General features: G+C 33.1%; 5 protein-coding genes across 7 annotated transcripts in view; 3 read left to right on the forward strand and 2 right to left on the reverse strand.

Moving 5' to 3' along the window:
* Window positions 1–18, reverse strand: part of LOC123895883 (CEN-like protein 4) — a 504-nt gene extending 486 nt beyond the window's left edge. Inside the window, exon 1 of the mRNA XM_045946354.1 lies at window positions 11–18. Coding sequence (XP_045802310.1) covers window positions 11–18 — 8 coding nt within the window. The remainder of the gene's footprint in view (window positions 1–10) is intronic.
* Window positions 19–4,539: 4,521 nt separating this feature from the next.
* Window positions 4,540–11,305, reverse strand: LOC123903225 (CEN-like protein 4). Its single transcript, XM_045953160.1, has 4 exons — window positions 11,012–11,305; window positions 10,692–10,753; window positions 6,486–6,526; window positions 4,540–5,110 (listed from the first exon to the last, which is right to left on the reverse strand). The coding sequence occupies exons 1-4, from the start codon at window positions 11,213–11,215 to the stop codon at window positions 4,887–4,889; spliced, it is 531 nt and encodes a 176-aa protein (XP_045809116.1). The 5' UTR covers window positions 11,216–11,305; the 3' UTR covers window positions 4,540–4,886.
* Window positions 11,306–18,727: 7,422 nt separating this feature from the next.
* Window positions 18,728–24,705, forward strand: LOC123903227. Its single transcript, XM_045953164.1, has 5 exons — window positions 18,728–19,005; window positions 19,721–19,983; window positions 20,078–20,289; window positions 22,254–22,521; window positions 24,153–24,705. Exons 1-5 carry the CDS (start codon window positions 18,912–18,914, stop codon window positions 24,444–24,446), a joined length of 1,131 nt encoding a protein of 376 aa, XP_045809120.1. The 5' UTR covers window positions 18,728–18,911; the 3' UTR covers window positions 24,447–24,705.
* Window positions 24,706–25,524: 819 nt separating this feature from the next.
* On the forward strand, window positions 25,525–32,778 carry LOC123903228. The gene is made up of 5 exons (XM_045953165.1): window positions 25,525–25,704; window positions 27,176–27,438; window positions 27,533–27,744; window positions 31,136–31,403; window positions 32,359–32,778. Exons 1-5 carry the CDS (start codon window positions 25,611–25,613, stop codon window positions 32,650–32,652), a joined length of 1,131 nt encoding a protein of 376 aa, XP_045809121.1. The 5' UTR covers window positions 25,525–25,610; the 3' UTR covers window positions 32,653–32,778.
* A 1,641-nt stretch (window positions 32,779–34,419) lies between these two features.
* LOC123903226 lies at window positions 34,420–40,618 on the forward strand. 3 transcript variants are annotated; one of them, XM_045953161.1, is made up of 5 exons: window positions 34,420–35,167; window positions 37,360–37,763; window positions 37,856–38,067; window positions 38,433–38,700; window positions 39,860–40,618. In XM_045953161.1, exons 1-5 carry the CDS (start codon window positions 35,128–35,130, stop codon window positions 40,151–40,153), a joined length of 1,218 nt encoding a protein of 405 aa, XP_045809117.1. In that variant the 5' UTR covers window positions 34,420–35,127; the 3' UTR covers window positions 40,154–40,618. The 3 variants fall into 3 exon arrangements, with proteins under 3 accessions (XP_045809117.1, XP_045809119.1, XP_045809118.1); XM_045953163.1 differs by having other exon boundaries at window positions 34,443–35,167; window positions 37,450–37,763; XM_045953162.1 differs by having other exon boundaries at window positions 34,443–34,822.
* The last annotated feature ends 17,132 nt before the right edge of the window (window positions 40,619–57,750 follow it).

Here is a 57,750-nt window from a genome sequence, read left to right on the forward strand (position 1 = left end):
TCGAATGTACCAATACATTATGTCGATAAATTTATAAGTAAATGAATATATTTTGAAAAAAACTTTTTATTCGTCATTTAAAAAATTATAATAACTGAATATTATTAATTAAAACTGTCAAAAAATAAATTTTGATATTTTTTTAATTTGTATTGGTCATTATAGTGAATATTAAAAAAAATTATTAAAAAATCTAAGAATTAGTGTAATGTTTATAAACAACAAAATTATGTTTTTTCTTGTGAAATTATTATCTCTAAAATACAATAGTCGACAAATATAGTATTTTTAGTATTTTTTTAATCTACTAGAATTATTAGAATTGTATTGTTAAAGGCATATGTTAATATTTTTCAAACCAGAAAAATCACTACATTTAATGTAGTAATGAGGGGTTTGGATAGTACATTATATGTTCTGGGTTCGATCCCCAGCTCATTATAAACAAAAAAAACCAAAAATATATATGGAGATGAATGAAGAAATGATATCTAATTTTGGATGGTACTCACTCACAACAAGTTGCTTTAATGAGCGTGCTGTATATTCCTGCTCTGAATAGTTTTTTTTTTTATTACTCTTTTGGTTCATATAATATTTTTTTACAAAAATAATAATAATATTCATTCATTCAAACTAGTAAAATATATACAAGGTCTTAGACTCGATTCTCATTAATAATATTGTAAACCAAAAAACTAGTAGAGGATGTGATTGGATAATCTCCCGTGTAATTTGCACAGGAGTGATTAATGTTTACATTTTAGCCTTTTATCCCTTTTTTTATACTATGTATATTGTACACAAAAAAAACTAGTGGTTGAGATTTCACTGAAACCAACAATGGAGAGGATCCTCTCTTAGTAAAATATATCAATCGAAATTATTACATATTCAAGTTCGATAAAAACTACAAATAATGAATCTCCAAGTAGACTCACAACACCCGATCGTGAGTGAATTGAATAAAATGATCTAATGTCTACAAATATATAAATAACCTACCATTGATATGACAAAAATCATATTATTTAGCATGACCCTTATTTAATATAGTACTTGTTAAGCGAAGCTCATATTATAAATATGAATGAACGTTTAAATTCTTGATCATACCAACTAATTATTTATTCTTAAAGCAATTACGATTGGCAAGTAGCTAATTTAGTTTCAGTTATAAAACCTAGGATTAGTAGTGACTTATTCCTTAAAATCAATTCAATATTGGCTAGATAAAGAAAAACATTAAACATAAAATTAACAGAATACCTATCAGTTTTTATTAAATAAATTAAATAAAAATACTTGTAGTAACATGATCCAGATAGTTTCAAACACATTCATACAATTTATAATATGATGAAATTAGCTACTCTTAATAATAACAACTGACATAACAAAAAAGATTTGAAAGCTATACATTAATAAAAGATGAATAACACGCTTGAATGATAATTCCAGTGGCGAAATTTTTCGAATTCTGCTCTATGGGGTGGTTGGGACATATTTTTCTCTTTATAAAAGGATAATGCTGCATATAGCGAAAACAATCATCACGAATTTCTCACGAACAAATTTAATTGGTATTAATTGCTCTACTACACGGTTGTTTTTGCCTATTCCTTTTTCTTTTTTGCCTTTTATTTTTTTCTTTTCATATTCTGTATGTTGCTCTATAGCTAAATTACTAATGCTCCTTTCACTATTATAAACAAAAAAAATTACTTTTTAGGTTTATTGAAAAACTAATATATCTAACCTATATTATAGGTTAAATACTTCAGTTTTCACTGACCAAAATAAAAATAGCTTTAGCAAATAAAAATAAAAAGAACTTATACAAATAAACAAACATTTGTGTTAATTCATACGTTTTCACCGACAAAAAATTGTATCTTTATACATTGTTTTATCAAATTACGAAACCAATATTCATTCAAGATTTAAATTTATTTTAAAACAAATTAATATAAAAATACAACATATATTGAATTTTAACTATAAATATCAGTACCTGACCAAACTCTAAAGTACCAAAGTATTCATATTTTATTAATTACCTAATATGTTACTAATAGGGTCCAATAGTCTGTCCAAAAAATATAGAGTCCAAAGTTCTGAACAAAATAATGCTTGCTTGTGCCAATTCGTGACAATTCGCTATAAACAAATTCGCTGCATATAGCAGCTAAAATGATGAACGCATGAAACACGCTTTTTCCTGACAGTTTCTTGTGTTGGCACAGTGCATATCGCGACACGATTTGACAATAAATTTGGCCTATTTTCTACTTTGTCTTCAAACTCTATGTGATGTCATTTTCTTTGTAGAATATTGTCTTTGACCATATAAGGGATAGTGCAGTCAGGAATTCACCGACTGCAGTGCAGTCGGTCACATCTAGACTGTCTGATCAAGATCAGACGGTCCAAATTTTAAGATCAGATTTTATATTTGAAATTTGATCTTAAAGTATGAACCGTCTGATCTTGATCAGACGGTCCAGATTTACTGACTGCATGCAATCGACTTCACTGAATCCAAATCCCCATATAAGACACCTAAAAACTAACTAAAATACTATAAAAAAAAGTACTACTATTAAAAACATAGCATGACGAAATGTCATGACAAGCCCAAACTTAAACAGTTACTTATTCTTAAGTAACATGCTTGTCAAACAAAATCTTCATCCGATAATGGAATCACCGGCCTTCACTTCACTGATCATGCCCAATCAACACTCCAACCCCTAGGACTTCAATCAGATTTAGTCTAACGGATATTCACAAAACGGATATTCACAAGATGTCTCAACTCAACTTTTTCTCTCACTCACAAATTTTCACTCGATTATTTGAAAAGGGTATTCTCTCAATCAACATGTAATTGCCTTTATCATGGGTTTGAAAGCATTCTATACAGCTGATCAAAGTTCAAACAAAAACACGTGTTTTAGAGATTTTTAAGGGTTATAATTTGGCTTAGGTAAAAGTCACATATTTTTGAAAAAGTAGCCTTGTATATGGAGTTAGGTATCCACTACTCTTCCTTCTTAATGATATTAATTATTCGGGGACAATTTACAAATTTTAGAAGATTGTAAAAGAACATAACAAACCTAACTAAATAAAAATAAAAAATCTACCTAAAATATAATAAAAATAAATCTAACTATAAAATAATAAAGGCTTAAATGTAGTTTTGATCCCCCTATTTTAAATTTTTTGAAGTTTTGGTCCCCCTATTTCAAAAACCAACTTTTCAATCTCCCTATTTTAAATTGTTTGTACTTTTGGTCTCCCACTTCATTTTGAGTCAATTTTCATGATGTGTCAGATGTCACTTGGACACTACAATTACATGTGACATTATTGTTTATTTTATTTTAATATATCATAATAAAATATTAAATAAATTAATTAAAAGAGATTAATCCCAAAAATCCCTAATTTTTCCAGAATTCTTCACCATCATAGTTGTGTTCATCCTCTCATCTCCAAATCCAAATTTATTCAACTACATCACCAACCCAACCAAAATCATTCTCTATTTCTTCCACTTAACTCCTCGTAACCAAAAATCTCACTAATGTGAACAAGAAATTTTTCCATGTTTTTCAATTAGGAAATTGTTCCTTGTTTCCCTATAACTTTCCTCAGAGCATAACTCTAGACCTAAAGGGAAACCAACTCAACAAAGCATTCCCTAATTCATTAAGCCAGCTTAAGCATGTTGAAGTTGTAGATCTCAACAACACCTTTACTAGTTTGTCTCATCTGCTAAAATAAAAGTTCCTAAAAGAATCACAACTAACATATATATAAATCATAGTCAAAGGAATGACATCAATTATTTCAGCACCATACCAATTAATTCAGCAACAACTTCATTATAAGGGGGTAGAGAAAGCGGTACAAAGAGTGATTTTGGCGGCGGCGGTGGTGGTGATGATAAATAATGTTGAAGAAGTCTGAATTTTGAAGATGGAATGAGAAAGAAATATAGATTTGAGATGAGATGATGATCGCAGATGAAAAAATATGGGAAAATTATGGATTTTTGGGATTAATCTCTTTTAATTTATTTATTTAATATTTTATTAATTAAAATAAATTTTAATAATATGATTTATTGAAATAAAATAAATAATAATGCCACATGTAATTGTAGTGTCCATGTGTCATCTGCCACATCATGAAAATTGACTCAAAATGAAGTGGGGGATCAAAAGTACAAAAAAAACTAAAATAGGGAGACTGAAAAATTGATTTTTGAAATAAGGGGACCAAAACTTCAAAAGATTAAAAATAAGGAGATCAAAAATTACTAAAAAAATTCTCCTAGGTCAAGAATAAATGACAAATTCTAGAAAATGAACAATTACATGAATCCTCTCCTAAGATATAGAAAGAAAAGTTATACCATAAAAATATTTAAGCTCAAATTCCTTACTAGTACACCTCACAAAAAGTGTATATTCAATTCATGAAGAGATTACTCAAAAGTCAAAACAAGTTGCTTGAGTGTACCAAAAACCAGCGTTATTATCACCATTGAAACGGGATAAAGAAACATTAAACACCAAACCAAAGATATACCAAATGAAACACAAGTGATAAAAACTAAGACCTAGAAAGAAAAAAATGGTGTAATAACAACACCAAAAGCTACAATTATTTGAAACCAAACTAACATCAACAGCAGAATTTACATGTCCATGCATCTAAATTTCATTAACTTCAATGTTTGGTTCCCTTAATTCCACAAACACTAAACTAAATCTAAATTAACCTCAACTAGCCAAAGCTATTATTTCAAACATAGCCACAAAATGATGATAAACATGTGATTGTAGCTAGCTAGGTAGGAGGGATCTTAATTCCTAACGTCTCCTTTGAGCAGTTGCCCTTCTAGCATTGAAAAAAGCAGCAGCAACAGGGACACCAAGGTAATTTTGAGCAGAGAAAGTTCGTGTGTTGAAGTGATCTCTTGAAAAAGGAGGAGTAATTGAGTGCTTCTTCCCCTTTTCTTGCTTGAAAAGGACAAATACATACCTGTGGATTCCTATATTAGGCTTTGGTTTTTCATAACTTGTCAGCTCTTTGCCTGTGTGTACACAAAATTAGAGAGCAAAAACAATGTAGGGTCAATTTCTTCCTCAATTTTTTCAACAACTCTATGATTAAAATACCTGTGGAGTACAGTATTTTTTTGGGTAAATGATCATTTACCCCCTGCAAAATAAGCAAATTTTTATTTACCCCTTTAAGCAGATTTTTTTTCTGTTTACCCCCAGCAAAACATAGATTCACTCATTTTGCCCCCCGTGTGTACAACAGGACATGTGAATGTGCAAATCTGTTGACATGGCTTGTACACGTGGAAAAAATAATTAATATTTATTTTTTATATTCCATGTCAGATAATATTTTTTTTTTTTAAAAATTCCTACAAAATAAAAAAAACGTATTTTCTTTTTTTTTTCCCCAAAAAAACCCTACAAATAATTTTTTTTTCCTACAAATTTTTTTAAAAAAATTCCTGCAAAAAAAATAATTTTTTTTTCCTACAAAGAATTTTAAAAAATTTCCAACAAAAAAAAAATGAATTTTCTTATTTTGCTCCCAAAATAAATATTTACTCCAAAATAAAGTTTATTTTCAAAATAAAAATTTTAAAGATTTATTTTCAAATCTTTTTGAATTAAAAAAAACATGATCTTTATTTTTTAAAAACACAACATTATTTTTTTGTTAATCTCTTTGAATTAAAAAAAATAGAAAAAGAAGTTTTATTCGTGTTTTCCTCTTATACCAAAATCATTTTCCCTAGAACTAGAAAAATAGAAGGAAGCACAAGACAATAACGAAGTAGAAGACGATTTCGGTGATTGAAAAAGACGACGAAGAATATGATCACGACGGTGGAAGCAAACCGGTGAAGATTCTGTTTTTTTTTAAATCAAAAAGATTTGAAAATAAATTTTTAAAATCTTTATTTTGAAAATAAACTTTATTTAGGAGAAAAATATGAAAATTCGTTTTTTTATTTTAGGAAAAAAATAATAATTTTGTACGAAAAAAAACTATTTGTAGGAATTTTTTAAAATTTTGTAGGGAATTTTTTTTTATTTGTAGGATTTTCTTTTAATTTTGGAAAAAAAATTCGTTTTATTAATTTTGTAGGAAAAAAAATTTAACTTTTTTTTTGAAAAAAATATTATCTGACGTGGAATTTAAAAATAAATATAAATGTTTTTTTTCCACGTGTACAAGCCACATCAGCAAATTTGCACAATCACATGTCCTGTTGTACACACAGGGGGCAAAATGAGTGAATCTATTTTTTTGTAGGGGGATAAACAGAAAAAAAAATCTGCATAGGGGGGTAAACGAAAATTTGCTTATTTTACGAGAGGGTAAATGATCATTTACCCTATTTTTTTTTTAGTATATCAACAAATCTATGTAATGTAACCTACCAAATGTGGAATCTGTGGTCCCTGGAATGTCGGTCACCATCCTGCAAAAGGACATTTAACTAAATATGAATATTCTTAATTAATTGGAAAATCTTATGTTAGTATATTCTAATGATTCGAATGTACACCAATACATTATGTCGATAAATTTATAAGTAAATGAATATATTTTGAAAAAAACTTTTTATTCGTCATTTAAAAAATTATAATAACTGAATATTATTAATTAAAACTGTCAAAAAATAAATTTTGATATTTTTTTAATTTGTATTGGTCATTATAGTGAATATTAAAAAAAATTATTAAAAAATCTAAGAATTAGTGTAATGCTTATAAACAACAAAATTATGTTTTTTCTTGTGAAATTATTATCTCTAAAATACAATAGTCGACAAATAATTTTTTGACTCATAAAATAATTTGTTAATTTATTAATTTAATGATTTTTCTTTTTTGGCAATATTAATTTAATGATTTTTTTTTCTTTTTTGACAATATTAATTTAATGATTTTATATACCAGTATATTTAAATTTTCAAATGTACAATAGAAGCTCGCTTAATATTTTCTTGTAAGTTTTCTTATTTTTATATTTTTTTCGTTTTTATGAATGGTTATTACTTATTACTAGTTTTTATTTTATTTTTTATATAGATGCTGGTTATTACTAGTTAGAATATGCAGAGAGGTTGTCGATAGATATTTGACCAAATAGAATTATCCACTTCTTATGCAACATATCAATAAAATACCCCTAAAGGAGATTATGTTAAGCAGGGTAAAAAGGGTTTCCCATTCGAGATGAGGAATTCAAACTAATAGTTCCACAATTTTTTTTTGTACATGTGATTGCCTGATAATGAACGAAGAATATTAATATATTATATTTCTTTTTGAAGCAATGTTATATATTTTTTTGATATAATATATATTAATTAGGTTTTTAAAAAAATATTACACCTTTCAATTTTTATTTAGGGACTAATATATCAAATACTAATAGTTATTTTTTAGGAGAATGTTAATTTGTGACCTTAAGACACATGTTAAGGAAGCAAAAATAGAAATTATTAAATGCTAATTTGTGCATTTTGACTTTTGTAGCATTAAATTTTTTTATATCATTAAATGTTAAATTTCTATTTTAGTATATCTTAACGGGCACATGTTAACAAGACCCAATAATCAAATAGGAGGACCGGACTGTTTAGTCGAAACGTCTTAAAAAGTTGTAAAAGAAATATTTTACGACATGTGTAGAAATATTTCAAGACATGTGTAGAATATTTAGAACAGAATAAAGATATGGAGGTCCCGTCCAAAAAAAAAAATATGGGGATAACAATGGTAACAAAAAAAAAAAGTCATCATCACATTCATGACCAACCCTGTTATCCAAGATTCTAAAATAGTTATTAACAATTATCATACCTAGCTCTTATATTCAAGCACTATCCAATATACTGCTTTGAACTTTATTGGAGATATGACCCTAAGTTTCCAGATTAATATACCCATCAACGTTTTTTCTAATCTTTTATATTATAAGCTTGTATATACAAACAAACTCTAAACCCTAATTTGTTTCCCCTGTTTTCCCTCCATTTTATCTTGCAATTTTTATTAAAAAATAATACAATTTTGTCTTAACTAGAATTCGAACCCGCAACCCTTCAATGAAAGGCAATATTTCCAACCATTATGGCAAGTATACCAATTGTGATTAAAATTATGTGCAATAATTGATAAACACCATCAATTTTAAAAGTATATCATATCAAAATTATTGTTGACTATATTATTCATCACGAAATATTTTTATGTCTTTCCTGATCAATGATTTTTTTTTTCTACCGGATCATAAATTTAGAGAATAATTATCATGTGAGATTTGGAAAGTTTTTTTTTTTTGACGCAAAGATTTGGAAAGTTATTATTACGTGTAATTTGGAAAGTTATTATCAAACTCAATTCTACTAAATCAATTTTTTTTTGCAACACAATCATAGTCATGTCACTAATCACATTCATTATTTTGTTTTTAATATTGCAGATTTAATATTAACCGATGATCAATTGATATAATATGCACTAGCAGATCAATTGTGATTTAAATTATGTCCACAAAGTGTTAAGCTCCATCAACTTTCATAGGAAAGATTTCATACGACAATTAAGCACCATCAATTTTCATTGCACAATTTAAACAATTAAAAACTGATAATCTCTTATATTATAAGCTTGCTAACATAAGCTAACCCTAAACCAAATTTTTTTCCCCTCATTTTCTCTTTCTTTTTATTGCAGCTTTATATTAAAAATATACAGATTTATCATCGAACCTGCATCTCTTACTTACAATAAAACCTTTCAACCGCTAAAACATGTGCTTCAATTATGAAAAAAATTTAGGAATCCTAATATGTTAACCCTGTTTTCAATAAATTTGAACGGCGGAATTAATCACAATTTTTATTTATTTATGGATGTCTACTTAAGTTTATGTTCTTGATTACGTCTTTAATTTTTTTTTAACCTTTAATTATCAACAATTTTTTAACCTTTAGTTATCAACAATTTTTTTTAATAAGTAAACAAAACGATGGGGTTCAAAAATTATTTAAAAAATATATAAAATATAAAATAAGCACATAAACAAATATAGAATAATTAGTCCATGAAATTCCCTATACTACTCTTATTGAAAATGCTCTTAGAATTTTTGTATTTTATTTTTTATTGTTACATATTATACCTAATTAGACCCATGCACCGCATGGGTCAAAGTTCTAGTTTACCGATAATTTAGAAGTATTTATCCATCAATTAATGAGAATAAATTATATACATGTGAAATAAAAATTAGTTATAAGTTAGTTATGAGTATCATATATAAATATACTTACGTGGCTTATTCTTATTAATCGTTGGACAAATACCATCAAATTATCAAAGGGTAAAACATGTGTCACCATAGATCAAAGGCAAAATTACACTACAAGGCCTTTATCTTATTTTTTTGTAACACTTTGGTCCTTTATCTTTTTTTGTAACACTTTGGTCCTTTATCTTTTATTTGTAACACTTTAGTCCTTTATTTTTTTTATTTGTAACACTTTAGTTCCTTTTTTGTAACAGTTTGGTCCTTTATTTTTTTTTTGTAACACTTTGGTCCTTATATAAAATAAGGACCAAAGTGTTACAAAAAAAAAAGATAAAGGACCAAATTGTTACAAAAAAAAGATAAAGGACCAAACTGTTACAAAAAAATAAGATAAAGGACCTGTAGTGTAATTTTGCCTAGATCAAATTACCAAAACACTAATAATCATGGTCAAACCCTTTCCATTCCTTACTCCAATGAAATAAACATCAAGTTTCATAAAAGTTGTTTGATCTAAATATAGTTCTAGTAGTTATTTTATCACACTTGCCAATTTGGTTCTTCTATTTTCAAATTCATGATTTTAGTCCCATATTTTTTTTCAAATATTTGTTCCTTTTCTCCACCATACATGTTGAGGCCTGATTTTAATAATTTGGTAAGTGAGACGTTTTTTGTGAAAATTCAATTTTATTATAATATTGGTAAGAAATTTTCACGGCCGTTTGCGATTGTGATGACTAATTTCTGTTAGAGAATCTGAGATACACAAGGTCGATTCTCTCCTTTTAACCGAGATTTTTTCCATATAAATGAGTTAATAATCGAACCTCTAACCATATATTTAAGAAGACGAAGACCCTTACAACTTGAATTAATTATTGTTGGTTCTATCTAACCAGTTTATCTATTATCTAACAATTTATTCATTAATCTATATCACAATAACAATGAGATTGATGTAAAATATGGTCTACATGGATTCTCACCTAAAATCATTAAAAAAATATTTTTAAAAACATTTTGACACATAAAAAAAAATTTAGTGGCCAAATTAGTGGACTTAAAAATAGAAAAATCAAAATCATAAATAAAGCTAAATGGGAGGGCCAAAACTTTATTTTAACCAAATTGTTTTCTAGAAAAATCATTTGAGCAAGTTTTCTAACAAATAAAAATATTTGTCTCATTTTGTCAAAAAAAAAAAATATTTGTCTCATGCAGTCAAAAAAATAATTATTTGTCTCATAATGAATACAATATTTTTTATGCAAAAAATTATCTAAATAGTACTATAGTCAAAAAAAAAAAAAATTAAATACCAGTGCAAGTGTTCTTTCATATAACGATCACTTGGGCCAGGAACATCCGGATCTATCATGATCTGTAGGAAAAGAAGAGATAATTAATTTTTTTTTTCTATTAATCTGTAGGAACATCACATGGAACATATACATCTGGAAAAAAAAAATTATGCCAACTAAAAATACACTTTTAAATAAAAATTACGTGTAATTTTTTTCTCTTATATATGAAAAAAAAAAAAAAAATTTAGAAATGTTAGTTGAAAAAAGTCCAACCCTTAAAAAAAGAGAAAAAATAATTTTTTTTACCCAATATATATAAATATATAATATATTACCAGTGTAAAGAGGGACCTCATGTCCCCTCCTCCAATCTGAATCCTTGGCTTGGTGGCAACTGTAGAAGGAAAGGGTACTTCATATCCATTAAAGATTTCTTTGTTGTTGTAAGTTACGGTCATTTTTATGGTTGGGGTGAAATCATCAATAACATCTCCTATCACTCCCCCAATAATTAGAGGATCTGAAGTGATACTTCCCATTGTAAGCAAAATATATTTTAATAAAGGAATAACAGAAAATGTACGAATACAATACAACAATTATTAGTGATGAATACTAGTAAGATGTGGAAAATGAGTACGAAGTATGAACTATATATAGCAAGCTACGTATTTATAAGTCTCTTGAGATAAAATTTCTTACTTGCAGTGAAAAATAAAGGAATTTCTACCGCCGTGAAAATGGGTCGGACTATTGGGCCGATCCATTACTCATGTATAGGTTAGGTCTCAAAAAAGTTCGAATTAAACAATTGGATCTTTTTGGGCTGGTTCACCACGCCTATATTTTTTATGGGCTGTGTTGGGTCGGTCCGTCGGATTTGTGGACTGGCCCACTAAAAAACTAATTTTTTTTTATATAAAAAAACAAAAAATAATTTTATTTTTGATGATCAATTTTATAAAAGAAAGCTTAAAGTGAAGTAACTTAAACTTAAGTGACTTTTAAATTAGACAAAAGACATGTCCAGAAACAAAGAAATCTCTCTCTAGTCTCTTCAGTTATGACTTCTGCTTCTCTCTAACAAAGTCACTTTTTCAAAGACTCACTTCTTCGAAGAAGACGACTATAAGATCAACTTTCACATTTTCGGATAGAGGTTAGATGTTTTCTCCATAGCACTGCTTTGTTTTCCTCGGATTTGAAGTTGAATAGTGTTCGATTTCCTCACCTTGCAATAATGGCTTGTAAAATTTTAAGCATTCCAATCACAAGTGGCTTATAAATCTTCACCTAGTATAGAAATTGCTTGCTCTCTGACACTCTGTGCATGCAAGCTCTCTTTTGTACACTTAATTGGTTGTATGAATTTGACGAAATTGGACCTTCTTGTAAGTTTAATTAATAATCCTTCTTGTAAGCTCTCTGACTTGTCATGTATTATGAATGTAGATATACCAGAAATAGAGGAAATACAATTGTATACAAAATCAAGTGTAAAAGAGACTTAGGCCGAGAAGTTACCTAATTTATAATTTACATTGGTTATGTATTTTGAATTTGTTAAGTTGGAAATTTAGTTTATAATGTAAAGTTGAACTTTATTAGCTTTAGCTTTAAGGGTGTTCTTCATGATTTATCATCCAAAAATACACTATAATTTTGGATGGATATTTTTGTAGTATTTATTATCTCATGAAATCACGACACTCACGTATTCGATGGATAATAATTTGTATGATATATAGTTTTATTGTCAATTGCATCTCTTTTTTAAAATAAAAAATATTAAAATTAGTCGGGTCGGCCCATTGCAAATCAGGCTTGACCCAATTCAACAGCCTATGAAGCTAACAAGCCTACCCACTTAAGCCCCATATGTGTTGGTCCCCTGAAACGACCCACTTGACAACTATACCTGTGTCGTAGGGATTTCACATAATTTTACATTGTAGCTAATTTTAACTGTTTATTTTAGATCCAACGGTTTTATATTATAAATTCAGTTCCATGCACAAATTTAATTAAACTCGGCCAATATAATTAATTTATGATTGAACGGTTCATATCTATCACAACCTCTTGTGTATTAGAAGAAAATCCAATTTATGAAAACATGAATGTAAAAGAAAGTAGTTGAATTCAATTGATTAATAAGCATGAAGTGCTCTACAATCTACATACATGTTTTTATAGGCTTTGTATAAAAGAGTGTGGTTCAAGTGGTGTATGACACACCTATCATGAACAATGCAATGAATATGAATTTTATAAAATTCAACGTTAGACTGAAAGTTTATACTTTCTCTGATTTTATATATAAGAAAACTTTTACTTTCTAAATTCATTGGAAAATTATGTATCTAGATTGTAGACAATATAATAGTTTAAATACATCATTTCTATAATGAATTTATAAAGTAAAAGTTTTCTTATATATAGGTCTTGAGGGAGTATCATATAGATAATTTTCATAATATTATTTATTAATAGTTTAATAGTGTTGTATTTTTTTTAAAAAAAAAAGTTTATATACATATATATTATGCATGTATGAGGTGGAGTACATGTACTAAGTTACTCACACTCGCACTCATACCCATTTATTATTTTTAATTTAACCCTTATGTAAAAAAAAATGATTCCCCCTCATAATAATGTGAAAAAATTTACAGAAGAATAAATCTTCACATTATAAGAGGGAATAAAAAAAATAGGTTAAGTAAATAAATTGAAAAACATCATATTATATAGGATTAATAAGTGTTTACCTCTATTTCCTCAAAAATAAAAAAATAAAAAAATAAGTGTTTACTATCTTATAATATTAACGAATTTTAATTTAATCCCCTGCAGAAAAAAAAAATTCATTCCCCCTCATAATAATGTGAAAAAATTTATAGAAAGATAAATCTTCACATTATAAGATGAAATCGAAAAAAAAAAATTACAGAAATTCGCTAATATTGCAAGGAGTAAATACCTAGAAATCCTATTAATTTCATGAACTTTGATGAACTGTTACCTTGATTCAGGGGCGGGCCTCTTCAAGGCTTGGTGTGGCGTGGCTATAGCCACACCAGCCCAGCCCAATTTTTTTCTTCTAAAAATAAATAAATAAATATTTTATAAATAATTTTAAGTTATTTTGTATATATATTCGTACAAATATTAATGTAAATATTAGTTTAGAGTTTATTATTGATGACTGTAAGCCCCTCGTACATATATTAGTTTAAGTATTAGTGCAAATATTAGTTTCTAGTCTATTATTGATGAATATGGAAAGTATTATTTTAAGCTATATATAGTTTAATTTTATAACAGTTAACTTTAACTTTGTTTGGCGAAAAAAGGTGAATAACTAATTGAGTTTGTAGTATTAGGTAAAATTACCAATTCAACTGAAATATAAATATGTAATGACATAATTAATATTTAATTTTTTGAAGTAAGATAATATGAGTAAAATTGAAATAAAAATTAATAAGTTATAAACTAATTGAATTAGTTTATCAAAATAAACTATATGCTAGTATAATATTGTGTTCTATATATTTTGGTCCAAGGTAGGATCTTGTGAGACTCTAACAATAGTAATATGCATGATTTAACAATTATAATTTTTTTTTATTCGAATATAAATTTTGTGGTTTTATTTTTTATGTTTGTTTTTTTAAAAAGAAATTTTATAGTTCGTTGATTTGTTGTTATTTTTTTGGATATACATATTGTATTAGTAAATCTCATAAATTATTTCTTGTTCTACTGAATTATTAATAATTTTTTTTTGAGTAGTGCCTAAAATTTTAGCCCCACCAATTATTTGTGTCCGCCCCTGTGTTGACTCATTGCGACTAGTCCCGGACTCTCAATTGGATGGGACTATACGTGTAGTTCTGTAGATAAAAGATTAGAAAATGGATTATAATATTAAATTTTGGCTAAAATAATGTCCTTTTGCAGTATGGTGTGAAAGACATTCCACAGGCACAGCAGATTCCACATTTGGTAGGTTACATTGATCTATTGATATACTCCAAAATATAAAGTTGCATATGGAACAGAACAACTTAATCGTGTACTTGTTGGAGAAAAAGAAAGAAACCGACCCCTACATTGTTTTTCTCCACTCCAATTTTCGTATACAGGAAAAGAGTTGACAAGCTATGAAAAACCAAAGCCTAATATAGGGATCCACATGTATGTGTTTGTCTTTTTCAACTAAAAAAAGGGAAGAAGCACTCGATTACTCTTCCTTTTTCAAGGGATCACTTCACCTACGCAATTCTAATATGCACAAGTGCATCATGATTCATGTCTTTTATAGTGCATAAGTTTTTGATATCATTATAATGAATACGAATTTTACAAAATTCACCGTTGGATAGATAGTTTATATCATATAGATCATCCATGTCAAATTTTAAAGAAATTGAAAATCATATGATATGTCATTCAGACCCATCAATATTAACGGTTTTTATTAAATACCGTTAATTTTGATGGATCTCAATGACATGTATATCATATGATTTTCAATTTCTTTAAAATTTGACACGACTGATCTATATGATACAAATTTTCAATCCAACCGTAGATTTTGTAAAATTCGTATTCGTTATAAAAATATTATTAATTTGTACATCATAAAAAACTTGATGCACTTGTTCATATTAGCCAAAACCTCATATCATCATATCTATTTGTGGCTATGTTTGAACTAACAGCTTTAACTAGCTGAGGTTAGTTTAGGTTTAGTTTAATTTATATCAGGTTAATAAGTGTTTTAACCTGATATATTTGAATAAGTTTTGTTTTACTAATATTTTTTTTATGCTTTACTCCTCTGTAATTTAAAGATTTCAATTCATATTCTTAAACTCTGAACACACGTGTTGTTGGCATATGACAGTACATTTTTTATACGCGGCATGCCAACTTATCATTTTTAAAAAAAAAATTCTATTTGGGAATTTCATCACTAAATAATGTTTTAAAAAATATAAAATAAAAAAATAAACAAAAAAGTTAGTTTGGTTTCAAACAATTGTACCTTTTGGTGTGTTATTACACCATGTTTTTCTATTACTAGGGTTTTTTTTTTTTTGACACATTAGGGGTTTAGTTTTTATCACTTGTGTTTCATATATGTTTTGTTTGGCATTTATGCATTCTTTCTGGTGTTTCAATGGAGTTCCATGGTGAATATATATAGAAGGTACAAATCACAGTTTCAAAGTGGACCAACATTATATTTCTTTCGTGACAAAATACAAATAAAATTTACTTCTAAGTTCATTGTTTTTATCTGAATTCATAATTTTTTACTAACAAAAATAATGTCTTTATAAGCTGTTTATTCATAAGTTACCTCGAAAAACTTATAATAATATATAAAAACTTATTTATGTATATAAGTTCTTTCACATAAGCTAAAAAATAAGCCAATCTAAACGAGCTCAAAATCATTCACACTATTTTTAATTATTTTTTATTTTTTTATTCCAGCTTAGAGGATTCTAATCTACAAATACAACGTTTTGTAGATAAAGTAATTCATCTCAAGTATTTTAAATAAGGGTATGCTAATTAGTGCATTCGGCCGATGTACTAGTTCTAGAAAAGGTCAATTTTGTATTGAAAATAATATTGTTTATTAACTACACAAGTTCTAAAATTGTTTGTAAAACAAATTCTAAAATTATTATACTATATTTGGTATTCTTAACCAGTACTCCCTCCGATCTTAATTATAAGAAAATATTCATTTTTTAGATACATTGAAAATTTGATGAATCTAGTTCATATTATTATCTAGATACATCAAACTTTTAATGTATCTGACTCCAGCGAGAACACTATCTTATTACGAGAAATGAGAATAATCAATATTATCTGTGAGATATAAATCAATGGCTGTGAGCCTTAATTACCATATTTCTTCCTTATTTTATTTAATACAAATCAATTTTTTATTACTTACACAAATAAATCATTTCTAATCATCTCTTTGAATCCCGTCTTAGTGTGGTGTATTTTTGTTTTTTCGTCTTAATGCGGAGTATTATTGTTCCGTCTTGGTGCGACGTTTATTTGTTTCAGGTTGTAGAATTAAATTTGGTCAAGTGCAGATCCAATCAACGACTTTGGTGTCATAAACACTACAGATCCGAAAGCATGAATATTTCAGACATAAGTGGTTAATGAGCTCCTCATAGGAAAAATTGTTCGAACTTGAATTCAGTTTCTGGAAATAATTCTTCGTGAGACTTTACTTATTTTACGGCTAAATTTTGGATTATCGGGGTCTCATTCCTTTGAGAATCACAGGATTAATAAAAAAAAAAATAGTGATTATTTATTACTACATTTTTCACAATTTAGGAACTAAATTAAATTAGGGGGCTGCTAACTTAGACCCAGTTGGGTCTAAGTTAGCAAGGTGCACCTTTTCAGTTGGACAAAAATACCCATTCTTTTTAATTAATTAACCAAATTACCATCAATGGACGCGGATCCAGTGTCGCGCGCGTACCGCAGGACCATGGTTACAAACCGTTGATTTCCATCAGACAGCCAAGATCTGATCTCATCAAGACTGTCTGATCAATCAGACAGCCCAGATCATCCGAATCCATCAGATTCCAGCGCGTGCACCACACTGGATTACACCCTGGAGAGAGAAGAATCTACTTTTTAAAAGCAGGACACGTGTCGCTGTCTGATCGGCTGGGCGTGATTTTTTTCCATTTAATACTTTGAACTCAATTATTTCGTTGTAAATTAATTTTTTTTTTTTTTTATACCAAAATTCATAATTTTTTTTTCTCTACAAATAGAGACTTGGTTCGTTTGATTTGGACACAGAAACAAAAACCCAATTTTTCAATACCTTAATCTCATTTTTCACTACCTTACATCAACTCACTGAAACCATTCTACCAGCAAAATGATTTCAGATTACAACTCTCTGAAACCATTGTACCAGATAAATGGTTTCAGAAGCAAACACAATTAATAAATTACTCACTGAAACCATTCTACCAGTAAAATGGTTTCAGAATACAACTATGTGCAACCATTCTACAAGCTAAATGGTTTCAGAAGCAAATAACTAATAATCAACTTACTGAAACCATTCTACCAGCAAAATGGTTTCAGATTACAACTCTCTGAAACCATTGTACCAGATAAATGGTTTCAGAAGCAAACACAATTAATAAATTACTCATTGAAACCATTCTACCAGTAAAATGGTTTCAGAATACAACTATGTGCAACCATTCTACCAGTAAAATGGTTTCAGAAGCAAACATTAGTTTTTAATTACCGTTTTATCTCATTTAATTAACTAAAAATAGTTTCAGGTCTCCAAAAATTTCATAAAATATACCAAACGTTCCAGAATATTATCTACTATTTTCCTGGTATAATGGTTTCAGTGAGTTGGTTGAGTGGTGCGTGTTAAATTACAACATACAAGTAACGTATTTAGTAGACAAAAAATGAGATTAAGGTAGTGAAAAATTGCATTTTTTTTTCGGTGTCCAAATCAAACGAACCAAGTCTCTATTTGTAGAAAAAAAAAATTATGAATTTTGGTATAAAAAAAAAAATAAAAAATTAATTTACAACGAAATAATTGAGTTCAAAGTATTAAATGAACAAAAATCACGTCCAGCCAACCATTGTGTGACACGTGTCCTACTTTTAAAAAGCAAATTTTTCTCTCTCCAGGGTGTAATCCAGTGTGGCGCACGCGCTGGAATCTGATGGATCAGGATGATCTGGGCTGTCGGATTGATCAGACAGTCTTGATGAGATCAGATCTTGGCTGTCTGATGGAAATCAACGGTCTGTAACCATGGTCCTTCGGTACGCGCGCGACACTGGATCCGCGTCCATTGATGGGTATTTTGGTTAATTAATTAAAAAGAATGGGTATTTTGGTCCAATTGAAAAGGTGCACCTTGCTAACTTAGACCTAACTAGGGTCTAAGTTAGAAAACCCCATTAAATTATGTCGAAAAAAAAAAAAAGACTAAATTAAATGTTTACTTGAATTGAATTGAAGTATACTAAAAACGAAAAGTGGTGTTTAGGAACTAATCGTCGTCCGGTCCACACTCCACATAGAATAATCTCCGTATCTGATCTCATATACTTATAGATCTGTCTCTGTTTTTACCGTCGCATAAACCTTTCAACTCTCTGTGGCCCCATTCTTCTACAATGGCCACTGGAGTTAACAGAAAGATTTCCGCAGCATCAGCTCGTTCTCACACCAGGAGAGCCAACAAATCATCTTCTTTTCAGCTTCCTTCAGGTGGGTCTTCTCTCTTTCACACTCTTTTCTTCTTTCTTCATCAAAGTTTCAATTTTTGCATCGTTTTCATCATTTTTTAAGTCTAAATTTTAATGGGTCGTGCTTTAGCTTTAGAATTGAGGTTAGTATCCCACATAATTGCAATCCTTTGATCCATACTAACTGAATCAAACCAAGTTTTACCTGCTCAAGTGGGTAGCAAACTTTAGTTAAAGTCGAATCGATTGGGAGAATCTAAGTTCAATTCCTGACTGAAACAATAATTGGCTAGACTTTACTTACCCAGTGGTCAAACTCTAGATCACTAGGGTCTTTACCCCTAGCAATCAAAGGGTCAAGACCTCAAAGTTTTACACATGTTAAGGTTGAATCAATCAGGAGAATCTAAATTTTTATTTTTTTGGGCTTTCACCACCAGTTTAATCTGTTTCTGGAGTTAGTTCTGACATCTAGTGGTTCCAGCCCCCTCCTGAATTAGGAGAATCCAAGTTTGATTCATGGCTGAAACAATTATTTAATTCTTTGTCAAACTCTACATTACAAGGACTCTTTCCCCTCAGAATCATAGGGTTAAGACCCCAAAGTTTACTTGTGTTCAGCATAAGCTAATTATTAAGTTGTATTTTGATATTGACTTATGGACTATACACCATAGTTTATGGTTTAAATTGTATTTATGCGTCTTTTAATTTGGCATTACATTACAAGTTCTCAGGAATACTTAGAACAACACTGGCAGTGTTGTTTATTGGATTTCTAGCATGGGCTTATCAAGCTGCTCAACCTCCTCCTCCCAAGATATGTGGCTCTCCAGATGGACCACCTATAACGGCTCCAAGAATCAAACTAAGAGATGGAAGACATTTGGCATACAAAGAGCACGGTGTTCCAAAAGACGAAGCAAAGTATAAAATCATCTTTATCCATGGTATCAACAGTTGCAGACATGACGCTGTGGTTGCCGAAACTCTATCACCTGTAATTTTCTATATTTCTTTTTTCTTCTGTCTATTATAGCATTCTCAGATTTCTTCGTGATTTGTATAATTATATATAATGCGAGGTTTTTCAGGATATTGTTAAGGAATTGGGGATCTACGTTGTATCTTTCGACAGACCTGGCTATGGAGAAAGTGATCCTGATCCAAATCGTACGTTAAAGAGCATTGCTTTGGATATCGAGGAGCTTGCTGATCAGCTGGGATTGGGATCCAAATTCTACGTGATTGGTTTTTCCATGGGTGGACAAATTGCTTGGAATTGCCTTAAGTATATTCCTCACAGGTATGATTGAAGTCATGTTTGAATTGACTTATTTGTGACACTGTTTGAGAGAGCTTATGCAAACAGTTTATGACATGTCCATAAGCACTCTAGGATAGCTTATGAAAACAATTTGACTTTATTTTATCTTTTGCTATAGTAATAGCTTATATATAAGTGTCAGATTTTATATTTGGCCTAACTCATCCTCACAAAACCGGCTTGTAAGGTGAGGGTTGCCCAAGCTATATAAACGTTACACAGGCCATATCTCTTAGCAATGTGGGACTAAATCCACCCCTTCACACCCAACACAATGAAGGTGTTGGAGGCTGCAATGAAGGCAACCCAAATGCCGCAATTAGGCGGATGGGGGCGGACCGCAATGAAGGCGGAATTTCCAACACACCCCCTCACGCTCGGGCCCAATGGGCCTGAAGCGTGGACGATGCGGGAAGCCCAACAATAGATCTAGGATAGGCTCTGATACCATGTCAAATTTTATATTGGGCCTAACTCATCCTTACAAAACCGGCTTGTAAAGTGAGGGTTGCCAAAGCTATATAAACGCTACACAGGCCATATCTCTTAGCAATGTGGGACTAAATCCACCCCTTCACACCCAACACAATGAAGGTGTTGGAGGCTGCAATGAAGGCAACCCAAATGCCGCAATTAGGCGGATGGGGGCGGACCGCAATGAAGGCGGAATATCCAACACACCCCCTCACGTTCAGGCCCATGTCAGATTTTATATTTGGCCTAACTCATCCTCACAAAACCGGCTTGTAAGGTGAGGGTTGCCAAAGCTATATAAACACTACACAGGTCATATCTCTTTGCAATGTGGGACTAAATCCACCCCTTCACACCCAACACAATGAAGGTGTTGGAGGCTGCAATGAAGGCAACCCAAACGCCGCAATTAGGCGGATGGGGGCGGACCGCAATGAAGGCGGAATATCCAACACACCCCCTCACGTTCAGGCCCAATGGGCCTGAAGCGTGGACGATGCGGGAAGCCCAGCAATAGATCTAAGATAGTCTCTGATACCATATTAGAATTTATGAGGCCTATACTCAACCACAAAAGCTAGCTTGAGAGTTGAGGTTTGCACTACACTTATAAAGGCTATCTTTGCCATATCTCTAGCCAATGTGGGACTTCTAACACACCCCCTCACGTCCAGAACTGAACAAGCTGGAACGTGGGATCAACAACAACGGGTGGCCCGAATATGGGAGGTCTCCACAACAAACAACAAATGGATCTAGGATAGGCTCTGATACCATGTCAGATTTTATATTTGGCCTAACTCATCCTCACAAAACCGGCTTGTAAGGTGAGGGTTGCCCAAGCTATATAAACGTTACACAGGCCATATCTCTTAGCAATGTGGGACTAAATCCACCCCTTCACACCCAACACAATGAAGGTGTTGGAGGCTGCAATGAAGGCAACCCAAATGCCGCAATTAGGCGGATGGGGGCGGACCGCAATGAAGGCGGAATTTCCAACACACCCCCTCACGCTCGGGCCCAATGGGCCTGAAGCGTGGACGATGCGGGAAGCCCAACAATAGATCTAGGATAGGCTCTGATACCATGTCAGATTTTATATTTGGCCTAACTCATCCTCACAAAACCGGCTTGTAAGGTGACGGTTGCCCAAGCTATATAAACGTTACACAGGCCATATCTCTTAGCAATGTGGGACTAAATCCACCCCTTCACACCCAACACAATGAAGGTGTTGGAGGCTGCAATGAAGGCAACCCAAATGCCGCAATTAGGCGGATGGGGGCGGACCGCAATGAAGGCGGAATTTCCAACAATAAGCACTTAATATAAGTTGTTAGTTTTGTCCAAACAGGCCTATTCAGTTTATTTATAGTTTTGTTCTGTTGAGTGTTGACACTCAATTATATCACTACTATTTCTTTCTTGTTTTGTGTATACCTTTTTATTTCTCTCAACATTGACAGGTTGGCAGGTGTAGCGCTCTTAGCCCCAGTCGTCAACTACTGGTGGCCTGATCTTCCTGCAAACTTAACTGCAGAAGTCTATTCCAAAATAAAATTAGAAGACCAATGGGCACTTCGTGTTGCTCACTACACGCCATGGCTAACGTACTGGTGGAACACGCAGAGATGGTTCCCTATTTGTAGCGTAATTGCTCGTAGTCCAGATAATTTTTCAAAACAAGACAAAGAGCTGTTATCTAAGTTGTTGAATCATAAAGAGAATTATGCGGTAAGTATCATGCTTTTAGGTTATTACAAAATTGGATTTTTTTTTTCTTCTTCTTTTCTTTCTATTCTGGATGCAATGCATGGAGTTATTTAGCTGATAGTTTGTATTTGTTAAATTGATAAAAGTTGATTTAAAATTTTGTTGGTGATTATAAGAACTCACATTGACTGCACACAATCAGTTTGTGTTTTTAGTTTTTTAAACTGTTTAAAGCTACAAATGGATGTCTTCCATTTTTGAAGTCATTCATGAACAACTTTCACTACTTAGGACGTTTTTGTATTGACTTATTTGAGCTTGTCTACTGAATTAAGCACTTGTGAGACTATTTTTGAGAACTTATGAAAACAACTTATGACACGTCCATAAGCTCTCCAGAATAGTTTATGAAAATTGAAAACAACGAATGACCTATTTGAAAACAATTTGACTTTATTTGATCTTTTGTTATATAAATAGCTTATACATAAGCACTCATATGATAAGTGTTTATGCTATAGGATCTTAATTTAGTTGTTTATCCTTGTTATTCTTAATTTGTTATGTATTGAGAGTTTTATTTGTAATCATGTTATGTATTGTTGTTTATAATGGAATGGAGTGGAGCGGAATAGAGTGGAGCGGAATAGAGTGGAGTGGAATGAGATGGAGCGGAATGGAATAAATCTTCCATTCCATTGTTTGGATATTTTAAAAAGGAGAGGAACAAAATTGAAGGTAAGTGGTGGTATGGGATAAATTTATTCCATCCTATTCCATTATTATTTTACAAATCCAAACAATGGAACATTATTCTATTCCATCCCTTTCCATTCCATTCCATTTTATTCCATCAATCCAAACATAGCCTTAAGGTCCATTCATAGCTTAAAGAAAAAGAAAAAAAAAACTTTTGGAATTAATCACCACAATTGTTTGTCTTAGTTACAAATATTATATGATAAATAATAATACACAAAATAGTAGGGAAATGTAAACTATGATTGTTAATGCATTTTTCTTTCTCAGTTTTGATGAAGGAGAAGATGCAACTTTTGTAGGCAAATATTAACTTCTTCATAATACCTTCTTTCCTCTTCCATGGATTATCGGGAAAAAATCCTTAAAAATCATTGGTCAAGAATTTTAAATATTAAGGTTATAGTCTGTGTCTTAGTGATTGGTATGAATACTGAATAGGATATTTGACGATTACACTTGTATAATTTTTTTCCGTATTTTATTTTAATGCATTTTGTGACAACGAAAAGATTAGCCACTGAAATATCTATATATATATACGGATCTGGATTGAGTGCAGTCGGCACCCCTTGACTGCATGCAGTCAGCAAGACCATGTTCGTTTGATCAAAGATCGAACGGTTTAAATTTGAGGGTCAGAATTTATATATTTTAAAAAATTGAAACTGTATTAAAATCTGAGCCGTTCAATGTTGATTGGATGGCTACGATTTTGTTAGACCAATGCTGCTTTGACTTGGTTAGCTCGGCATAATGAGTGAATCAATCTTCATAGTGTATCTTGTGTTTATTGATTTTCCCTCGCATCCACGGATAACTGCCTGATAAGACCAATTTCGTACTATCTCAATTCTCACTTAATTTCATAACTTTTTATTTTGCTTCAACAGGCGCAGGTAAGACAGCAAGGTGTACATGAAAGCATCCACCGTGACATAAATATTGGATTTGGAAGCTGGGAATATACTCCATTGGATCTTCAAAATCCATTCCCAAACAATGAAGGTTCTGTTCATCTTTGGCAAGGTGATGATGATTTGTTGGTTCCTGTTACACTACAACGATGCATTGCAGAAAACCTTCCATGGATTCACTATCACGAACTTCCAGGTTCTGGCCATATCTTCCCTCACTTGGATGGTATGAGTGAGGCTATCATTAAGTCACTTTTAGGTGTGAAGTAGTGTTTTGTATCCGTCGCCGGCTATCTCGGGTCAGCTTCAGCATTTATTATCCGCGTTTCGGAGAATTCAAACTGAAGATCACACACAATACATATGCTGAATTTTGAGCAACTTTGACTGTAGGATGGATCTAGTTACTTGATAATTGCATATGCGCATTGTTCTTGTGTTTTAAAATTTAAAAGAAGCTGGCATGTTTTGTTATTTATAAGATGTATTTGATGATAGCTACTACATGAATGCATTTTGTGGAGGATAATTTGTCTAAGGCCCATTTGGATCGACTTATTTTTGAGTTTATGCAACTTATACAAATAAATAAACTTTTATGTATAATTTATAAGTTTGTTAAGGTATTTTATGAAGATAAAAATTTTACTAGCGAAAACTTATGAATTAACATAAAAACTTATTTATTTGCATAAGCTATTTTTCCTAACCTCAAACATAACTTAATCCAAAGAGGCCCTGAATACGGTTTGATTTCACTCTTTTTGAGCTTTTTATTTTCCTAGGTTGTGGGTGCTTTAAACTTTTTGATATCTAGAGATTGAAGAAAAATGCAGGTTATTGAAAGAAAGAAAGAATATTTAAGTGGAATTTAATAATAATACTTGGAGTAGATATTTAAGTGGAGGCTTTCTTCCAATTGAGGAAGGGGAATTGATCATACCAAATTGCTCGGTTGAACAGGTAATCGGCTGGTTCACCAAATGGTTTGATTGTGGTTACATTGGGTCTAACTGAACCGGAATTAACCAGTTCAACTGGTTTTCATTTTTTAAAATTTTTATTTATTTGTCATCCGGTTTAATTCAAACGATTAAATTATGACTTAAAATTTCATCAATTTTTATCTATTTCTTTGTTAAGCATTATTACTTAACAAGTATTTCTTGAAGCGAAACACAATTGAGTACTTAATAATTACTACAGTATTTTTTAAGTAAATATTGATGATATCTATATATTGTGGGATCTATTTAAATGATGTATAATTACTTGTGGAATTCATTTAAAAGTGCTATTATATTAAAAAAAATTATAAATAAATATGGTGTATATTTGTACACTTGGAACCTAGTTAAAAATGGAGAGTTCCATCTCACAAGTAACTCATCCAACATCTAAACCACCATTGAATTAATATTATTCTGTTCTACAATGGCCACGGGAGTTAACAGAAAGATTTCTGCAGCATCAGCTCGTTCTCACTCCAGGAGGGCCAACAAATCATCTTCTTTTCAGCTTCCTGCTGGTGGGTCTTCCCTCTTTCATTCTCTTTTCTTCTTTCTTCATCAAAGTTTCCATTTTTGCATGGTTTTCATCACTTTTTATGTCTAAATTTTAATGGGTCGTGCTGTAGCTTTAGAATTGAGGTTACTATCCCACATATTAGGAGTTGAGGCAAAGAACAAAACTTAAATAATTCAATACACATTACCTGTTATCAGGGACGGAACCAGAAGTTTTGAGTAGTGGGGTCATTATAAAATTGCATCATTAAATAAATATAACATTTCATTTTCAAAAGCATAAAAAATACATTATAATTGTTCTCTAGGACGTTCCATATTTTTTTTTTGTTTACAATGAGCTAGAGATCGAACCCAGGACCTATAACGTACTACCCAAACTCCTCACCACTAGACCAAACCTAGTGGCTTTACATTCCATATTTTGATAAAATTGAATAATTTTCTCTTTTTCAACATCAAGAAAAATATCTCTCTCAATATAAGTAACTAAACAATTATTTAACCGGTTATCTCCCATAAATTTTTGGCGTGGGCAACTAAGTAAGTTTTGAACTGATTGTATGTGGGCGTGAGTGTGGACTACTATGAAATTTATCAACTAATTTATTTGTTATATAATATAATATATGTATAGTAGTATAAAAAAATTCACATCAAAGTGGGGGCATAGGCCTACATAGTGACCTTCCTGGGTCCGTCCCTGCCTGTTATAGAAACTCTCTCCTATGTCTCATACCATTCATGCTCAACTCCAAAATTTCATAACTATGTTACTCTGATTCAAGACATAAAAGATCTCCTTCAGCTTAATTGGAAAGTGCATATTTAACCACACCCTCCCGGAAGGAAATACTTGCTAAAATTGGAGCCTCTTCTGACTTAGATTGCTTGGTACACCCCCGGCATGGCCTGAAGGAGCTCCTCTTCGCAGATTCTACTAAAACTTGGTTCTGGAGAGTGTAGTTTTTTCCCTTTTCCGTTAGTTTTTTCTTTAGCATGGTAATAAAAAAAATCGAAGTCAGGAGAACCTAAATTTAATTGCTGGCTGAAACAATCATTTGCTAGACTTTACTTACCTACTGGTCAAACACTCAAACTCTAGATTACTAGGGTCTTTTCCCATAGCAATCAAAGGGTTAAGACCTCATAGTTTCACCTGTGTAGAAGTTAAGGTCGAATCGCTTATAAAAAACAAGTTAAGGTTGAATCGATCAGGAGAAACCTGAGTTTGATTAATGGTTGAAACAATTATTAGTCAGATTTTACTTAACTTATGGTCAAACTCTAGATTACTATACTGACTCTTTCCTCTCGGAATCAGAGGGTTAAGACCCCAAAGTTTACCAGTGTTTAGCATAAGCTAGTTTTTACGTTGTATTTTGATATTGACTTATGGACTATAAACCATAGTTTATGTTTTAAATTTTATTTATTTGTCTTTTAATTTGGCATTACATTACAAGTTCTCAGGAATACTTAGAACAACACTGGCAGTGTTGTTTATTGGATTTCTAGCATGGGCTTATCAAGCTGCTCAACCTCCGCCTCCAAAGATATGTGGCACTCCTGATGGACCACCTATAACGGCGCCAAGAATCAAACTAAGAGATGGAAGACATTTGGCATACAAAGAGCACGGTGTTCCAAAAGACGAAGCAAAGTATAAAATCATCTTTATCCATGGTATCAACAGTTGCAGACATGACACCGTGGTTGCCGACACTCTATCACCTGTAATTTTCTATATTTCTTTTTTCTTCTGTCTATTATAGCATTCTCAGATTTCTTCGTGATTTGTATAATTATATTTAATGTGAGGTTTTTCAGGATATTGTGAAGGAATTGGGGGTCTACATTGTATCTTTCGACAGACCTGGTTATGGAGAAAGTGATCCTGATCCAAATCGTACGTCAAAGAGCATTGCTTTGGATATTGAGGAGCTTGCTGATCAGCTGGGATTGGGATCCAAATTCTACGTCGTTGGTTTTTCCATGGGTGGACAAATTGCTTGGAACTGCCTTAAGTATATACCTCACAGGTATGATTGAAGCCCTATTTGAATTGACATATTTGTGACACTGTTTGATAGAGCTTATGGAAACAGTTTATGACTTGTCCATAATCTCTCTAGGATAACTTGTGACAGTAACTTATAGCTTCTATATAAGGACTTATTGTAATGAACCCACCATATTGGGTAGGCCCAAATAGGAGTTAGTCAACTTCAGCCTAAATAATGGGACTATGTGGAGAAATGATTTACTATTAATAGTGTAATAGGAGTATTTTGTGAGTTATGTGATTGGTGAAGTTGTTATTCTTCTCTCCCAAACTCTCTTTTCACATCTCAAATTCCTTTTGTATTGCAACAATTTGATCTAAGTTCAATAAAAATGATTCCTATCTTAGCTTTATTTCCTATTCAATTTTAGTATCATTTCATTGGTGCTTTCATTCTCACCATGGCAGAGTATACATGGGCGAATGCGGTAGGAACTCATTGGAAAGACATCGAAGCAGAGTATAATGCTGAATGGGCGAAAATAGCGTATTTGGACGGACCCGGTTACACTGTCTGGGACCGTATTGAAGCTAAGGCCGATCTACGACGAAAATATTTTTCACGGAGCTCTTTCCATGGTGTTACGAACTCATCCAATTCAACGCTGATACAACCGATTCACTCTCACCTCAATTCATCCAAGGCGGCATCATTTCATGAAATTGATAAGCGTTTAGCTAAATCTCATCATGAAATTAAACTATTGTTGTGTACAAGAACCATGGACCTGTCGCACAAAGAAATTGTTTCTTTCAAATCGGTGAACAGAGAAAATCCAATTGCAAAACCGTCGACGCTGTATTTGGACAGTTTGGTTGCAAATTTGCCTGTAATTGTTACTGACGATATCAACAAATCAATTGCTGATAATGTGCAGAGGAAAGAAGAAATCCCACGAGCAGATGAGTTTATGGTTCAAAGTGAACTGAAATCCATGGTGAATACAATCGGTGATTGCATCGGGAAAATCGTAGAATCGTCGTTGATCAAAGCTCTTCCAGTTACGACAATATTTTCCTCTTCCCCGGACTTGATTGACACGCATTTCTTCCCTAATGAAGACTCTGCAATATCTGACTCAGAGGATGTCGATGCCAGCAACAAGGATGTTGTGAGAAATCAAGGTTTGTCTTTGCACTGTGAAATTCCTCCTGCGTTGCATTTTATGAGTATAAGGAATAAACAAGCTAGTTGTCTGGAACCTAAGTTTCAATTGCACTGTGATAAAATTTTGGAGGAGAACGCAATGGTGTCATTGACTGCCTCAATTCAAACACGCATATCTCATGTTCGACAAAATGTCCCAACACATTCACCACCACCAAAACCACCAGATCGTGCATTATTGCACCCTCAACTATCACTTGAACCACCTAATGGTGTAGCCGTTGAGAACCACTTAATGTTTCCACCGTTGCCAAAACCTGGTGGTCACAAATTTCAATCGACCCAAGGGGAATTGCAAGTGATGCGAGCAACCGCTGTTCTTCCACCACCTCCTGAGCCTCCTGACATAGAACACATAGTGGTGGTTTTGCAGGAATTTGTTACACTTACGTTTCCCAAATTGATTGGCTTTAGGAGCTTTTATCGAAATAGATATAGTGTGACTGGTTTGATATCTGTGAGCTTGAGCATCTTGTCTCAACTTGTGGTTATTAATGTTTTTGACAACAATCTTTATACCATGGTTTCCATCTTATCAACAATGAAGTTACTGTCAGATGCTAGTTATGCTCTTACTTGCTCTGTTGGTCTGAAGGTCACAACACAAACGATGCTCTCACTTTCTCGCAATGTCACAATGAGTCTACTGCTGAAACCACGCGAGGATGTGTTTGCTGCTCGGGTTGCTTTGGAAACCAATATGCCATCACCAGACTATGTTATTAGTCTTCTACCTCTGCTTGGGCCTCCTCTCATAGATGAGGGCAAGGATTATGACATGAAACAGTCGAATCCTGGTAATTTGTTTTCTACTTCACCACATTGTAGAAGCCATGTGTTTATGCATAATAAGAGAGTGCCGCCAAAATCACACTGTGGAATTTTTCAAATATATCAGTGTGTTGTTGCTGATAAATATCTTGAATTTTCTCACATTTGTGGGGTGAAGTTTCCCTTTAAACTCCGGAATGGAAATTGGATTTATGGCTTTCTTGCGTGGTTTACATATACCCATAACAACTTGTTGTCTCTTGCTAGTGGTACAGAGAAAGGGACATGTCATATTTGTTATTGTCTGCAACTTCTACCTTGTCATAAGAATGTTAATATTGGGTTCTATTTGTTCCCAAAAGGCACAAAGTGTCACAGTTGTGGATTTAACATTTCTCGAAGTGGTGTGACATGGTTTTTGGGATACACTTATCAATATGCATGTGGTGAATGGTTTATAAAAGGAAACTATTGTATTGTTGTTGAAAAGGCTTGCAGGGACTTAGAACAAAAGCAAATTTGCCAAGGTGGTTATGTTACTACTCACAACATTCTTACTTTCACAACATGGATAAGTCCACTCATATCTTTAGGCAGTGAATATGCTTCAGACTATGAGATTTTGCTACTTGTGCCGGAGTGGATTCGTGAGACGTTTGCAAATACTTGGTTTTGTTTTAATCATAAATGCACCGCACTTTGGAATGGTCATGAACAGGGTATTAGTGAGGCATATCTTCCAGCAATATATTACACTCCTAAGGATCAGCTAGTTATTAACAAAAATCATTTTACTGATTTGTTTCCTGGCAATCTTGCCATTGTTTTTTCCATCATGTTGATGAGGATAGATGGTGGACATTTGAGAAACTATACAGCAGTTATGTGGTCACCATTCAAACAATGGGATCCGGGTAAAATTTGTGTTATGAGCAATTTTTACAACCTTGAGGACAAGGTTGGTTTTAAAGGGGAAGGTATTGTAATGAACCCACCATATTGGGTAGGCCCAAATAGGAGTTAGTCAACTTCAGCCCAAATAATGGGACTATGTGGAGAAATGATTTACTATTAATAGTGTAATAGGAGTATTTTGTGAGTTATGTGATTGGTGAAGTTGTTATTCTTCTCTCCCAAACTCTCTTTTCACATCTCAAATTCCTTTTGTATTGCAACAATTTGATCTAAGTTCAATAAAAATGATTCCTATCTTAGCTTTATTTCCTATTCAATTTTAGTATCATTTCACTTATTCAGTCGATTTGTAGTTTTGTTTTGTTGAGCGTTGACACTCAAATACATCACTACTATTTCTTTCTTGTTTTGTGTATACCTTTTTATTTCTCTCAACATTGTAGTGGTGTGATGTGAGATACATTTGTTAACCCCTCTGCATTTGTAAATGATTATACTTTTCCAATATTGACAGGCTGGCAGGTGTAGCGCTCTTAGCCCCAGTCGTCAACTACTGGTGGCTTGATCTTCCTGCAAACTTAACTGCAGAAGTCTATTCCCAAACGAAATTACAAGACCAATGGGCACTTCGTATTGCTCACTACACGCCATGGCTAACGTACTGGTGGAACACACAAAGGTGGTTCCCGAGTTGTAGCGTCCCTTCTCATAGTCCAGATAATTTTTCAAAACAAGACAGAGAGCTTTTATCTAAGTTGTTGGGTCATAAAGGGAATTATGAGGTAAGTATCATGCTTTTAGGTGAATATAATTAAGAACTCGGATTGACTGCACACGTTCAGTTTGTGGCATATACACTCTTCTTGTTTGACCATGATACATGTGTGTGTTCTTAGTTTTTTAAACTGTTTAAAGCTGCATATGGATGTCTTCCGTTTTTTAAGTCATTCATGAACAACTTTCACTACTTAGGACCTGTTTGTAAGCACTCATATTATAAGTGTTTATGCTATAGCATCTTAATTAAGTTGTTTATCCATGTTATTCTTAATTTGTTATGTTTTGAGAGTTTTATTTGTAATCGTTTTATGTATTGTTGTTTATCCTTTTTTTTAATGGCTATTGTTTTTTATCCTTATTATTCTTAATTTCTTAAAGGTCCATTGATGAATTCTTTTTTTCTTGAATGGCAAATTGTTAGTTGTTACCTGGACCTCCAACTCCTTAACCCTTAGCTCAACTTGCTTAACCAATTGAGCTACCCACCCCACACCAGGTCCATTCATGACTTAAAAGAAAAAAAAAAGCTTTTGGAATTTATAGACACAATAGTTTGTCTTAGTTACAAAATACAAATATTATATGATAAATAGTACTAGTAATACACAAAATAGTATGGAGAATGTAAACTATGATAGTTAATGCATATGTAGGAGAAGATGCAAAATTTTTTAGGCATATATTAATGAATAGGATATTTGACAACTATCAGATATGCACAGAATATGGTTGAAACTTTCAATCTGTTTACAATATCTCAATTTTATTAGACCAATGCCGCTTTGACTTGATTAGCTCAGCATAACGAGTGAATCAATCTTCATAGTGTGTCTTGTATTTATTGATTTTCCCTCGCATCCACGACCACAGATAAGATAACTGCCTGATAAGACCAATTTCTTACCATCTCAATTCTCATTTTTTGAAGTTCCGTAACTTTTTATTTGGCTTCCACAGGCACAGGTAAGACAGCAAGGTGAACATGAAAGTATCCACCGTGACATAAATATTGGATTTGGAAGCTGGGAATATACTCCATTGGATCTTCAAAATCCATTTCCAAACAATGAAGGTTCTGTTCATCTTTGGCAAGGAGATGATGATTTGTTGGTTCCTGTTACACTACAACGATACATTGCAAGAAACCTTCCATGGATTCACTATCACGAACTTACAGGTTCGGGCCACATCTTCCCTCACGGGGACGGTATGAGTGAAGCTATTATTAAGTCACTTTTAGGTGTGAAGTAGGCTTCTGTATCGATCATTGCATTCCATTTTGTAAATGTCCAAACTTTGATGAATGCAGTTAATAAACTTTGAGCAAAAACTACAATCTTAAAAGAGTTGAATTAATCTCATATTGGCTTAAAATAATATGAATTTTGCTCTTTAGGTCTTCTATATTGCTCTCAGACCATCTAATCGACACGGTTTGGAATTTATTTTTCACTTGCTAGATTTTGGAACCTAGAATCCTAACAAGAGCTTTATACGCCAATTATTACTCATTGTATTATCACTTCTTCATCTACACTCAAATCACATTTTCTCTTGAAAAAGTTGCGATTTTTCTTGTGTTTTGGATCTAAAATCAACGTTGTCTCCTTCACAAGGTAATATGTGTTTTCAATCCATTTTTTTTTTGTGCATTCATAGTTTTGAATCTTGTATTATATATACACACACTACTTTAGTTCAAATTGAGAAATGTTATTTAGACACAACTTTTGTGACAAAAATACAATATTTAGGGACAATTATGTCATTTCATATCCTTATCTTTCACCTTCATCATTTCTTTTCTACCAACTTGTACTTTTTATCAAGGAAATAACATAATTGCCCTTATATGTTGTATTTTTTGTCTCAAAAGTTGTGTCTAAATAACATTTCTCGTTCAAATTCTATGTTCTGAACTAAACAGGAATGTCCAAAACTTGCATTTTTCTTCAAGTGTCTCTATTTTAACTTTTTTTTTACCAATATGTTTATTTATTTTTGTTATGTTTGGTGATTTATTTGTAGTTATGGTGTCTAAAGTATATCACTTATGTTTAAACTTGCGATTTTGACCCCTGACTAAGTTAATGCACAGATAACTTGCATGTCACATCAACATGTTTTGTCAAATGGACAGTGAAGCACATGACACGCCAACATATGTGGCAACCCATGCCACATCAACATGTTTTGTCACATGAACAGTGACGCACATGACATGCCAACATATGTGGCAACCATGCTGAGTTGTCATGTGAGTCATTGTCCGCATGACAAAACATGCTGATGACTGATGTGACATGTGAGTCACTTGCCACATGTGTGTTAACTTGGTCAAAATTAATGGGTGATCATCCTTTTGCAACATATATAGGGATGACAACGGGTGCGGGTTTTACACTGCCCAAACTCAAAGGTTGTTCGGGTGGCAAAACAAAACCCACACCCACTGGGTTCGAGTTTTTCCACCCAAACCCAAATCCGCAACACATTTTGTACTACTTTGCAAATTTAAGCAAAACAAGGTCTGTCAAACCAATCAGTTAGCAAAACATATTGTAAATTTAAGCAAAAACAAGGGAATTTAAATATATTGCTAATCAGTTAGCAAAAATATATGTTGTAAATTTAAACAAAAAGATAATGTCATTGATGAGAATTAAAGCAAAACAAGGTCTGCTAATTTGAAAATGCAAAATATAGGTAATTTAACATATATTCGGGTGGGTGGGTGTGAGTTTGAGTGATCACAAACCCATACCCGTGGTATCGGGCGTCACCCGAACCCAAATCCAAAGCCAGTCAATTCGGGTTTCACCCGTTGACTTGAATTTGAGTTCGGGTGGATCTCTCGATTTTAGGTTTTCCTGTCATCCCTAAAACTAAAGCACTAAATCTCAAGTTTATAAAAATTAGAGAGTTAAAAATACTATTTTAAAATTTAACGGTCAAAATCGTAAATTTATAAAAATTACTGATACAAAAGGGCAATTTAGTGTTTGTTTTTTTTAAGAAAAAAAGAGCAGATGGTTCCATTTCCATCTGCCTACCCGGAACATTTTTTATCAATTTGATTTGATTTTGAAGTGAATCACTCTATGTATATTTGTTCCAGATATTGTCCATTTGAAGTGGAAATGGAAATGGAAATCTATGTACATGATTGTTCGAAAACCACTTCATGGAAATTTATGAAAATTCTTTTCTCTAAGAATCATGTGCATAGATTTCCATTTCAGGTGATTTTGGATTTTCCACAGCTGCCATGCCGTGAAGCTGTCTGTGTGCAGACCAGGGAAACCCAATCTGCCCATTCACCACCGGTCCGCCGTCACACCCCACATTCAGTTCGCTATTACTACAACTGGTGAAACAAAGCAGCAGACATGTGGATGCCGAAGGAAATGACTCGATTCAGGTGTTTGTTTGTTGAATGCTTTCATTCTTCTGTCGTAGTCGTTGTTTGTTTTGCTTGCCCACAACTTGTTTGAATAATTGACTGACCCAAAATGAAGAAGCAAATTTGATTTTTAAGGATATAGGAGAAAAGATAGATAGCCGCCATGGTCTCTGTATGTTGTTGTTCATCACCTCTACTTATAGACCTGCCTCTGTTCTTACCATCTCACAAACCTTTCAACTCTGTCTAGGCTATTCCTTTCTACTGTTTTTCTCTTCACTTGCAACACAAATATTTCTGAAGCATTAGCTCGTTCTCATACCATGAGGGCCAACAAATCAGCTTCTTTTCACCTTCCTGCAGGTGGGTCTTCACTCTTCCATTCTCTTTTCTTCTTTCTTCATCAAAGTTTCACTTTTTGCATGTTCTTTTATCCCTTTTTGACTGAAAATTTTGATGGTCGTGTCGTACTGTACCTTTCTATGAAGCACAGACACTCCTCAGATTAGCCGTAGCCATGTCCAGTGTCGGACCCTGACACGACACCGACAATTATAATTACACTAAATTATGTCATTTTCTCAAATTATTATCTGTGTCGTGTTCGGTGTTCCTGTCCATGTCCGTGATTCATAGGTAGCTTTAAAATTGAGAGGTTACTTTCCCATATAAATTGGTTTGTTTATTTAATCGGCACTAGGGAAACCTTTCCCACAATAATAATATAGAAAGATGCAGATTACTATTATGGTTGGTTGGATACCTATGATGAACTATCTGTTTGCACCTATCTTTTTTTTTTTGGATACTGTTTGCACCTATCTTAATTAAGCTATATCTATTGTTTGTTAATCAAAGCCAAGTGATTGGGCTGAAATGAATAATGAACTCCAGTTAAGAGAAAATTGTTCGGGTAAACTCAAGTTTGAATTGGTTAGACTTTACTTTCCCTCTTGGCCGAACTCTGAATTACCAACGGAGGATTAAAAATAAGAAACTATCTGTTGTTTGCGAATTATGATATTCCTTTCCCTTAATCAATATATAACATTTATTAGTTGTCAATATGAGTTTGTCAAATTTTAATTTAATTGTTCTTTTCCTTTAATATGACATTTAGTTATTTGTATTTGAAATCTGACACGCCGTGAACAGATGCTACGCAAGATGCTACAACAACTGTTGTAGCAATATAAATGCTGAATACAATTAAGCGATAAACAGCAGGAAAAGTAAATAACACAGATCGTTTGTTAACCCAGTTCAGTGCAACGTCACCTACTCTGGGGATACCAATCCAGGAATGAATCCACTATAATAGCTCTAGTTCAAAGCCCTCGACCAACACCCGGTACTTGACTTATCGCCTAGACACTACCCGTGCAATCATACCTAGGAACCTCCTAGATATGAGACCCCGTCCCAATTCCTTCTAACAACATGTACTGTGTTGCTGTCAACTTTATAACGATAAAAAATGGAGACAACCTCCTAAGAAACTAGATTCCACGCTCGCTTAAAAGCTCTCGAGTGAAACACACACACTAACTCCGTGCTTCAAAGCTTAGGAGTAGTTTACAATTAAAACCCAAGACACAGTCCTAAACTTGCATCAAAGTGACACAAGAAAGACTCACAATTAACACAAAACTCTAAACCCTAAAACACACACTTTTAGTAAACACGGTTTAGAAAAATACACAAGTAGAATGGCATGAGTCTTCACGTATTTATAGTCTTCAATTGTCTTGGTGTGCAAGCTAGGTTTACAGACATACAGCCTGTAAGAATTGCGGCCAGCCCTATATTATTTTCAAAAATAAAACCATGTTTGATTAAATTCAAAAATATATCACGATATATTTTTGTATTAAATAATAACACATGTACGCCTTCCAGAACCTTCAGAAACTTGGACAACAAGGCGCGGTTGGCTTGGCACATAAGCTTGATGCATAAAAACGAATTGAATCTTCCTTCGATATGATATAAAAATTCTGCGCAAAAATAGAGCATATAATGTTGTACTCGAATGCTCTACAACATCTTGTCCAGCATCTGGCTAGAGTTGGCTTTTGCAAAATGTAGCCAATATAAAGAACCCAACAATATTGTCTAATTATGAGTATGCTAAAGTGTAGGGAGAGGCCATGAACCAAACTTAAGTCTTTCAAGAGCAACCCTTTGATCTATAGTAACTGAATCTATCCTTGTTGACATTAGTATGTCTATGTCGTTTACAGTTTGTTTTACCTGAGCTAAAGTGGTTAATGAACTTTAGTTAAGGTCGAATCGATCGATCAGGAGAATCTCAGTTTGATTCATGGCCGAAACTATCATTGGCCAAACTTTACCTAACTCCTGGTCAAACTATGGATTACTTGGACCCTTTACCCTAGCAATCAAAGGGTTAAGACCCCAACGTTTACCTGTGTTCAGCATAAGCTAATTATTGAAATTTATTTTGGCATTGACTTATGAACTTTAAACCATAATTTATGTTTTAAATTGTACTTATCTGTCTTTTAATTTGGTAGTACATTACAAATTCTTAGGAATAGTTAAAACAACATTGGCAATGTTGTATATTGGATTTCTAGCATGGGCTTATCAAGTTGTTCAACCTCCTCCTCCTCCCAATATAGGTGGCTCTCCTGATGGACCACTTATAATGGCACCATGTTACAAATTCTCAGGAATACTTAGAACAACACTGGCAGTGTTGGTTGTTGGATTTCTAGCATGGGCTTATCAAGTTTCTCAACCTCCTCCTCCCAAGATATGTGGCTCTCCTAATGGACCACCTATAACGGCGCCAAGAATCAAACTAAGAGATGGAAGACATTTGGCATACAAAGAGCACGGTGTTCCAAAAGACGACTCAAAGTATAAAATCATCTTTGTCCACGGTTTCACCAGTTGTAGACATGACGCTGTGGTTGCCGACACCCTATCACCTGTAATTTTCTATATTACATTTTTCTTCTGTCTATTATAGCATTCTCAGATTTCTTCGTGATTTGTGTAATTATATTTAATGTGAGATTTCAGGATATTGTGAAGGAATTGGGGATCTACATTGTATCTTTCGACAGACCTGGTTATGGAGAAAGTGATCCTGATCCAAATCGTACTTTAAAGAGCATTGCTTTGGATATCGAGGAGCTTGCTGATCAGTTGGGATTGGGATCCAAATTCTACGTGGTTGGTTATTCCATGGGTGGGCAAATTACTTGGAACTGCCTTAAGTATATACCTCACAGGTATGATTGACTTAGTTGTTACACTATTTGAGAGAGCTTATGGAAACAGTTTATGACATGCCCATAAGCTCTCTAGGATAGCTTATGAAAATAATTTGACTTTATTTTATCTTTGGTTATAGTAATAGCTTATATATATATATATAAGCACTTAATTAAGTTGTAAATTTTGTCCAAATAGACCCTTATTCAGTTTATTTGTAGTTTTGTTTTGTTGAGTGTTGACACCCAAATATATCACTACTATTTCTTTCTTGTTTTGTGTATACCTTTTTATTTCTCTCAACATTGTAGTTGTGTGATGTGAGATACAGTTGTTGACCCCTCCGTATTTCTAACTGATAATACTTTTCCAATACTGACAGGCTGGCAGGTATAGCGCTCTTAGCCCCAGTCGTCAACTACTGGTGGCCTGGTTTTCCTGCAAACATAACTGCAGAAGCCTATTCCCAAATGAAATTAGAAGACCAATGGGCACTTCGTGTTGCTCACTACACGCCATGGCTAACGTACTGGTGGAACACTCAAAGATGGTTCCCGATTTGTAGCGCAATTTCTCGTAGTCTACATAACTTTTTGAAACAAGACAAAGAGCTTTTAACTAAGTTGTTGGATAATAAAGATAATTATGTGGTAAGTATCAAGCTTTTTGGTGATCCCAAAATTGGATATTTTTTCTTTCTATTCTGGATGCAATACATGTAGTGATTTAGCTGATAGTTGTATTTGTTAAATTAATTAAAATTGATTTTGAATTTGGTTTTTGATTTTTTTGGTGAATATCAGACCTCGGATCGACTGCACACATTCAGTTTGTGGCACATTTTGATTTTTAGTTTAGATTTTTTAACTGTTTAACGCAGCATATGTATGTTTTCGGTTTTTGAAGTCATTTATGAACAACTTTCACTACTTAGGACCTATTTGTATTGACTTACTTGAGCTTCTCTACTGGCATAAGCACTTGCAAGCTGTTTTGTAGAACTTTTGGAAACAACTTATGACATGTCCATAAACTGTCTTTAACTTATTTTCATAAGCTCTCCAAGATTCTTTATTTAAACAACTTATGACCTATATAAAAACAGTTTGACTTTATTTTATCGTTTGTCACAGAAATAGCTTATACATATGCACTTATATGATAATCACTTATTGAAAAGTGCTTATGTAATAAGCGGTTAATTAAGTAGTTTATCCTTATTCTTAATTTCTTATGTTTCAGAGTTTTATTTGTAATCATGCTAGGTATTGTTTTTTATGATAAGGCAGATGAAAAAAGTCCAGCCAAAACTTGAAAAAAAAAAACTTTTGGAATTAATCGCCACAAAAAAATGCATTAACTCTTTGTTCTTTTCTCTCCAAAATGTTTAAGCAACTTATTTAGAAAGTTATTAGACCAATGCTGCTTTGACTTGGTAAGCTCAGCATAACGAGTGATTCAATCTTCATAATGTGTCGTGTAATTTTTTTCGATTTTCCCTACGCTTCCATGGATAACGCCTGAAGTTTATTGATTCAGGGTCCTAGATACGCCATTGGACTTATCATGAAATTTTGGTAATTGATGTTACAGTTATCAGACAAATGCAAAACAACATTTGACTTCTATAAGCACCCTTATAATAAATTAGTTTTATGGGAATCTGGTACATATGAGAAGTGGTCGATCAATCAAACCATCAAATTCTGGATTAGCCTCAATTTAGTTGAGCATAATATGTTGCAGTATTTTTTTTCTTCAACTAAATACTTTCTCTCGTGATATCTAATATTATGTCTCGTTCCACAGGCGCAGGTAAGACAGCAAGGGGAATATGAATCTGTCCACCGTGACGCAAATATTGCATATGGAAGCTGGGAATATACTCCATTGGATCTTCAAAATCCATTTCCAAACAATGAAGGTTCTGTTCATCTTTGGCAAGGAGTTGATGATTTATTTGTTAATGTTACACAACAACGATTCATTGCACAAAACCTTCCATGGATTCACTATCACGAACTTCCAGGTTCAGGTCACCTCTTTCCTCACGCCGATGGCATGAGTGAGACTATCATTAAGTCGCTTTTAGGTGTGAAGTAGGCTTCTGTATCGGTCATGGGCTATCTCGGGTCAGCTTCAGCATTTATTATCTACGTTTCGGAAAATTCAAACTGAAGATCATGCACAATACATATGATATACTTTGAGCAACTTTGTCTGTAGGATGAATCTAGTTACTTCTTGATAATTAAATAAGTTCTTGTCTTTTAAAATTTAACATAAGCTGGCATGTTTTGTTATAAATAAGATGTATTTGCAGATAGCGACTACATGAATGCATTTGGAGGATAATTTGTCTAAGTAGGGTATGATTTCAGTCTTTTATGCGTTTTTTCTTCTAGGTTGAGGGTACTTTGAACTTTCTGATATCTAAAGTGGCGAGGGGTTTAATCCTTCATTCACGCGTATGCAAAAAACTCAATTGGGAGGGGGAAATTTATCTTATATGTCCAACAAGTTCCGTGACAAATATAAAATAAAATCATGTACTTGGTTGGTTGGATATATAAATTTGGGTTTTCTTCGCACAAAATGTTTCCGGTCACCAGCAATCTCGGGTCAGCTTCAACATTTATTATCTACATTTCGGAGAATTCAAACCGAAGATCACACACAAATACAATACATATGGTGAACTTTGAGCAACTTTGATAATTAAATATGCGCATTGATAATTAATCTTATATATTGGCTTGAACTCCCACATGTAAGCAGCTTGGTTCAACAGGCAATCAGCTTTTTCACCAATTGGTTTGATTCTTGTTACGTTGGGTCTAATTGAACTGGAATTGACCAGTTTAACTGTAATTCAACTTCAGTCAATTCAACTGGTTTTGGTTTTATTTTATTTTATTTTTAATTTTTTTTTATTTATCTTAAATATAACTTCTATTCATTTGTCATCCGGTTTAATTGAGGTTCCAACGATTGAACTATGACTTAAAAATTCCACTAATTCCGATTTTAATTTTTTTTTTATTTTTCGTAAATGCAATACCAAAAAGTTACTAACAGGTGACTCACCCAACATCTAAACCTTTGAATTAAGAGTTTAATTGTTGTGCACCGTCGGTGTAATTTTTTTTTTACACATACATCCAATTTATATATATATGGGCAAAGAGGGGCCAAACACATCTCTATTTTATATATATATATATATATATATAGCGAGATTCCTACGGAGCTCTCTCGTGCATTTTCATAGAAATTACTTAGGTATCATTTAATTAGAGAGTTTGCTTATGTCGCATTCAATTATTTAAAATAAAAAATAAAACCTTCTCAATTTTTTTTTTTTTTTTATAAAAAGGACTGAAAAAAAATCTCAAAAAAAGATTTAAAACAAAGGAATAAAACAAAATCTTCTAAAAAAATAAATAAATTGTATCTCAGTTTTGTGCTTATGTTTTTTTTTTAATTTTAATTGTCAGTTGAGCTAGGACTTATGACACAGTTTTGTGCTTATGTTTATTTGTTCTTTTAAATTTTGATAGGATAATATCACAATGGCTAAGGTGCATGTTTATAGAGCATGTTTTTAATTTTAATACATTAGGAGATTCCCACGGAGCTCTTTCATGCATCCTCAATAGAAATTGTTTAGGTGACATTCAATTAAAGAGTTTGCTTATGTAGCATTCAATTGAATCTTCTTTAACCCATTGTTAAAAAAAAAACTCTAACCCACTTTGTTGGCATTCAATTGGAGAGTTTGGTTACGCGGAATTCAATTGAATTTTCTTTAACCCATTATTAAAAAAAATTTAAAACAAAAAATCTTCTCTAACTCACTTCGTTGACATTCAATTAGAGAGCTTGCTTACGGTGCATTCAATTTAATCTTATCTAATCCATCATTAAAAAAAAAAAGACTTTTCTAACTCACTTTGTTTCCCACTTATTTGTTGGATGGTTGGATATATATAAGTTATGTTCTATATTATAGGCTTAACTACACATTTGGTCCCTTACGTTTATTTTAGGTTTCAATTTGGTCTCTTACGTTTAAAAAATATCAATTTGGTCCCTTACGTTTATTTTAGGTTTCAATTTGGTCCTTTCCGTCAATTTTGTCACTAACACCGTTTGAACAGTACACGTGTCAGTGTGTCCAAGTGCCACGTGTCTGTCCACATGTGCAAATTGACTGCCACATGTGACAAAATTGACGGAAAGGACTAACTTGAAACCTAAAATAAACGTAAGGGACCAAATTGATACTTTTTAAACGTAAGGGACCAAATTGAAACCTAAAATAAACGTAAGGGACCAAATGTGTAGTTAAGCCTATATTATATTAACAACTAAGCTTATATCAACAAAAAAAACAACAACTAAGCTTATACAAAGTTATATGTTATATGTAAGTACATTTTATTTTAGTTTAAAGAAAAAATTATGTTCATTAGGAAAACAATCCCCATGGTTGTATATATGTTCTATGTGCTACAAAAAGTGATCTCATGATGAAAAGTGTCTCTGGTTGATAGTGAGAATTAAGCATTAGAATTTTATTGATATTCATTAAAAAATAATAAAGATTTAACAACTATTTTTTGTTCATGGAGCAACTATAGAGTCCTATAACGGAGACAAAAGATGGATATAAATAGAGAGAGTCTCAGTGGTGTAAAATGGAAAACGAGGAGCTTTTCCCACCCGACTTTTAAAAATACACATTGACTAATTAAAATTTGAATATCGGCTACAGGGGTTATCCACATTTTCATATTCCATATTATTATTCATATTTCATATTTTATTTAGCACGATGAAAAGTGACCCCCCATGATAAAAAGTGTAAGTAGAAGATTGTGATAACTGAGCACGAGAATTTTATTGATATTCATTAAAATATATGTGTGTGTGTATATATATATATATATATATATATATATAATTAACAATTGTTTTATGTTGATGGAGTCTCAATAGAGTCCTGTAACACCGATGAGAGAGAGAGAGAGAGAGAGAGAGAGAGAGAGAATCTCTCAGTGGTATATATAATAGGAAACGAGAAATGCTTCCCACTCCATTATTATAAATACACACTGACTAATTAAAATTTGAATTCTGACTACGAGAATTTTTTTTTCATATTTTGTGTCATCACACTTTCACTAGATTACATTCGGCTGATGAAATTCATGGGAAACCTAAAATAAATTAATATAATTTTAATTTTTTATAATATATGAATTTTTTTTATAATTCCAAATTTAAGCTTTTCATAAACCTTCGTTCAAACCATTTTAGGAATGCTAATTTATCAATGTGAGTGGAGATCCATACATAGATTTTTCATTTGACGTTCACGCGTGAAGATTGCTTTGTGGTACAATGATCAAAGTATGTTAATATTCATTTGAAAAATAGTAAAAAATTACAATTATTTTTTATTGATGGAGTCCCTAGAGAGTCCTAGAAGATAGAGATGTGAGAAAGATGGAGGGAGGGACAAAGAATCTCTTAGTTTTGTTGAACAGCGAACAAGGAATGTGGGAGTACTTCCACCCTACTATGCCTATGTAACATCCTTAAACATATATCGTATTTTCATACTCAAGTAAATTAAATAAAATCAATCTCATAAACAAATTGAAATAAAAATATATACAACGTTCAAAATAATATAAAATAAAAATGATCTTTGACTAATTAAATTTTCATTTGAGAATCGAGTTATAATTGTTTTATATTTTTGGGTCACTATATAGTCCCGGGGATGAAGATAAGAGAAATAATATATCTCGTAATAGTGTAGAACAGAAGCGAAATAATAGTTTTTATCTCGCTCTATCCTATAATATTGTGAAACCTATATCATGCAAAACCTATCTTAATTTTATCGTAGAAATTTAAAGCAAACAACTCAAATAATATATCAAAATAAACACATAAATAATATTAAAAAGAAAAATAATCTCGTGCTGGCACGGGCTAACATACTAGTACAAAAATTAATACCGCATATATTAATTCGCCTATATAGTAGATTGTATAGGATTTATCGATGCCCAGTTAATTGATTTTTGTTTAATAAAAAAATTGAATTTGTATAAAATGAGGTAATTTGAATTTGGGTTACATACAAAAAATTGGAGTTTTAGATAAAAAAAAAAAATTATGAGAGAAGTAACAAATAAAGTGGAGTTTTATGGTTATAATTGGGTATTTAACTCATATTGGTTCCAAAAATATAACAAATTAATTCATATGGCTTAGTAGTAAATATAATAAGAAGTGTAACTAAAAGGTTAAGGGTTCAAATCCTGCTGAGAAATGTTTTAGCATTTTTCTACTAACTTTTTTTAATAAAGACACAAAATACCCTTGAAAATGATTATGTGTCAAAAAATGAAATAGGGGAAAATTGGCGATTTCATATGTATCTTCTTTTAATATATTGTAGATGGTTCCAAAAATATAACAAATTAATTCATATGGCTTAGTGGTAAATATAATAAGGAGTGTAACTAAAAGGTTAAGGGCTCAAATCCTGCTGAGAAATGTTAGAAATTTTTTAGCATTTTTCTACTAACTTTTTTTAATAAAGACACAAAATAAAATACCCTTGAAAATGATTATGTGTCAAAAAATGAAATAGGGGAAAATTGGTGATTTCATATGTATCTTCTTTTAATATATTGTAGATGGTTCCAAAAATATAATAAATTAATTCATATGGCTTAGTGGTAAATATAATAAGGAGTGTAACTAAAAGGTTAAGGGCTCAAATCCTGCTGAGAAATGTTAGAAATTTTTTAGCATTTTTCTACTAACTTTTTTTAATAAAGACACAAAATACCCTTGAAAATGATTATGTGTCAAAAAATGAAATAGGGGCAAATTGGTGATTTCATATGTATCTTCTTTTAATATATTGTAGATGGTTCCAAAAATATAACAAATTAATTCATATGGCTTAGTGGTAAATATAATAAGGAGTGTAACTAAAAGGTTAAGGGCTCAAATCCTGCTGAGAAATGTTAGAAATTTTTTAGCATTTTTCTACTAACTTTTTTTAATAAAGACACAAAATACCCTTGAAAATGATTATGTGTCAAAAAATGAAATAGGGGCAAATTGGTGATTTCATATGTATCTTCTTTTAATATATTGTAGGTATATAAACTTGGAAATAAACATTGTATTACTGGATATAATGATTAAGATTGAAAAATATATTAGAACTATTAAATATAGCCTAGTGGCTGCGTGATTTATCCAACGACTTGTAGGTACACTGGGTTCGGTTCCTGGGTCTTGCTGTTTTGCGTTTTTATTGTCAATTAATTTGAATTATCATGAATCGAATTTTTAGCATAAACGGTTAAAGCTGGGAGTCGAACATAGATCCGTTTGTTGAAGGTTACACACACACGCCAATAGACTAGAGCAACATTTACTGATATATTTTGAATTGTAACCGCTAATAATGGTTATTAAGAGAAGTTTTTCTCTTATCAAGTGACCATAATTTCTCTATAAATAGAGAAAGTTGGAAACCAGTAAAGATACGAATTTTTTACATATTCAAACCATTTTCTCCCCCATTGACATAATTCTAAATCATCATTCACTTCATTAATGCATGAGTGAATTGTTGAAATCATATTTTTGTAAAATGTTATCAAAAGATATGCTTGTTGTGTTAGTGCAAACCACTTCAAGGTGATCAAAGTATCTTGTAGGGTATTCGCCGTACATCCCAATTGCATCCAATACACATTATTGGTGGGGGTGAATAGAACCTAAAGGTTAGTGTGAAAACACGCTTTGAATCTTTACGTGCATCCATCATCGACATCTTCGTTGTTCAAGTGTTGCAGTATCTTCCCCAACAGTATTATTTTAAACTATATAATTTAATTTTATAATAATCAACTTTGACTTTATTTGTCAAAAAATAGTGGACAACTAATTGAATTTATAGTATTGGATAAAATTAACAATTGAACTAGCATAAATATGATATGACATAAAAAAAATTAATTAATATTTAATTTTTTCAAGTAAGATAATACGGGTGTTCCAGTAAAGAACAAAGAGGGTTTGTATTAATCAAGATTGATAATGGTTACAAGTATGATCAGAGAAAAAATTGTTTCTCTTTACAAGAATGAAAGAATTGTGTCCCTCTCTTCTCTTGAAGAAGACCCTATTTATAGGCAAAACATCCCCCTCTTGCTTCTTAAGTAACCGCCTTGCTTGTAGATGAATTCATGGGTAGTGGGCGGTTTCTTTTCTTTCTTCTCCAAGCCATGGTGGATCATGCACATCATGTGTTTTTTCATGGTTGTTTTCACGCTTCTCCTTTAGATGCTCCCATTGGGCTTTGATGTATTGGGTCGTTCGCTATTGGGCCTTGCTAAATATATCTTGGACCGTTGCCCAGTCCACAGTCCCCCAAGCACAAGGCTTTAGGAAGGCGAAGTGCTTTTGAATGACGTAACTTGGCGATTACTATGCCTCAACGTTGTTCTATGTCGCCTATTTGTTGTTGACTCACACTCTTTGTTTGCTTGTTGCATTGCCCTTTTTGCGGTTTGTATTTCTTAGATAATTTGTACGCCATTATGTGGCTTTTGAATATCTTGATTTATGCCCTTTGTGGCTTTGAGTACTGTTGTCATTGTTTCTTGGCGATTTTGAGCAAGTTGGCAGTCACCCTTCCTCCTTTTCCATTGTATTTGCATTTTTAAGCTAGTGTTGTCACCAATCTCGCCTCTTCGTCTTTCGCGATTCGTCTCGCCTATTCCGTTGTATTTGCATTTTCACGTTGGCGTTGGCAACAATCTCGCCTTTGAATTTTTATTGTTAACTTCGTACCTGCAGTATCCTTAGCTTTTAAATATAATCATATATCATTTATGAATAACTTTATACCCGTTGCCTTTTTGGCGATTGTAAATGATTCGGCGTCATTATGACTCGCCCTTCTTTGCTGTATGTAAATTTTTCTGTTGGCGTCGTTAACGATCTCGCCTCCTTTTGTGTTGCTGAATCGGAAACGGGTGATGGCCATGGAGATTTCATCTCACATGGAGTTTCCCGCCATAGGTGATGGCCAGGGCGTTTTACAGCGCCTGGAGTTTCCAATGTATATTTTTGGTCCAGAGCCCGTAGGTTGGCCTTTATTTTTGGTCCAGAGCCGGTTGACCTTTATTTTTGGTCCAGAGCCGGTTGGCCTTTTTGGTCTAGAGCCGGTTGACCTTTATTTCTTGGTTCAGAGCCCGCAACTTAACCAGGTTGACCTCGAATTTCATTGGTTCAGAGCCTGCAACTTAATCAGGTTGACCTTTGATTTCATTGGTTCAGAGCCTGTAACTTATTTGATTCAAAGCCCGCAACTTAATCAGGTTGACTTTTGATTTTTTTTTTTTGTGGTCATAATCGCAACATATGGTTAACCTTTATATGAGTTAACACAAACATTTCGATTATAAACCTATATGCAGTTAATTATTATATAAATTAACAATGACATATTGAATACAATGAGCCTCAATAAAAACTCATGTTTTCTCAGGAGAAAAGAGTGTCCCATTGCTCCTCGCCGATTATCCTTTGTGTCCTTTATTTTATTGATGACTCGTCGGCTTTTTCATTCTTCGTGTAGTAGCTCGGTCTTTTAGAGTATTTGGACTTACCACCTTTGTTTGTTGTCATGCATTATGATCAGTTTTTGATACCGTTATAAGTTATAATAAGGATTTATCACTAGTGCAGAAAGGGGATTCCACTACTGGCCAAACGGACTTTCCACTACTGGTCGTGGCCGTAGTGAATGCTGGCGTCGTTGTAAGTCCAGACTTTCCACGTCGGGTCTTTTAATACCTGTCGTGGTATGTATATTTCTTCTTTAATTATTATTTAAAATTATGGACTTTCCACGTCGGTCTTTCCAATTACCCGTAGTGGTATGTATGGGATTCCACGTCGGTTATAATGAATACCAGTAGTGGTATGTATAGTTTCAAATTTTTTTAATTTAAATCATGGGGATTCCACTACGGGTATTTACACGTATCCGTAGTGGTCTGTATGGTTTTCCAGTTTTTTTTTTTAAAGAATTGGGGATTCCACTACGGGTATTTACGCATATCCGTAGTGGTATGTATGGTTTCCAGTTTTTTTTTTAAAGAAATGGGGATTCCACTACGGGTCATTACCTTTACCCGAAGTGGTATGCTTAGTTTTCACGTCTGTTTATTATAAATATCAGTAGTGGTATGTTAGTTTTATTTTTTATTTTTTTCATTTTTTTGTAGCTTCCTGTGCATTAATTATATCGTCTACACTTTTCCGGCTCATAAATTATACAACATAATTTCAAGTCACTGGTAGCTAATAACGCATAACAAAATTACTAGTAGCTACTAGCTAATAACGCACAAGAAAATTGACATAATTCCGAATATTATTTTCCACAAGTCATTGTCAATTCCTAATTAACAAGCTAACAAAGTTACATTCAACACATTAAAAGTCAATACTTAACATTATCACTAATCGAGCACAGCAGAATCAAATAAAATATGACAGACTATATTCAACTCAGGAAACATCATATGGCACCTAGGATCCAAGGGACTTCCAAAAACTATGCTATTTTTCACCAAAAGGGCAAGCCTCCAACTTCTAGCTGTATGTACATTGTGATGACTTGAAGTTGAAACATGATTCGGGCAACAATCAAAGTCCGAGGGAGTCGAGATAAGACCACAAAGCAATCAGTTTTTCATATTGAGACATTTCCTCAAACACTTTGTGAGTGCTCACTTTCACAATCAAAAAATTAAATCTAAAACATAAAAGTCATAACTGATTTCAGTCAGCTTCAGCAAAAAATAAAAAATCATAACTGATAAAGCACATATTTGAAACAATAAATGAGTATAGCCAAAAATAAACTATAAATGAAAAACGGATCAACTTATTCCAATCTAAATGAAAAAACAGAATGAAAAAACAGAATGAACAAACGAAAACACTAATACTTTCCAATTTATTACATATCAATTCAAAGCAGAAAAAAAAAAACAGTTTGCAAGTTCGCATTGTAGTAAACAACAGATTTAAAGGCTATACACGTCCTAGTTTACACTAACACGTCCTAGTTTACCTAATAAACCAAATTGAAGAAATTTTTTTAAAATATGAATTGAATTTAGGTTATAAAAAAATGAAGAATAGAGAGAAAAAGGGATTGTTACCGCAGATTGAAGCAAATTTGGAGAATGATAAAGGGGTCGCCGTCTAGGGTTTGGAGAATGATTGAAGAAATTGGCGATTTGGGAATGAAAATTGGGAAGAAATTAGGGACGATGGCGATTTGGGAAGAAATTGGGAAGAAATTTGGGAAAGATGAAGAATGAGAATGAAGAACGAAGAAATTAGGGACGACGGCGCTTTTGTGTGTTCTCGCGTTCGCGTAAGGGATGGGAGAATGAAGAATGAGAATGAACAAATTAATTAATTAATGAACACTAATAGGGATTCCAATACTGGTGAATACCAAATCGGTAGTGAAATCCAATTAAAACAAATTTTAATGTAATTACAACATTGCCACCGTGTCTACTTTTCACTACTGATTTAAGAAAACCAGTAGTGAAATCCCTTGTCTAGGAACTTTTCACTACCGGTATTAAAATATCAGTAGTGGAATCCTTTGTTCAAATGGTTTTAACTACTGTTATTCACATACCAGTAGTGGAATCTCTTAACCAAAAGTCATTTTTCTACTAGTGTATATTTATCATTATTTTTATGTGTCACACAAGGCAGTAAATAGCAAGCATTAGGCCTGTGAGGGCGAAGTGCTTAAGATAATAAATAATCAATCATGATTGGTGAAGAGGCAAATATACTCCTAACATGTGAAATTAACTGAGTAGTATTTTTCTAATAATTTTAGCCCAAGAAATTTGGAACAATGTCACCTGGTTACGAGCTTTCAAGTCGGCGAATGATCGCCTCGCCGTGACGCAGGTGGATCCGAGAATAAGATCCTTCAGATTTTCAGTTATCTTCATCTAAGGATTTAATCTCCTATATGATTTGTCTTCAGCGCTTCCAATGAATCACAACAAAGCGTGCCAATGCAACTGAGTGCTGGGAACTCGGTGACGCCATTTTCTTCACTTGCTATGTAACGATGGGTATCTACTTCTCTCAAGGCCCTTCTGCTTCTTCTCTTTTTATATTTACCGCAATCCCTGTTGAGAACTAAGTTGAAACAAGAACACAACAATTTGGACTAAAAAATGATATCTTTTATTAACTTCAAATTTGGCTTATATAATCATACAAAGATACGATGGACTAACTACTTAGCTAAAATAAAGGTCTAGTGGAAATTGATAACTACCAACAAAATAGATGCAAATTAAACTTCCTAAAAACTAGGCATATCCCATAAGACTAGGATTTATTATAACAGAAACATTATATCAGTAAACTACTTCATTCCCTCCCTTAAACTAAATGTTGTGTCACAGTTAGTTTATATTTGGAATTTCACATACTCCCAGCAGCTTCTGAAAAACTTCAAGCTTCAATGGTTTGGTCATTATATCAGCAACTTGATCTTGACTCCTACAATGAATTAATTCGATTTCCCCCTTCTTGGACAGATTCCTCAAGAAATGAAACCTCACATCGATATGTTTACTGCGGCCATGCATAACAGGATTTTTAGACAACTTGATGGTCGAACTATTATCACACATTATAGATATACAGTCTCCACAAGAGTGGCCCAGCTCCTCTAAAACTCTTTTCATCCAAACTCCTTGACAAGCACAAACTGCAGCAGCAACAAACTCAGCTTCTGTAGTTGACAAAGTCACAATAGGTTGTTTTTTCGAACACCATGAAACAGCACCTGAACTCATTAAAAACACATAACTAGAAGTACTTTTCCTATCTTCTTCATCTCCAGCATAGTCGCTGTCTGTAAATGCTAACAGCTCACCATCTCCTCCTTTTTTATAATAAAGTCCATAATTAACGGTCCCTTTTAAATATCGAAGTAGTCTCTTAGCTGCTTGTAGATGAGTCTGCATTGGTTTTGTCATGTATCTACTGATAAGGCAAGTAGCGAACATCATGTCGGGTCTTGTGGCTGTGAGATACATTAAACTTCCCACTAACTGCTTGTAGTATGTTTCATCCACAATGTTTCCATCTCCATTCCTGCTTACTTTGAAACCTGGAACTATTGGACTGGTCACTAAATTACTTTCCATCATACCAAACCTTTTCAAAACCTCTGATGCATATTTTCTTTGGCAGATATAAATACCATCAGGTTTTTGCAGCACCTCAATCCCAAGAAAATACCTCATTTTTCCCAAATCAGACATATCAAACTCTCTTAACATAGAGCTTTTAAATTCCAACATCATAACTTCACAATTTCCAGTAAAAATTAAATCATCAACATAAACACTTACAATGATAATTTTTCCTTCATTGCTTCTCTTTGTGAATAATGTCTGCTCACTATCACACATATGAAATCCTTCACCAATGAAATGTGCTTCAATACGACTAAACCAAGCTCGTGGTGCTTGTTTTAATCCATACAAAGCTTTGTGTAGCTTGTAAACCAAATGCTCACTGCCTATCTTTTCATATCCTCTTGGTTGTTCCACATAAACATCTTCATCTAGCTTACCATGGAGGAAAGCCGATTTAACATCAAGTTGAAAAATCTGCCAGTTCTTGTGTGCAGCTATAGCAATAATCATTCTTATTGTATCCATCCTTGCGACTGGTGCATAAACTTCTGTGTAGTCCACTCCATGCTTTTGAGAGTACCCTTTAACAACCAACCGAGCTTTGTACTTATCAATCTTTCCATGCTCATTGTACTTTGTTTTGTAAACCCATTTCACACCAATTCTTTTGGCTCCAGCAGGTAGTTCAGTGAGTGTCCATGTCTGATTCTTTTCGATGGATTTGATTTCTTTTTCCATGGCCAGTCTCCAATTTTCACTCTTGACAGCTTCCTCAAAACACAAAGGATCAATTGACGCCATTAGAGCCATATGAGCTTCATCTTCAGATAAACCTTCTCCACTTTCAAAATCACTCATCCAGCCAGGAGGTCTTCTTTCTCTATATTCTTTCACTATCTCTTCACCTTCATTACTATCATGCTCCTCTTCACGGATCACTTCCCTTTCTTTTTCAACATTTCCTTGATTATCATTTTCACCCACTCTTTCTTCATTGTCATTTTCACTCACCCTTTCTTCATTCTCACCATCATTCCATTCTAAATCTGCTACTGTTTGTTTTTCCTCCCAATCCCATTGCTTATCTTCTTCAAAAATCACATCTCTACTCACAACAATTTTTTTAGAAACTGGATCAAAGAACCTGTAGCCTTTTGATTCCTCGCTAACTCCCAATAAAACACAAGTAATGCTTCTACTATCAAGTTTAGTCCTCTTTGCTTCAGGGACGTGAACATGTGCTATGCATCCAAAGACCCGAAAGTGATTAACCGAGGGTTTTACTCCACTCCAAGCCTCCTCAGGTGTTACATCCTTGACAGCCAATGTAGGACACCTATTTAGGACATAAATAGTCCAATTCACTGCCTCTGGCCAAAAAGTCTTAGGAATGTTTTTATCAAATAGTAAGAAACGGACCATGTTCATTACAATTCTATTTTTTCTTTCTGCAACCCCGTTTTGTTGCGGAGTATAAGCAGTGGTTAATTGCCTCTTAACCCCACTTTGTTTGCAAAAATCATTGAACTCGTTTGAATTAAATTCTCCTCCTCTATCGGTGCGCAGACACTTAATAGCCATCTCAGCTTCTTTTTCAACCATAGTCTTAAAGCATTTAAAAGAATTTAAAGCTTCTGACTTTTCAACCAAAAAATACACCCATGATTTTCTACTATAATCATCAATGAATAACAAAATGTACCTTTTATTGCTATTTGATGAAGGACTGATAGGACCACATATATCCGCATGAATGAGTTCCAATTTTTGAGTTGCTCTCCAATTACTCTTCTTTGGAATAGGATCACGGTGTTGCTTTCCGTTGATGCAGTTAGTGCAGATCACAGATGAGATAGAGAATTGAGGAAGCCCGCGTACCATGTTCTTGTACAACAATGTTCTCAAACCCTTGTAGCTCAGATGACCATACCTACGATGCCAAAGATGGGATAAATCTTGTGCTTTTGTGTGAAAACATTGATCTGATTGTGCTTGAGGAGAAACTTGAGCTTGAGAACGCAATGTAAACATTCTATTGGTGCTCATGTTGGTCTGAATTATCAAACCCTTCTCTGGATGAAATATCTTGCACATCCCTCCTTTGATCAAAATTGCTAAACCTTTTTCTTGCAACTGTCCTATGCTCGAAAGATTATTTCTCAATTCTAGAATATAGTATACCTCGGTAACAATGAAATTTGTTCCATTGAGCAGCAACTTCACACTTCCTTTGCCCACCACATTCATCTTAGTGTTGTTTCCCAATTTTACAGAATGTCAAAAATTTTCATCTAGTTCACTGAACATAGTTCGATCACCACACATGTGATTAGAACATCCCGAATCAAGGAACCATGCATCTTCTCTTTTAGCATCATATAGCTCGACAAAGGACATTAAAAGCAGTTCTTCTTCATCATTCTCAACATAATTAGCTTCTCTATTATCAGGACATTCATACCGAAAATGCCCAAGTTTATGACACTGGTAACACTCCATAGTTGCCTTGTTGAAATTTGTTCGACCTCTTCCTCGTCCTCTTCCTCTGAAGGCACCTCGACCACGACCTCTTCCTCCTTCATAAGTCACTTTCAAAGCTTGTTCATCACCATTGCGTCTTTGGAACTTCTGTTCATGTACTGTTAATGAGCTTTGTAACTCATCAATAGAAAGTGAATCAATGTCCTTTGACTCCTCAATAGAACATACAATATAATTAAACTTCTCGGTTAAAGAGCGTAGAATTTTTTCCACCACCTTAACATCTGGCATATTTTCTCCATAAATTCGCATTTTGTTGGCCACCGTCATGACCCTTGAGAAATATTCTGTCATTCCTTCATCTTCCCTCATCTCAAGGATTTCGAATTCTCTGCGGAGAGCTTGAAGATGAGACCTTTTAACCCTTTCATTTCCTTCGTACTTTTTTTTCATTGCGTCCCATATTTCTTTAGAAGTATCCTTCTTAAGGATAGTATTGAGCACGGTTCGATCGATGGCTTGAAAGAGATAGTTCTTTGCTTTAAGATCCTTCAACTTCATCTCATCGTTCTTCTTTCGTTGCACTTCTGTCTGTGTTGTCCCACTTGCTGGCTCAACAAAACCTGGATCAATCAAATCCCAATATTCCTTGGATCGTAGGAAATTTTCCATTAACATGCTCCAATGGTCATAGTGACCATCAAAACGTGGAATAGCTGGTTGTTCAAAACTCCCTTCTGTAGTTATTTTTCTAGCTGCTGCAAGAAATTCAAAGACTGCTGCTTTGATATATCAGGCCCAGTGGGGGCTCTGATACCAAATTGTTGAGAACTAAGTTGAAACAAGAACACAACAATTTGGACTAAAAAATGATATCTTTTATTAACTTCAAATTTGGCTTATATAATCATACAAAGATACAATGAACTAACTACTTAGCTAAAATAAAGGTCTAGTGGAAATTGATAACTACCAACAAAATAGATGCAAATTAAACTTCCTAAAAACTAGGCATATCCCATAAGACTAGGATTTATTATAACAGAAACATTATATCAGTAAACTACTTCAATCCCGCTGTAGAGCACAACAGTTCGGAGAGCTTATTAGAAATAACGCCTCATATGTGCGGAGCTGTAACGGCGAATTTGATGTGCGGCGTGGCGTGTCCTGGTCATATGTTGTCTACTATCATTATATAAAATATTTGTATGGCGACTTGTACCATACTTTAGCCGCCTTCACTCTGCTCGATTGGAAAATTATATAACAGAATCTATTATTACAGAATCAGACTAATTAGTCATGACAAAACAGTAATTATAATGGAATATATTATCAATTGAGTTATCCAAAACGTAAATGCACTTAACCTTGAGGAAACATATCCTATGTTTTTGATAAATTCGTGAACTACTGATTCGTATTACGAACAAATATTAATTAATTATGATGAGCATATGACCAATTTTGAAGAAAAGGACAGAGGTAAACAGTCATGGAACCCGAATTCTGTTATGTGAATTCTATGCCGTGCGAAACCAAACAAATGTTTTGTTTTCCGGAAACTGTTGGTGACGAACAGTTTTAGCGGGCGATAGCTTTTGGCGGTTACCTTTATGACCGCCTTCATCTACTCGTCCTTCCGCCCCTGCGCTATGATGAACTTTACACTCTCATTAGTTGAATGAACTGTAATTATAAGAAGTAACTAAAAATATAATCAGCTTGTACAATAACCAGGTGCTGAAAAGAATCATAGTCTGAAATTATAGTATATGATAACTAGGTGTTAGCATGGAAACAAATTGAATTACTATTAATGGAGGTATACCAAGCATCAATATTAGGAGCATCAAAATGCTCTCAAAATTAGTGGTCTTTCTACTCAATTACATAAACATGTCATGAAGAGGAAATATATGGCTATATATAAAATTGGTGAAATTCACCAGAGCTTGTATGGATGTCACCTGGATAATGAACTGATGTGGTTTTTATTTATGTGTGTGTTCAATTCTCTTAGTTGCATGATTTCGCTGACAGTGACGTCCATATTTGAAACAATGATGAGTGAAGTTGCGCCACCGACAATTTGGCAGCGAGACGACGACGTTGGATGGCGACAACAGTTCGGCGACACGGCAGACTCAAATCCACGCCATTGATCACCCAAAATTAAACATGAATGAATCAAATTAAAATAGAGGCAACAAATGAATGAACTGAATTGAATTAGAAACCACCATAGCATCAAACCAAATATGTTAAATCTCATATGTTTATTATTTTTGTTTTAAAACATCCAAATCAGTATCATGATAACAAGCATAGAACTAGCCTTTATCAAGATGAAAGCTATAACATCAGCAGGTAAATCTAATCATGTCTTTTCATTGGACTCCATATACTCCCTCCGTCCCAAAATATAAGCAAAAGTTGGTCAACAAAAGTGAATGTATCTGATCCAAATTTTGAACCAAATACATCAAGTTTGTTTGACTCATTTTTGCTTATATTTTGGGACGGAGGGAGTAACCAACCTAAGATTCTATATAATATATATAAAACAATTTTTCAACAACTATGACATTAATAACAAAACTTTTTAATCATATTGCTACCTTCCAATGTTCATGAGAATGATTCAAGGCTCTTCCCTTTGGTACTGATATTAAGTATTAGATTGAGACTTTTTAAGTACTGATATTTAGTATTTGATAACATAGAGCAGTAGAATATTTTCACTTCTTTTAACAAGGCCAAGACAAAGATTGCAACTTGTATAAAACTACACCTATATACTTAGCATACTGTACGTTATTAACTAACAATAAGTTTGACAGTAATTCATTGTTTCCACATCATACGGGTTCTCTCAAACATAAATCATTGGATGTATACATTGTCCCAAACTGTATCCAAAATGAACTAATAATATTAATGGTTAAATTTTGTTTATTCTTCTCTGTCGTGTATTTTGGTTTCCAAAGTTGCCGTGAGAAAATCCGAACCTCCGTTCATCTTCATGTTGTCGCCGCACCAGAAACCTTCGCGAAAGAAAACTCATGGGAGACAGGATTGTATATGTCGTACTCATTTGAATCAAACTCGCTGATTGCCGGAAAGCGCGGCGATTCGTCATTCAGCGGTTTTGATGATAACAGGGAAATCGTTCAATGGTTTACCATTGAAATATTATTGTGATTCGATATTGGGACATTGGGACACTTAATAACTGATGAGCCCTCCGCACCGCATTGAATGTAGTTGTATGTTCTGAAATAACCTCCGATACGAAGTTGTTGTTGAGTCGATGAACAAGATGAAACTTGAGGCCTGGGAATCGTTTTACCGAGGCTCCACGGTGGGCGCCAAAATGTTCCGGTAAAGAACAAAGGAGGTTTGTATTATTCAAGATTGATAATGGATACAAGTATGATCAGAGAAAAAATTGTTTCTCTTTACAAGAATGAAAGAATTGTGTCTCACTATTCTCTTGAAGAAGACCCTATTTATAGGCAAAACATCTCCCTCTTGCTTATTAAGTAACCGCCTTGCTTGTAGAGGAATTCATGGATAGTGAGCGGTTTCTTTTCCTTCTTCTCCAAGCCATGGTGGATCATGCACATCATGTGTTTTTCATGGTTGTTTTCACGCTTCTCCTTTAGATGCTCCCATTGGGCTTTGATGTATTGGGTCGTTCGATATTGGGTCTTGCTAAATATATCTTGGACCGTTGCCCAGTCCAACGGGTAAAATTGGAATAAAAATTAATAAGTTATAGACTAATTGAATTAAACAAGTGATATGCATGATTTAACATATATTCAATAAATTATAGTCCTTTCTTTTTTTTTTTCGAATAGAAATTTGGTGGTGTTTTAGATATAGTTTTCTGGT

This window comes from Trifolium pratense, linkage group LG1 (assembly GCF_020283565.1).
Source record: "Trifolium pratense cultivar HEN17-A07 linkage group LG1, ARS_RC_1.1, whole genome shotgun sequence".
NCBI lineage: Eukaryota > Viridiplantae > Streptophyta > Magnoliopsida > Fabales > Fabaceae > Trifolium > Trifolium pratense.

Coding starts and splice junctions, on each gene's coding strand:
- LOC123903226 (XM_045953161.1), top strand. CDS start 35,128: ATGAGGGCCAACAAATCAGCTTCTTTTCACCTTCCTGCAG. Junction 37,764..37,855: donor TTGCCGACACCCTATCACCT/GTAATTTTCTAT, acceptor GTGAGATTTCAG/GATATTGTGAAGGAATTGGG. Junction 38,068..38,432: donor CTTAAGTATATACCTCACAG/GTATGATTGACT, acceptor CAATACTGACAG/GCTGGCAGGTATAGCGCTCT.
- LOC123903225 (XM_045953160.1), bottom strand. CDS start 11,215: ATGGGAAGTATCACTTCAGATCCTCTAATTATTGGGGGAGTGATAGGA. Junction 10,754..11,011: donor TGAGGTCCCTCTTTACACTG/GTAATATATTAT, acceptor CTTTTCCTACAG/ATCATGATAGATCCGGATGT. Junction 5,111..6,485: donor GACCACAGATTCCACATTTG/GTAGGTTACATT, acceptor GTGTACACACAG/GCAAAGAGCTGACAAGTTAT.
- LOC123903228 (XM_045953165.1), top strand. CDS start 25,611: ATGGCCACGGGAGTTAACAGAAAGATTTCTGCAGCATCAGCTCGTTCT. Junction 25,705..27,175: donor TTCTTTTCAGCTTCCTGCTG/GTGGGTCTTCCC, acceptor ACAAGTTCTCAG/GAATACTTAGAACAACACTG. Junction 27,439..27,532: donor TTGCCGACACTCTATCACCT/GTAATTTTCTAT, acceptor GAGGTTTTTCAG/GATATTGTGAAGGAATTGGG.
- LOC123903227 (XM_045953164.1), top strand. CDS start 18,912: ATGGCCACTGGAGTTAACAGAAAGATTTCCGCAGCATCAGCTCGTTCT. Junction 19,006..19,720: donor TTCTTTTCAGCTTCCTTCAG/GTGGGTCTTCTC, acceptor ACAAGTTCTCAG/GAATACTTAGAACAACACTG. Junction 20,290..22,253: donor CTTAAGTATATTCCTCACAG/GTATGATTGAAG, acceptor CAACATTGACAG/GTTGGCAGGTGTAGCGCTCT.